The sequence below is a fragment of the Nicotiana tabacum genome, chromosome 3 (assembly GCF_000715075.1).
Source record: "Nicotiana tabacum cultivar K326 chromosome 3, ASM71507v2, whole genome shotgun sequence".
Taxonomy (NCBI): Eukaryota; Viridiplantae; Streptophyta; class Magnoliopsida; order Solanales; family Solanaceae; genus Nicotiana; species Nicotiana tabacum.
The window spans coordinates 153,231,933-153,299,873 of NC_134082.1; the positions used below are offsets into that span (position 1 = coordinate 153,231,933).

General features: G+C 36.6%; 2 protein-coding genes and 1 long non-coding RNA gene across 3 annotated transcripts; all 3 read right to left on the bottom strand.

Annotated features, from left to right (window-relative positions):
• Window positions 1-16,238: 16,238 nt before the first annotated feature.
• Window positions 16,239-18,838, bottom strand: LOC107809445 (uncharacterized). Its single transcript, XR_001653408.2, has 2 exons — window positions 17,896-18,838; window positions 16,239-16,571 (listed from the first exon to the last, which is right to left on the bottom strand). It is a non-coding gene; the product is annotated as an uncharacterized LOC107809445 (long non-coding RNA).
• A 4,777-nt stretch (window positions 18,839-23,615) lies between these two features.
• Window positions 23,616-29,212, bottom strand: LOC107809446 (cytochrome c6, chloroplastic-like). Its single transcript, XM_016634081.2, has 6 exons — window positions 29,093-29,212; window positions 28,825-28,963; window positions 25,401-25,498; window positions 25,287-25,318; window positions 24,372-24,435; window positions 23,616-24,294 (listed from the first exon to the last, which is right to left on the bottom strand). The coding sequence occupies exons 1-6, from the start codon at window positions 29,165-29,167 to the stop codon at window positions 24,154-24,156; spliced, it is 549 nt and encodes a 182-aa protein (XP_016489567.2). The 5' UTR covers window positions 29,168-29,212; the 3' UTR covers window positions 23,616-24,153.
• A 1,818-nt stretch (window positions 29,213-31,030) lies between these two features.
• Window positions 31,031-32,264, bottom strand: LOC107809444 (uncharacterized). Its single transcript, XM_016634080.2, has 2 exons — window positions 31,737-32,264; window positions 31,031-31,388 (listed from the first exon to the last, which is right to left on the bottom strand). The coding sequence occupies exons 1-2, from the start codon at window positions 32,262-32,264 to the stop codon at window positions 31,248-31,250; spliced, it is 669 nt and encodes a 222-aa protein (XP_016489566.2). The 3' UTR covers window positions 31,031-31,247.
• Window positions 32,265-67,941: the final 35,677 nt, after the last annotated feature.

The window sequence follows — 67,941 nt, forward strand, 5'->3', positions numbered from 1 at the left end:
CGGATATAACAGTTGAGCGACCGTGCTAGAACCACGGAACTCGGGAATGCCTAATACCTTATCCCGGGTTAACAGAATTCCTTATCCGGATTTCTGGTACGCAGACTGTAATATAGAGTCATTCTTTTCCTCGATTCGGAATTAAAATTGGTGACTTGGGACACCCTAAATCTCCCAAGTGGCGACTCTGAAATAATTAAACCAATCCCGTCTCGATTGTCCTTTAATTGAAAACAACTCCCTTGCACCCCATCGGGTGCGGAAAAAGGAGGTGTGACAGTGGTTAATCTGAGAGATGTTTACATTAAATAGATTATTAGTTATGTATTTAGAATGATTAAATTCAAAACAGCACATTACACATATAACCATGCTCATTGAACACTTAGATTCGTTAGGGAAACTTAACTATTCATGCAAAATATATGAGTGATATAAGATATTAACCCCACAAGTTTAAACAGGACCAACTCAGATGGAGAGTAAACTATCAATTTAAGATAGGTAAATATAACTTTTATAAACTCTAGTTTCATTCAATCAACATGTAACTCAGTTGGAGAGTTAATACAAGTAATCAAATAACTTGAGGCAAAAACTACAGTAATCGTCTATAATGAATTTATCCGGTGTGGAAGAAGACCTATGTCAACATATAAATTCATTATATTATTGTAAAATATGATTGGAAACAATGGGAATTGAACCCTACCTTCACAGATTTCTTTTAATATTTTTTTTATTAAAAAATTCCAGAAAATAGAAAAAAGGCCAAAAATCCATCTAAACGACCCCGAATGCCCAAAAAATGACGTACATCATCAGCAAAGCTGATGTGTTTTTTAAGTTGGGCCATTTCCGATAACCTACCAAATTTGAGGTCAATCGGAGTTCAACAGAATTTCAGAATTCTAAAATTTCTAGAATTCTGTTTTTGGCGTTTTAAGGGTTTTTAATTATTTTGACTTGTTCAAATCACATAATATACTGATGTTTGTTAACACATGATTTTAGAACTCAAAATAATTTTTTTATTTAATAAAAACGTATTTAGACAGAATTGTAAAACACAGTACGTTTTTCGCTAGTCAAAAACGGTACTATTCATAATTCTGTATATTAATCCAAAATTACAGAACTAATATCATACAAAATAGTCAAGTTTTTATTAATATAACACTGTGATTATGGACAAAACGAAACTAAAACAGATTAATGGTATTAATTCACTGTTTATGCATATGTATATTAACCCATAATTACAGAATTAATAGCATTCAAAAACACAATCACGTTTTTATCCAAAAAAAAAATTGCTATTTAGCAAAAATGTAATTTAAATAGACTGTTATTTAAATATAACACCATTGTTTATACATGTGTATATTAATTCATAATTTCAAAATTACAGAATTAAGATAATAATAAATACAATCACGTTTTTAACATAGAATAATCATCCCAAACATGTGTCAATTTACAACACGTTTTAATATTACTCTATGCATGCTGTATTATATTATCTAGTTAGATGTAAGACGATGTCTGATGCCAATTGTTAGAACATGCGCAGTGAAAGCAAGCATACAACCAGGCATCAAATACATGTAAACTAGACAACGCAATAATAACAAGATTAGAAGCACTAACCTCTTGAAATAGTTGCATAACTCTTCCAGACAGCAAGAATCCAAGGCTGCAGTCTTCTGTTATTTGCCTAGTAAAACCTTGGACGATTTTGCTTTTGGGTGGGCAAGAACAATACAACTCAAAAAAAATCAGTTATTGGGTGAAATTAGTCTTTCTTTAATAGAGTTATTTTGGCCGAAAATCCTCCTCCAAAAACGTGTAGGATTCTCCTTCTACAATTAGAATCCTACTCCAACTCTATTAGATGACTTTTCTCCCAAGTCACTTTTTACCCAAGTTTTGTCCAGATTTTTACTAGGTATAGAAGGGACCACAGAAATAATAAGAGGCTATCAACTATAGTATTAATTCAAAATTAGCATGAATTAATTCTTACTATAATTAATTGCAATTTATTTCACTAAAAACTGCAATTGAACTCCTCAATATGAATTTCGAAAATTCAATAACACTTATTTTAACTCCCCATGTTAAGATCTCAAATACCAGTTAATTAAATGAAATCACTGAAAATTTAATTTAATCAACTAATTAAATCCTTTACAATTCCGCTTAAAACATTTCATGTGACGGAATCCACCGGCCGGGTTTTCACATGAAAACTTATAAGCTTACATAAAGGGGTATCATTAAATTCAAAAACGAGTCATGAATTCTATCAACTAATTATTATTCAGAAATGTTATTCGTCATTGTCCAATCTATTAGGCATATACTAACTCTAAATAGAGTCGTACCTTTTGATAAATCAAAACAATAAACAAATTACATTGATCATAATAATTATATCAAGATTAGGAGTATAAGCTCATTTAATGAATTAGAGAAAATATTTTATATATTAAGTACAAAAACATCTTTTCTCTACTTGGTTTGTTCAATATACACTGAGTATACTAGCACAAAAAGTTGGAGAAAAACTACTCCCATAATCAATACAAATTATACTATAATCTTGTGCTACAATCATCAAGATATTTTGTCCAATAATATCTTTGATTGTGAACATAGTTTATTAATTATGAGAATCAACAATTTAATCTTTTGTGCATGAGCTAAGACTCCATACACTAAATTGTCTACTACATAATTAAAAGGACACACATATAACAAATGATCTATTTAAAGTAATACTTTATTGAATTGAATAAATTAAATAAATAATTATTCTATAAAGAATAAAATATAATACTATATCTAAACCGCATGATTAATAGTATATCCGAAACAGTAATGAATAAAATATAGTTTCGAGTAGATCTTGATTTGATTAAAAGAAGACAAGTCAATTATGACCACTTGGTTTTTTAGGGCCAAAATTTGTCAAACCATTGGTTTCGTTGTGTTTGTCTGTTCCTAAAAGGAGCTTCTTTAAACAAAATTAGTTGGTCCTAGAACATTAAAAGACGTGACACTATTTCACTATTTATCCTAAATTTGTGAGTTAACGATAAAGTAATTAGTAAAAATGGTTTTTTTACACTAAAGTCTGAACCAAGTAAGATTGCGACAAGATTAACCACATTGTTTAACAGAAAATTCTTCATTGAAATCCTGAGCTGCCACAAAATGGGGGAACACACACATGCCTATTTGGATTTGTGCAATGATATAAAAGATTATCTCTTTTAGTATAGCTCATGTTTTATCTATTGGACCACTCGATTAATTAGATGCTTTTATTGGGAATGTAAACTCCTTGAAATCAATGAAATTAAAGCAATCTTTAACTCACAAACTGAGAAAATGTAACGTAGTTCCCTTTATTTATGTTGTTGCTTAATTATATTTTGTTGGCTTTTAGTTATGTTATATGCAAGTTATATTATAACGATTGTTATAAGATATATTATAACTCATGGATTATTACACGATGAATAATAAGACATAAAATGTTATACAATTTATTTATTTTTTGGCAAATTAACTTTTTTCTGCTATTATTAATGCGTATACTTTTATTGCAAATTTCCACCCCGTAAAAGCGACCATTATATTAGGATTGCAGAGTTGTAACAGTAGTGTAAAGTTCATTTCTAAAATAAAAACATTTTATTACTAATATAACTTTTTATATTATTAGGATTCTTATACGGCAAACAAAATAAGCTTTAAGTGCGGGAAAGTATTTTTTTTAACTAGAACAAGGTGATGTTTGTGTCTTGTGCTTTTATCTAATTTAATTACTGATTAAAAAGATCACTTAAGCTAATTAGATGAAGTCATAATCGAGAGATTATATTTGAAAGGAAAGGTAATGAGTTGTAACAGCCCAAGTCAACTAGTGATATTGTTCGCTCTAGACCTAGGCTCTCACGGGTTTAAAACACGTCATTAGGGTCCAAGGCTTGTTAACTTATATACCCAGTATCTCTCTTGTGTTTTGTCGATGTGGGACTTTGTCTAAAGTATGGGGTGTTACATACACCCCCTCTTATGGACTCAGCGTCCTCGCTGAGGTTTGCACTACCGCATGTGATTCGCCTAGACTCAGCACTGAGGTTTATCTCGCCTAACCGGGATTTGTCTAAACTCAGTTGAATTCCGACCCACCATCGACAAGGCTGACACAAGAGTGGCTCTCATACTATCTGTAACAGCTCAGCCCGCTAGTGATATTGTCCGCTCTGGGCCTAGGCCCTCACGGGTTTAAAACGTGTCACTCGGGTTTAAGACTTGTCAACTTATATATCCAATATTTCTTTTGTGTTTTATCGATATGAGACTCTGTCTAAAGTATGTGGGTGTTACACGAGTATTACGTAATTAAAAGTAACAAAATAATTGAGCTTCATAGCTATCGTTTATTTGCATGACAAGCTTGCCACGCACTCAAAGTAGATAAATTGAACATGTAAGATGGGAAAAGTGACGAACGGAAATGAGAGAAAATGCAATTCATTAGTCTAAAATGTAGAAATTGTTATAAATATATTATATTATGGATGTTCATTTAGTACTCCGTTGTAAATAATCTTCCTGAAGAAGTTTATCTATATGGGACTCCACCGTAAATATGTTTATCTATTTAGTACTCTATTGGAAATAAGCTTCCTGAAGAAGCTTATCACTTCGGTACCCGGTTATGGATAAATATTACCCCAGGTAGAAGATTATCCATACCGGGTATAATAAGCTTATCCATTCAGTACTCCGTTATGGATAAACATTGCTCTCAGTAGAAGATTATCCATATCTGGTATAGTAGCAGCTTGCAGTAGCAGCTTACACAGCAACTTGCAGTAGCAGCTTACACAGCAACTTGCAGTAGCAGCTTACACAGCAGCTTGCGTAGCAGCTTACACAGCAACTTGTAATAGCAGCTTACACAGCAGCTTGTAGTAGCAGCTTCCTTTCTTCTATAAATAGAAGAGATTTCAGTTCATTTTGTACATCAGTTTGAATTCGAATAATATATCAGTTTCTCTCTATACTTGTCTTTACTTTATAGTCTTTATTTTATAACACGTTATCAGCACGAGACTCTGCCATCTTGAGCAAATACTTTGAAAGTATCAAAGGTACGAACTTTATTTTTGTAAATAATGCCAAATCTTTCTAAACGTGAATTTGTAGTATTGGATATATCGGGCAAAAGCTACGTGTCTTGGGTGCTTGATGCTGAAATTCATCTTGATATGATGGGTCTAGCAGACACCATCAAAGATAAGTTATGCGTTTTACTTGCTATGTGTGCTACTGCCATTAAAATAAAATAAAAAAGGTACTTAGGAACCTAGTAAGTGAGCCATAATCATTGGACGAGATTCTGGAGCATTTTATGAATTTTAAAACACTATAATTTGTATATCTTTATGTTTCGTTTTTCACTTACTCGTTTTCGAATTAAGATTTTAATTTTACTCCATAAGAGTAATATTGTATAGGAAACTATAAAGTGGATGACATTGTTAGATCCACTTATACTCCAGCAGAGTTTGCAAGAAATATACAACCACCAGAAGTGGTTATGTTTCACATATCTCGTTGTAACTAAATTTTTGTTAACCAGCAGAAGTGGTATATGCCTATGGCCACTAGAAGTGATAATTTAGGCTTTCTGTGGTTACAATTGAAGATAAACTAGAGAAATATTCTCTATAGTACATGCATGCCTCGATTTGCTCCTGAAGTAGCATTATCGTAAAAGAGCTTCTTAGACATCACACGATTTGGTGTGATTAATGCACGTTCAAATAATTATGTTCTGTTCCCTGAAGGATGAGAACTTTTGATAAATATTAGCCCATTCCTGAAGTAAATGTGACAATATTAATAAATGACGTAAAGAGGAACACGTTTTTGATGTGAATATATTACAATTCACCTCCAGAAGAGGTAATATGATTGAAAGAATATATACTCAATATTTCGTATTTTAAATTTGCTCCTGAAGAAGTAACACAATTGAAATTTTCTCCTGAAGCAGGAAAATATTATGAAACTATGTATTTTTGTGCTTAAACAAAATAATAAGCTATTCAAAGTTATTTTTGAAGCACATTTTTATTCCCTGGAGTGAATGAAGAAATACCACAACTCACCTCCTGAAGAGGTAGAATAACAAAGGATATAAATTTTGTTTTTGTGGCATAAAGATCATTACCGCACGTACCCGTTGTACGTAAAATATCTTGAATAATTTTATTAAATATCATTCTAAGGAAAAAAGCATTCTTGTAGAATGCTTTGTACTACAACCACATTAATATTTTATGGTTAGTTATCGAGTTCCCCGAAGGAAATAACAACTCATGTATCTTTTCCTGAAGGATGTAATGATTATGTGGTTGTCGCTTTGATATAAAATATTCAGATGTTAATGGCGTTTCTCCCTGAAGGAGATATTTGTCACAAAGTTGGTGGTAAAAATACTGAAATTTTTAATTTCTTACATTTATAAATTTATAATGTCTTTATAATGTTCATTTTATTAAGAATTTCTCTCATGATACCAGAAGTGTCTGAGCAATATTTGATAGTACAAAATATATCAACAACTCCTGAAGAGCTAACTGTTTGTCTAGATGACATATGACACCAGTAGTGTCTGATAAATATTAAATTGTGGATAATAAATGAAGGCTCTCGAAGAGTTTATATACAAATATGTCATTCATATTATATGATTATGGTCGAAACATATGTTGTAGTAAACCTGAAGTTTACTAATACAAATGACTATCATATTGAGACTACAAATGATTGGAAAATTAAAAATCTTCATGTTTCCACAATCATAGGGGGTAAAATAATATGCATGTGAGATGTTACCCGCCTTATTCTTCAATTTTGTATTATATCATGTATCAGAGTAAACCAGAAGTTTACTAATGCAAAAGCAGTCATAGTAAATCAGAAGTTTACTAATGCAAAAGTTTACGCCATAGTAAACCAGAAGTTAATTAAGAGATAGCACATGACATGATAAACTTGAAGTTTTCATTTGCCATTTTTAAATGAGCTATTTGAGAATTCAGATAAGCATATACTAAAGAACTAGAAGATTCTTCAGGAATTCTCATGTGTTGCTTGTTCTCATAATGAATTGATTATACCAGCTAAAGTTGGGACTAAGACCCCTGATTCTGAAATATATAAAAGGTGAATATGGGCCCGTTCACCTATCATGTGAACCACTTATAGGTGCATATATGAGATGGTTACATGTGTAATTATTGTCAACCTGCAGTTTGGCATTTGGAATTGCTTTTCTCGATTAAGAGCATAATTTTCAGATTATGAAATCAAGACAGTTCATCTTGATAATGCTGGTTTATATCCAAGCTGCTTTAGCATTGAATACCTCCTATTAATGGCTAAACCATTGCTTATGAGAACAAAGCTTCATGTGTTGGTCTAAGATTTTCTAAATTGCATATAGCAACACTTGTATGCATCAGATCAACAATATATGATAAGTCCTCCCTTCACAATTGGTTTAGGATCAGAAACCAAATATTTTTACTATCTTTTGTTGTGTGGTATATGATTAATTTCTCTACCATAATACACAAATGATTGGGGATATATGTTAGTTTTTCTAACATTTGGGGGATGGAATAAACAGTTGAAAAATATGCTATATGAATCGAATTATCATGATCCTCACTTAGAAGATAATTCAAGCCGAATGCCAAAAGCATTTGTTGATCCAAAATTAAATATCATATTTCAGCTGCAAATGCTCCTATTAAAATTAAAGTCCCTGAAGGATAGAGTCTACTGTACGCATGAAGCGTGGTAGACCAATCGGTTCCAAAGGTAACAATCCTTGAAAAATAGTAGGAGCTAATGATCAAAATGAGGAGGAAATAAGCTCTAGAAGATCCCACGACATAACATTTCATGAAACTCACGAAAAAGTTCAGGTACCTGAAAATAAATAAAGTGATGAGATCTCCACAAATTATGTCGCTTCGGAACTGATACAAAATGATCGTCGACGATATATTTAATACAATATAGTGCACAATATTATAAAAGATTGTGAGGATCGGACTAGCAGTCCAGACACTTGAAGATGTCATACCATTTAGATACAAGTCTTAACCTATATGACTTATTTGGCTAAATCTATATGAAGATCCTTGAAGGATTGAAAATGCCCGAAGTATATAATTCAAAGTCTTGAGAAATGTACTCGATCAAATTATAAAGATCTTTGTACGGTTTAAAGCAATCTGTGCGCGTGTGGTATAATCGCCTCAGTAAATATTTGCTGAAAGAAAGTTACATAAATTATGTTATTTGTCCATGTATTTTTATAAAGAAAATGTCATCAAAATTTGTTACACTTGTTGTTTATGTTGGTGACATAAATCTTATTGGAACTCCGGAAGAGCTCCAAGAGGGTCTTAAAAATACTTTTACATGGACAAAGTGTACCCACTAAGTACACCAATGAATATTCAATCACTTGAAGTGAATAAGGATCCGTTCCAACCTCTAGAAGAGGATGAGGAGCTCCTTGGTCCTGAAATACTCTATCTCGGTGTAGATGGTGCACTTATTTATCTTGCTAATGCTAACAAAAGTGGTGCAGATCGTATTGGTAATGCAGATGCAGGTTATTTATCCGATACCCATAAAGCTCGATTTCAAACCGGCAAGCAGGGAGTGCATATGATTGAGATCAGTGATTCATTCGAGAAACATGTGGGTTGGAATGTGATAAAAGACCTACAATATTATACGGAGATAATGTTTCATGCATAACACTATTAAAGGGAGGATTTATAAAAGGAGATAGAACGAAGAACATTTCACCAGAATTATTCTACACACACGATCTTCAGAAAAGTGGTGACATTGATGTGCAACAAATCCGTGATAATCCAACAGATTTATTCACTAAATCTTTGCCAACTTCAACTTTTGAGAAGATGGTATACAAGATTGGAATGCGGAGACTCAAATATTTGAAACACGATTTTCATCGGGGGGAGTAAAATACCCGATGCACTCTTTTTCCCTTACTAAGGTTTTTTTCCATGGGGTTTTCCTTATAAGGTTTTTAATGAGGCACCTAGCAATGCGTATTACTAAATATGTGTACTCTTTTTCCTTCACTAGGATTTTTTCCCACGTGGTTTTTCCTAGTAAGGTTTTAATGAGACACATTATCTTTTAATGAACATCCAAGGGGGAGTGTTATAAATATATTATATTATGGATGTTCATTTAGTACTCTGTTGTAAATAATCTTCCTGAAGAAGCTTATCCATATGGAACTCCACCGTAAATATGTTTATCTATTTAGTACTCTATTGGAAATAAGCTTCCTGAAGAAGCTTATCACTTCGGTACCCGGTTATGGATAAACATTACCCTAGGTAGAAGATTATCCATACCGGGTATAATAAGCTTATCCATTCAGTACTCCGTTATGGATAAACATTGCTCTCAGTAGAAGATTATCCATATCTGGTATAGTAGCAGCTTACACAGCAGCTTGCAGTAGCAGCTTACACAGCAACTTGCAGTAGCAGCTTGCGTAGCAGCTTACACAGCAGCTTGTAGTAGCAGCTTACACAGCAGCTTGTAGTAGCAGCTTACACAGCAGCTTCCTTTCTTCTATAAATAGAAGAGATTTCAGTTCATTATGTACATCAGTTTGAATTCGAATAATATATCAGTTTCTCTCTATACTTGTCTTTACTTTATAGTCTTTATTTTATAACAGAAATAGTATTTCACTACTATTTATTTCAGGCCACAAAAGGTGAAAGAGAAACGTCTTTGAAATAGAGAAAATCCGAAATCTATCTTGCATTCTTGCTCAAGTCTAAGCTCCTGTTTGACCATAGATTTTGTTTTTTTTTAAAAAAAAAAAACAATGTTTGTATGATCATGGAATATAATTTATTTTTAATTTATTTATTTTCAAAATTTCAAAAACTAGTTTATGATAGTTTTTGGGTGAAAATTTTTCTTACACTCACAAAACTTCAATTTTTTTCTTAAATAAAATACATGTCCAAACACAACTTTAACTTTTAAAAATTATTTTTCAATAAAGTTTCAACCAAATCTATGTCAAAACTCTAGCTAAGAAATTCTCCCTGAAGTTTTGGACGAAAACTAACCCCAAATCAACTGCAAGACAAGTATAAGCATAAGGCAATGTTGACAATGAGATAGATAGATATAGATAAATATATAGAGAGAGAGTTGTATTCTTCACTTCTCCTTTATCTATCCTATTTTCGTACAATGTCTAATGACATACAATTTTCAGTGGTTAAGATTTCTATCAGTGGACAACAAGATTCCAATTTCATATTAGGGTTCAAAAATCAAACTTAGTAGATAGGACTATCAAGAACAAAATGCAACCACTACGGACTTTTTATTTTGGCATTTTTTTCTCCAAGTAAATTGTTTTAGAAATAATTGATGATTAGTCCCAAGAGTCAAAATAATTGAACTGCCTATGTAGGAAAATATATATATATATATATAAAGGTTAGTACAGGATTAGTTACATTGTTTCCTTGATACTGAAGTGACTATTACGATATAATTTAAGCCAATTCAGAGTCAAAGGCAAGAAATCAAAAGTAACTTCAAATGTAGGTAGTCATTACTAGAGATGACTTATATATACATTCCCAAATAGTCCAAGTTAATTGCATGAGCCACAAGAAAAGATATCAATGCTTGAAGCTTTGTCTTCGATATGACCTTACTTTTCTTTCTACCTTGTTGGTTGTAGTCTTTTAAAAAAGGCAAAGATTACTTATAGCCCGTAATCAAAATTATTTATATTTAATAACCGAAAAATATTATAAAATTTATATATTTTTGTATATAACATACAGAAATGTATATATATATAAATATTAAAAAAATAATATATTTTTCGACTATTATTTTGAGATAGACTATACATTGTATTTTTTCTATTTCAAAAACGTAAAAATAGCCAAAGATAAATGGACGAAATCCTCTTAAAGGGGACCACAGGAAATCGACAAATAGTTTTTTGTTTCCAACAATTTTGTCAAGGGTGGTGTCATGCAATAGAATATAACAGTAATAACATTTGTCCAAATAAGGAAAATCCCATCTCTATAATATCCTCCCCACCCCAGAACCACTTATGTTGAAACTTGAAAGGACAGAACCAAACTTTCCATTGATGATTTGTTATAGCCTTTCACAGTTCACTAACTTAATCATTTGAGCTCAGCAAGTGTTTACCCTAAAATTGAATAAAAATTAAATTTATAATGTGATTGTAAGGATACGTAATTAATTTCATCTAATACCAATTGACGAATATAAAAATTAAAAATAAAAATTGACAATAAGATAAATCAAACCGGTGTTTGAATGGAATTCAGCCCTCGAGCTTGAATACCCTCGAACTGATTGGTGCAAGAACAATTAAAAATATAACAAGCTGATGAAAAAGAATATGAGCTAAGGAGAAAGTATTATATTACTTTGATACGTGAGAACAATTTGTCTTACAAATGATTAGAACCCTCTTTATATAGTAAAGAAATCCTATCTATGGTACAATTCTAATTATGGAAGTAAATCCCATGATTAACTAAACAATCGCCTTTGATTTGATCTGTTCCGAGATTCCCGCCACTATTTTTGACCAGTCACGGATATCTCGCCTTTCCATTCGGTCTTGCTCGATGTCTGTCCTGTTCAACCTCGATCATTATCGGTTTCGACCTTGCTAGGTAGCCCGAATCCGAACTCAGTGTCTTATCCTCGTGCCTCGATCTGATCTATTACGGGATCGATCTTCGATCCTTCACACCGGTCTCGATAAATCAGTAAAATCGGGTGAGCCCAATTTTAACCATATACAGATAGTCCCCTCGTTTTTTCAAGTGTAATGACAAGAAACGAATTTAGTCTTTGAGCTTCTTTGCTTGTTCTTCCAGAAATACCAAATATTCCAATCTCTATTCCTCCTTGCTTACGAAAATAAAATGGCCAAAACATCTAAAATTGTTCCGCAAAAGGAAACCGCTCAGGTTCGGGCTAAGGAGCGCACCAAGTGTCGGTCTCGAAGGGAGACCTTTGAAGAAACCCATGCTCGGGGCTTTGTTTTTTCAACCGAGATCGATGGACCCAAATGACCATTTGAACTAGAGTTTGAGTAGCTCTTAGGCTTAACAGTCGAGTGAGGATTTGCTCGAACTCGAAGTAAAGTTAGCCCTTAGGCTCTATAGATAGTCCCCAAGTGAGAGTTTGCTCGAACTCAGGTTAAGATAGCTTCTTGGGCTTTTATGATCGAGTGAGGACTTGCTCGAACTCGAAGTGAAGTTAGCCCTTAGGCTTTATAGTCGAGTGAGGATTTGCTCGAACTTGAAGTAAAGTTATCCCTTAGGCTTTATAGATAGTCCCCGAGTGAGAGTTTGCTCGAACTTGGGTTAAGATAGCACTTGGGCTTTTATGATCGAGTGAGGACTTGCTCGAAGTGAAGTTAGCCCTTAGGCTTTATAATCGAGTGAGGATTTGCTCGAACTCGAAGTAAAGTTAGCCCTTAGGCTTTATAGTCGAGTAAGGATTTTCTCAAACTCGAAGTAAAGTTATCCCTTAGGCTTTATAGATAGTCCCCGAGTGAGAGTTTGCTCGAACTTGGGCTAAGATAGCCCTTGGGATTTTATGATCGAGTGAGGACTTGCTCAAACTTGAAGTGAAGTTATCCCTTAGGCTTTATAGATAGTCCCCGAGTGAGAGTTTGCTCGAACTCTGGTTAAAATAGCCCTTGAGCTTTTATGATCAAGTGAGGACTTGCTCGAACATGAAGTGAAGTTAGCTCTTAGGCTTTATAGTCGAGTGAGGATTTGCTCGAACTCGAAGTAAATTTAGCCCTTAGGCTTTATAGTCGAGTGAGGATTTGCTCGAACTCGAAGTAAAGTTAGCCCTTAGGCTTTATAGATAGTCCCCGAGTGAGGGTTTACTCGAACTTGGGTTAAGATAGCCCTTGGGCTTTTATGATCAAGTGAGAACTTTCTCGAACTCGAAGTGAAGTTAGCCCTTAGTATTTATAGTCGAGTGAGGATTTGCTCAAACTCAAAGTAAAGTTATCTTTTAGGCTTTATAGTCTAGTGAGGATTTGCTCGAACTCGAAGTAAAGTTAGCCCTTAGACTTTATAGATAGTCCCCGAGTGAGAGTTTGCTCGAACTTGGGTTAAGATAACCCTTGGGATTTTATGATCGAGTGAGGACTTGCTCGAACTTGAAGTGAAGTTAGCCCTTAGGATTTATAGTCGAGTGAGAATTTGCTCGAACTTGAAGTAAAGTTAGCCCTTAGGCTTTATAGATAGTCCTCGAGTGAGAGTTTGCTCGAACTCGGGTTAAGATAGCCCTTGGGCTTTTATGATCGAGTGAGGACTTGCTCAAACTCAAAGTGAAGTTAGCCCTTAGGCTTTATAGTCGAGTGAGGACTTGCTCGAACTCGAAGTAAAGTTAGCCCTTAGGCTTTATAGTCGATTAAGGATTTGCTCAAACTCAAAGTAAAGTTAGCCCTTAGGCTTTATAGATAGTCCCCGAGTGAGAGTTTGCTCGAACTTGGGTTAAGATAGCCCTTGGGCTTTTTTGATTGAGTAAGGACTTGCTTGAACTCGAAGAAGAAGTAGCCCTTAGGCCTTTGTATTTGTTACGGATTTTGAACGTCTCCGATCCGCGTTAATTTGGTCGTAGCCTCTTTAGTTTGGAACTTACCCTTTGGGTTTATTTTCCATTTCACTTCGAGCTTGCTCGAAGTGTGAGTCCCCGAGTGGGGTGGCCGTGGCCTGTAAAATCGAGGGTTGCTTTTAAGGTCTTATGTTCTCGAAATTTTTGTAGTTCAATTTTGTTTGTTTTTCGGATGGCAGTCCTCAAATGTGGGGTTAGTTGTTTGAACTTCCGTCATGATCGGCCCTTAAGCCTGTTTACACAATAGCTCAAAAGTATGAAATAGGAAATTTTTCTAAAGGCATGAGATATCGGCAAGGAAAAAATACTTCTCTCAATAGATGATTAAACATGCGCGCATGTTTGATGTTAGGGCTCGAGTAACCTATATAGGCATGGTTCATCTTACCGTTTGACCCTTATCGAGACCTTGCTGTCACGAAGTAATTTCCTTGCAACAAAGTAGACATTCGAGGGTAATGCCCCTAGTACTCGAGGCTTATTGTATGGAACCTCGGATATTGTTGAACTGCTCTAAGTTAGCACAAACAATGGTTGCCTCGTTAAAAAACTTTCCGGAAAAACCCATTTGGGATAAAAATCGGTGTAAGGGAAAAAGAGTGCAACACATACTTAAGATCCAAAGCTTCATGCCGATCCTTGTCGATAGCCTGCAGTGTTATTCAAAAAAATAGAAAGAATTGGAATGGGGTCGTACCTTCATTCAAACGTTGGATATTTAACGTGATTTTCCTCGAAACCAAGCCCCCGTGAATTTTGATTTCGATCATTTCTCCTCTCGTTTCGTGTGAAGCTTCGCCCAGACCCACTACCTCTACGGTCTCCATTGTACTGTTAATATCAATCTCCATTCGACCTCGGCTCTCGATCGATGTCTCTTTTGATCCTATCCATGGGCCTGCTAGGATAAATGGGCCCCGAAAGAGTCCCCAGTTGATCATCCTCGACCCTGATCTTCGACTGATATCAATTATGTACGTTGGCCCAAGCGACAGCCGGGATACTCGATTAAACTTTGCTTCAACTGTTGTGAAGCTATGGAACTCCGAGTGTTGATACCTTGAGTGAAAGCTTGAACAGCCCAGTCATCGGTGACCGGAGGCAAATCCGTTCTCTCCGTTTGGAACCGAGATACTAATTACCTGAGCATCTCGTTATCTTCCTGCCTTACATTGAAAAGGTCCGACTTCCTCATTGTAACTTTAATGGCTCTGGCGTGTGCCTTTACAATTGAATATGCAAGCATAACAAACAAATCAATAGAATTATGGGGTAAGTTATGATACCATATTAAGGCACCCTTCGATAGAGTCTCCCCGAAATTCTTCAGCAGTACAGATTCAATTTCGTTATCTTCCAAGTCATTTCCTTTGATGGCGCACGTATACGAGGTGACATGTTCATTCGTATCGGTCATCCCGTTATACTTGGGAATCTCGGGCATAAGGAACGTCTTGGGGATTGGCTTCGGAGCCGCACTAGGGGGAAGGGTCTTTGCACGAACTTTTTAGAATCTAGTCCTTCCAATATCGGTGGTGCCCCCGAATTTGATCAACTCGGGAGTTGTACGCTTCTACCCTTTTGTCGTTTTCCTCAATTTTCTTCTCCCCGATTCGATCCGTTTTGTGAGTTTTTCGAAATCTTCATAATGGCGGGGTCAGTCCCCAATTCGTTCTCATTTGGACTCTCCGGAACTGGTTCGGCTCTGTGAAAAAATTCTAGTGAAGGTTCGGGCTCGATCCTGCTTGGTGCTCGGTTTTGATTTTGGAGTTGTGTTATGCAGCTTGTTGAGTCTGCAACATTTTGAATATCATTTGAAGGCTAATCCCGCCTTCTTCACCCCTCTATGCATTCTGATCGGTTATTTGAGTATCTCTGCAGACGCTATTTTCAGGATCGACGCCCAAATTCCCATTAATGGCATTATGGGAGCTGACATCGATTAGGTCCACGGCCGGAACTCCATCGGGTTGGCTAGGGGTACTCCGTTTTCTGTGGCGGCTATATTTTTGTTCTCGCCATGAAGATCAAGGCCATTGTTTGTGTGAGTGGGTGCTACTTAAGAGTTTGACATGTTGATTCCTGAAATCAAAGACACTTACGAGAACAAGTGCAAAGCAGTGTGTGTTATGAGAATTAATATCAGGCAATTACTTTTATCCTTAGACCCACGGTGGACGTCAAACTGTTTACCCTAAAAATTGAATAACAATTAAACTCATAATGTGGTTTTAAGGACACTTAATTTCACCTAATACCAATTGACGAATATGAAGATTAATAATAGAAATTGACAATAAGATAAAGCAAAACCAGTGTTTGAATGGAATTCAGCCCTCGAGCTTGAATACCCTCGAATTGATTGGTGCAAGAATAGTTAAAAATATAATAAGTTGATGAACAAGAATATGAGCTAAGGAGAAAGTGTTACATTGCTTTGATACGTGAGAACAATCTGTCTTACAAATAATTAGAACCATCTTTATATAGTACAGGAATCCTATCTATGGTACAATTCTAATTATGGAAGTAAATCTCATGATTAACTAAACAACCACCCTTGATTTGATCTGTTCCGAGATTTTCGTCACGATTTTCGACTAGTCACGGTCTTGCTCGATTTTTGTCCTGCTCAACCTCGATCATTATCGGTTTCGACCTTCCTAGGTACCCTGAATCTGAACTCGGTGTCGTATCCTCGTGCTTCGATCTGATCTATTACGGGATCGATTTCGATCCTTCACACCAGCCTCAATAAATCAGCAAAATCGAGTGAGTCCAATTTTAACTGTATACAGCAAGTTATGGATCCTAAATGATTATTTTATTTTCTTGATCAATCTCAATTGATTAATTTGTTTTCTTGATCAATCTCAAAACTAATATCTACATGACACTTTTGCATATATTTGATGCTAATATATTAGATAGACTCTTCAGTTTCTTTTACTTTTTGGAGTATGTAATGTAAGAAAAAATAGGATTTAAGCTATATACATCCAGGAAGTATAAAGATTTTTTTTATACCATAAGTGCAATTTAACCTATTACACTAGGTTAGTTATCATTATATTTACCAAGTTACCAAATAATGCACATTGTAAAAATTACCTGTAATTATCTTATAAGTGACATGGTTGTGTAAATATTTTTTTACGCTTTCTATGGAATTTAAACTCTAAAAAGGGCCAAATTGGTACAGGATTGCTAGACATTCATACATACATACGTATAGGTGCATAAATTAAGCTCGAATAGGCAGATGACTAAACACTTCAGCAAACACAAGAATGTCAACTTTACTAGGTCATATATTCTTCAAATAGTTGTTGAAGGGCAACCAAGTAATGAAAATCATGCCAATCATTTACCTACCAAAATGAACTTGTAATAGTTAAATGGTGCACCACTAGTTAAACTTATGTTAGGTTATTAACTATATTTCCACAAAACAAAAGTACAGTACGTGTCATCGTGTAATTAATTAATTTGAAACCATAAAATAAAATGCAAGCTTGTAAACTTATTAACAAGCATGTCGATCTTTCTCGTGTCCTGGAAATTTGTTTTACTTGCTCAATCTTGATATTATCTGCATAGAAAACTAGACATGACAAACAAACAAGCACACACATCACAAGAAATACATTCGTGGGTGAAAAGTAAAACCTTGTCGAGAATCTGGCGACCTAAAATCAGAAATACTGAGGTCTAGTCTCATTTACTCCGTCAGATCAAGTTCACTATTTTTGGGGTTTTCCTAAAGAAAGTTTAAGAAAAAAATATTATTTGGATCCTTGACTTTGATTTCCTGAGAATTTCCACAAAAACTGATAAACATGAACTTAAAATAATAAATTAAAGAAAAAGAAGTTTAATAACAACAGTAGTTCCACAGAAATTTGGCTTCCATTAACGGGAAAGAGTTTTGTTGGCTTATTTGCAATTGGACATGCCTAAAGTGCAACAATCATATGTCATTAGAACCATCATTGTGTTATAATACTAGACTAGGAGTTAAAAAAGGAATTAAGAAGATAATCCACAGTAAAAATAAAGATACAGAATAATTACCTGAGATAAATCAATGTCTTGACTATATATCCTTGAGAGAGTAAGTCAAGCTCAAATGAAGCCTTTTAATTTGTTTCTGTATTGGTGGTGAGTGATTGAAGCTGCTAGATGACCTGATGGAACCAAACCCATGAAAGCTACCTATATTCTCTTTCAATAAAAACTTTGCAAAATTCCAATTTCTTTTCCAAATCACTTAGCTAAATTCAAACCCAAAACACCTCAAGATTATTCTTTGCAAGAAAATATATATATAGCAAGAAATGGACTTTGTTCGTACCAGATCATGCTGGCAGCTTCAACCTCTCAAAAACCAATATACAAATATATACTCTATAACAAGAATGGATTCAAGAAAGAGCAAATAATGAAGAAAGGGTAATAGTCTATTTGAGGAAGCATTTTAAGGTATAAGAAGGAAGTGGGGCTTTTTGCCTTCGGTGTGGCTGATGCAACACAAAACACACAAGAAGCATGCATGCTTTGGGTTTTGCAGAAAATGGATGGATGTCCCTCGTGAATCTCCCCTCCATCTACTACTCCTATATATATATAAATTCCCCTCTTTACTTTTTCCTTTTCCTCCCCTTGTTTGCACTCTTGTCACTATATAGAGGCTTTTAATGATTTGAAAAGGGTGCGCTAAGCTCCCGCTACGTGCGTGGTTTGTGAAAGGGTCGGATTACAAAGGTTTATCGTACGTAATCTTACCTTGTATTTCTGCAAAATATTGTTTCAAAATTTAAACATTGTGAGTTCTGAATTTGAAAGAATATAGATTATTTAAATTTAATTATACTAACTTCTATAGAACTCATTGTTGGATCCATCCATTAATTGGTTTTTGCTAATTCTTACAGCTGTTGACATTGACTTATTGCCTCCTTGCCTGAACGTTTCTTTTTCTAGTATTTTCTCTCTTTTCCCCTGTCCTATTCTTCCTTCTCTTGAGTAATCCCTTGTTTTTTCAAGACTAATTATGTAATTTAATTTAAAGGAAATTGGATAGGGGGCCACAAACTAAACATGTATGTGTTGTATAAAACTACTCGTCCTATGTACTAACGAGCTTGCTTAAATAGACAAATTAGGTTTAGTGGTCCACATTTGATTATTATTATTAAAACTAAAAGGTAACTGTGCTATAGTAGATCTGAGTGAATTTCAAATTTGGACCACTAAGTTTATGTGGTCTTCTGGTTTAATCCCCTTAACAATTAGGGGTATTTGGTTTGACGTATTATTAGAGAAATAATTTCGCTATCAAAGAATTAATCCAATGCACTAATTCCTGTTCACAAAGAAATTTCACACAATATATATAGGAAACTCTAGCTAGATTTTAATGATTGATCTACACTATTCTCCAAATTATATACTCCCTCCGGTTCACAATAAGTGTCCAATTTGCTTTTAGCACACCCATTAAGAAAATACTAATTGTATACAAAATACCTACTATGACTAAACTACCCCTAATTAAACATTTAATGTGAAGAGTAAGAAAACTTTTTAGGGATATGTACATAGGGGTTATTTTGTAAAAATAAATTGAATTCTTTCTTGATTACATAACTGGACACTTATTTTGAACCAAAATAAAAAAGCAAATTGGTCACTTATAGTAATAATAAAGAGATAATATACAAGTAGGGTCAAATGCAAGACAAGCCAACATAATGCATGTGCTGAAGTCAAAACATTTAATAGCAATCGTGAAATATCTAAAAAAAAAACGACAATTAAAATATAATATTGTCTTAACAAGTACGATTAATAATTAACTCTAGTTGATTTTGGCTATAGCATGTATTAATTATTTCTTCGTCGATTGTTTCCCATAAGTTAATATAAGATATTTAATCTAGATGGTACATGTACTGAAAAATATTGTTCGTCCTTTCATCAAGTTGTACTGATGACATGATTATCAAACCTAAAAAGGGAAAATTAAACCAGATTAATTAAAGAACTATCCCTTAAAATGAATTCACTGCAGAAAAAAACCATTACGGCTCAGTCCGTTGGAAATCTCAAATAGTTGATGGATTTGTCAACCAACAACAACTGTGAAAGTGTTAAAATTGTTATTTTTCAATGGTGAAGAAAAACTGTAAAAAATTATCCGAGTGGAAAGGTTGTAAATTGTCGAAAATAATATTGGTGAGAGTATGAAAAATCATGAAATTCTAATAATTTTTTTACAGCTTTTGATCGATATAAATGCCAACCGTGTAAAATTCTACGGAGAATACTCGTTTTTCTTTTAGGGGGTGGTGGGTGGGTAATATTTTCATTGTCCAATCGTAGATTTGACGTTGATACTAGCTATATGAAACATTACTGTTAGACACTTAGTCATTTACCAATGAATTATTTGGTTGGACCTAACTAGAAACAGTTATATTTTTGTTGGGCGACTATAGCAAATAATAGGGACCGCTACTACAAATAGTAAACGAGAAAGTGGACCAAAGGTAGTTTTATACTACTATATTAATGATCAAAGGGAGAGGTTGGAAAAGAGAGAATATAAACGGCGCATGCGTTGGTGTGGGCACATGGGGGCAATGTCTTTTACCTAGACAAACTCAAACCTTCAATATACTGACTGCCCCTTCTTCACTTGTTGTTTTCAGCAATGTGGCTAGTTTTAAGAAAGACAAATTTTAAATTGCTTTCCTCTCTGCTAGGTTTCTCTTTGGTCCCCTTTTCATAATTCAGAAAATTTCGAGATGACGTGGTAATTATTATTGTTTGTTAATTATTAAGTTGTTGTAAGTCTCCAACATTTTCACGTTACCTATACTAAGACTCTTTTGTTTTGATCTAGCTGCATGTTAGCTATGACATACTGATAAAAGAAGGAAGAGGCAGATCCAAGATTTCAAGAGGATGAGTGTACTATTATTTTGAAGTTGATTTAGAACTTATATTTGACGTGTTTAACTTTAGTCTGTTACCATAAATTCACTACCCTTAGAAATTATACGTTAAAAATTATTCTTTTTAAAATTTTAGTGATTTTCACCTATATATGTATACTCGATGCCGAAAACAAGACCGTATGACAAATGGGATTTGAACCGCAATTTTTGTTCGTAGAGGTTCACCCAATTATTATTGCATCATATGAGTCTTTGAGCATGAGTGTACGCACATATATTTAGATAATTTTGAAAAAATATAACATTATTATACATGATTTAGAGAGAAAAGTATGAATTCACGTGAACCCATATCCAATGAGCTAGACACGCCTCTGGTAAAACGTGTGGTGAGCGAATGAGATTCCTCCCTCTAGAATCAAAAATTTCGAGTTCATGTTTATCGGAAAAACATCACAGTTAAATTTGTAACATGATTTATAGATATATGGATTAAATTGATCCGGCAAAATAAAGTAATGAAGAACAAATCGATTAAAATAAGAGCAATTGAAGAAAATATAAGTCTAGGTTTTAGAATGTTCTGTGATCAAGAGTAAAGGGAAATTCTCGACAATACTTCTATAAAACTTGGGAGAGAATACTAATCTTTTTTCTATTAGTTTCCTTTTTTTTCTTTACAATAGAATGTAAGCCTCTCTTTATATATACTAGAGCTATGGAGTATACGATCTACTAATTAATTATCAAAATTAATGCTACAACAAAAGGTAATAAAAAGGTAATAAAGAATAATAAAGGGTAATAAAGCCTAATAAATGCTAATAAAGACGGGAGAGATCTTAGGATCTTCTGTAACGGTCATATTTTGAATTGCTTCTTATCTGACCACATATTTGTATTCGGTGTGAACATTTTATCCGGTCACAGATTTATATTCGGTGTGAACATGGTTCAATCATTGTTGATTAACACATATTACTTCCTAATTCACTCATCTTCTGAGACCGATTTCCGTCCTATACAGGTCTTCGAAAGTAGAGAATTTTTTGCTACTAAGCATCTTACCCCTGACTTTTGAGTGAACTTACTCGACACGAATATAAATTAGTCCGGCTAATGAATTTCAAACGTATACTAGATGGTAGACATAGTAATAGTAGCTTCACAAAATTTAAAATTGCATATGCATTATGTAAATTACATATGTTACATGTATGTATGTATGTATGTATTGATCAGGTTGGTGGAATGGGGGTGAGGGCGTCCTTTTGTCTTTAGCTTTGGAGGTTCCTTCTGTCTTTGAATGATAAACATGTAGACAGGCCCTAATGGAAGGGAAGGACCACAAAAACTTTTAATGCCTAATCCTATAATTTTTTCTTTGCTTTATTGTTCTCCCAATTGTTTGATTAATATATAGAGAGAGTCACATGGTTTTGCCTTGTAATTTAGCTGAATTGAGTTAAATCTTCATTTGATTCAGGTTGGGGAGTTAGGTGGTTGTGAATAAAGCTGTCCGTGTATTTTATAAGTCTTTTCTTTTTCTTCTCTTTTTTGCCTGCACAGAGAAACAAAATATAATAAATTAGGGGCTTTTTTCTTTCTATATTCCCTATGTTTGTGGGTCACACTAGTCTTGAAAATTATTAATAGATAGGATTTTTTAGGTTTCTTCTGTTAATTTGTCCAACAGTACATTTTAATTTGTTTTTGGTTAGCAGAAGGTGGTTCAAATTCGTTCATTAGATTTTCATTATCTCTAATTTGTGCGACCACTAACAAGTTTATTTAATTTGAATACTAATGAATTTCAAGTGCTTTTCATCTAAGCAATAGTGGGGTCTCTCTTGTGTGATAATGTCTAATTATGTTTATATGATATGTGTATTCTATTATGCACTTAATAATATTCACACACAAAGAAATTTGCCTTTTAATGTGCTATGGTCATGGCAAACATGTTTCTTGGATTTCCATTAATGAAGTTATAATTATGAACAAGAATGACTAATGACATGATTACTACTTGCAATTAGACAAAAGCTTCTTTAATCACAAAGAGGGGTATGTCTCTAGTTAATGGAAGAGATGTAATAATTAGGAATTCTAAGTTATATGCACCAACAATCTAGAAGACTCATTCGTTGACGCGCAACAATTACTATGCCTCAATTCCAAACTACTTAGGATCAACAATATAATTCCTCTCTATCCATGCCAGCTCTGTGTAACCAACATGACTAAAAACGTAACTCCAATTAATTTTACAAATACCTGTATGGATTTTTTTCTTCCACTGTTCCATATATCTTCGAAAAGGTTGATCATTTGCATGAAATCTCAGCCCAAAAAAAAGAAGAAAAATGAGATCTTGATCCTATTTACATAGTATATCGAGGAGGTTATGTACCACAAATCCAAAAGTAAGATGGACAATTTGTACTTAATCCCCTACTAAATCCAAAGGACACCAGCATCCTCATCATTCTACCATTCTAAAAGCCATTTCATTATCTTGAAATTAGTATGTCTGTTAAAACCATGTGTTATCAGTTAAGGATAATACCAAATAACAGATGAAAAGCTTAAACAAGTCTAAGCACCAAGGTAACATGCTTTCCTAACAACCACATAACCTTTTTTCAGCTTTTTGTTGGGGAAGAGGGATCAAAAGTAGTACAAGAAAATAAATTATATATTTGTAGAACCCTCTTGGACACTTTAAATCATCTAATTAGCAAGAAGTTCAAAATCCAGCACAAGGTTTGGATATGTTAAGTGCAAATGTAGATTTTCTGTTACACTTTTTGCCTGGGGAACAGGAATATAGTCAAACTCTAGTTTTTATATCCAGTTCAGAATAACACATGCATATGGGCATGTGCTTTAGCAGGTCCAGCATGTGACAACTAAAACTATACAGCTAGGGATGGAAAGAAACATAGTCAACTTTACACAGGCAAATGAGACTACCCTTCATGCCATCAACAGGTACCTCAAAAAAGGAAAATAAACATGCATGGTTTAGACTCCAACAGAAACTTTGGGATTGATCTGCTTGAGATGACTGACTATTTCTATCTGCATCCCCTTTAGTGGTAGGGATGTGTGAGCAGGAACGTCGAATGGGAAGGGGAGATGAAAAGACAAAGGAATGAGAAGCATGAAATACACATTTTGTACAACAACAACATACCCAATATGATCCCACTAGTGAGGTATGGGGATGGTGAGGTGTATGATGTACTTCTACCTTGTGTGATCCCACTAGTGGGGGGTCTGGGGAGGGTGAAGTTTACACAGACCTATACAATTGAGCTAATTTCTTCTATTTCTTGAACTAGACTTAACGATGTAGGAATTATTTTCAATCTCCACTATTTTCTATTTTAGGCCAACCTTGATCGGCTTGAGACTTCACAAACTCAGCTAAAAGTTTAATTTCATCATCTTGCAATCGAGGACCAAAGGTGCATTGACCCCTCGGTGTACAATTCTGACCAAATCCCTGCAAAGCCAGATGGCACATTATGGTCCACCACATAGCAGCATAAAGATAAACATGGTTCTGAACAGTGAACTTACTGGCATTCTCCCTTTGCCATAGTAAGTGAGGCGATAGATCTCCTCTTCCGTGTCAACTCCATTTCTATTCAGAAAAGTAGATAGTTCAAAGATGGCCATGTTTTTTTTCCATAATGATATGACAAGTTGCAACTAAACTATGTATAAAAACAATTGACAACGAACAGACTATGTATACAGCAAGACAATAAGTCCTCAAAAGTTGAGATGAAATAACCTATTATCTATATAGATTTGGTTTTCGTAAAACCATAATGTGGATTTAAAAGTTTAACAACACAACAAAATAACATGAGTGATTTTAATCTTAGCTAACGTATGTAATAGGATAATTATTAATTAGTTTGCTGCACATTCTACAGTTCTGCTTATACGAACATTTTGATATTCAGTTTACCTTTTATCCATATGTTTTCCTCACAAGAGTTGACATTTTCAACGAAATCATATATTCAGAAAATTTGACCTGCTAAGCTTTAGAAGGGGATGGGAAAGGGGAGGGTAAGGGGGGAAATTATCTTCAGCAAACCAACAAAGAGCCTTTCATTTAGAGCCATTTAAAACAAAAAAGTTAATGGTGTAGATGGGCACATTTTGTGAAAACGGAAGCAGCATATAATTTCTTCACATTCTGAACTTTCAGTTGCTGTGAATATCTTATATATTTAGTTACCATCAGTTGTTCCTGGTACAGAAAATTAGACCAAGAAGCTGACAAGTAAAGTCATAAGTATGTTTATACCTTTTCTTTTGAAATAGGTAGCAGTAAAGTGTGGTAATACTTTTACTAGTGTGAAAATTTAAGCATCCTTTCTTTGAACTTCTGGTTTCGATTTAGATATGTAAAGTTCTAAGGAACCGCGACATGGAGTACAACTTAAAATAAAATCTTATGGATGGATTTTAATCTTTTACCTTTCTAGATCCTTCAAGAAGAGTGTCGCACCCTAACATGAAAAAGGAAAAATAATTATGGTGAGCTGCAAAATCTTTGACGATTATTGGGATCACGAGGCAAGTAATACTCACAGGCTGGATTATATTTCCACCTGCATAATGACATCCAATGCAAGCTTTACTAAACAAAGCAGCTCCCCTTTGTACTTCTATTGTTTGTCCAACTGAGTCTGCAAATAAAAATACAATAAAATAAAGGAGAGAAGAGAGCCGAGAAGCAGGTAAAAGATGGATAATGTTTTAAGATTAAAAGGCCCAGTACTGAATTTCAACTGCAAACACATTGACAACAAGGGATTACTTCTTGCGACCTACATCAGATGTGGAATCAGCCTAGCTCTAATTTCCAGTACACCAATGTCAAATAAGGAAATACAACCAAGTCACCTTCAAAAGGGACCTCCAGAAAGTAGAGACTACTAAGACTGTAGCCGCCATAAAAGATATTATATTTACTGACCGGTGCCTGTAGTTTATGTAAAACCATACCAGAACATCTTAGGCAACCTTCTCATTTTGTCCTCTATGTGAGCTTCCTGCATCCTCCATCAGATATGCTCATTTCTAATATTGAATAAAAATTTAATTTGTTCTTGACATGGCTAACATGGTCAAACTTTTGCGACAATTTTCATGTGGATTGCTTTGGTTCAAGTTGAGGCAAGGGGTTGGGATGCTCAATGCTTGCAATCTGTGTCTTGATGGGCTATATAACAGGCAAGTGTTTACTGATATGTTGTTCTACAAATAGCATAAATAAGAACGTTTTAAGTGTTGGAAGAACATTCATCAACTTAGAAGCATGCTAGCTACATGGATTCCCTGTTCGTAACTACTTATTTTCCTCTCCTTTTGCTATCTCATCCACTAAACTAGCCGCGCTTTACGTGCGCTTTGTGCTAAAGCATCAACAGACCTAAATGCTTTTTGTTGATTTTTCCTTTGATAACAATGGCGTATAACTATAGTCTCCATAATATGATCTTGAACAAGCCTCACCACTTGAGCTACCTTATGGAATTAAGTTGGAGCTAAAGCTCATTTTCTCAACAGCATGCACTGCTGCTGGCACAGATATGACATTGAAGTACTCATCTTCTTATTGCATCATAGCATGTGAAGTAATAAAATCATGCAAATCCCTTAATTGGTCGGGTTGCGTCACCTTGTCAAGTTTCTTAGTCAGACGGGTCACACCAATCTCACACAAATCACATACTAGAATGGATTGCATCAATTAACGTAATTTCCAGATTGGATAAATCTAACGACTGAGTTTCATTGTTGTAAGTCGCTTTATGACCAGTGTTAAGAGTTGCGAGTGCATCATTGGAAATAGGTCTCGGATGCATGATAACAGAACTGCAGGACAAATAAGCGCGCTTTGACATTTCTTTGCCGAAAGGTCTACCATGCAGGGAAATAGGTAGATTCTCAACTTTATCCAATCTCAGTTCGGCCATGCAGTAAAACAATCCCCAGTGGAGCTCAGGATAAGATGTTATCATGCTACATCCAACGGTAACTTCCCAAATTACTGTGAATGTACCGCTACTTCAAGTTGATAGTAAAAGAAAGCTTTCTAATAAACATGCAAAATGAATGGCTTAATCACATCGCCGTAAAAATACTTTTGCAGAGACAGGATGTCAAAAGGTTAGAAGAGGACTGCACAGAAGTCGAGAAGAATCAGGAGAGCCATTATTAAGGAACAGATAAGGAGTCAAATCTCTCTCAAAGAAAGCTCCGTAGATCAAGGCAGTGCAGCTGTGACTACACCCTAATAATGATTGAGTAAGTCTGCTTATACAAACTAAGGTTGCACCTAGAGTGCCTTATATCTGGTTTAAGAAAAGGTTCTTACATATACTTCTATTGATTAGGTAGTCTGTCACCACTGATTATCCACAGCTAAGCAACGGAATATTGTACCTGAAGACCTCCGTCTCTTATAATAACCTAGTAGCGTCAAACCACCTGTAAAACCTTGCTTAATGGGAAAATGTGAATTGGAGTGGTGCCGTAAGAGTGGAAAATATATAGGATTTTCTGCAACTCAAATAGGCTCATTCTGTGGTACTAAACAATAAATATGATTGGCAAAAAGATATATTAACTATTAAGGAAATCATTATGAACGAAGTTGTTACTTTGTTCTCGCATTACATATATAATTTTTATTTTTTTCTTCACTGTGCTTTGCACTTAAAGCCCAAAAGGCATGGAGCAGTAGAGCACTTTTTATCGCTTTTCGCCTTTGACAACACTGTTGGGATCATCCCTTGAAGTAAATAATACTCCACTTAGACATGTTTCCTTTGGTCCTAAATGGTAATCCCTACTTCGAGATTGACTGGTGAAACAATAGGACAATGCACAAGAAATGATTCTGTGTCCAGCTATACAGCTAGTTGTTCCAAAATAATAATACATGCAAGATGGATAGCAAATAATGAGAAACTAGAATCTCAGGAAAGATAGATGAATACTTCTTTCAACAAGAGTGTATATATATCCACTAATGACAAAGAGACCTTTCCTTTTTTCTAGGAAGAGACAAGCACCAATCGAAAATACTCTACCGAGCACTATTATATGATAACACTATTAGCCAAATGAGCATCCTACAGAAGGAGAAATGAGATACCACACAAAAGCACAATACTAGTCGTGGAGCCAGGATGAAAGCTAAGCAAGCATGCATTTTTATCACTAACGGATATCCAGAGATTAATTGCGCTAACATGGATTTTCATGCTACCACTTAATAAAATAATGAAGACTCTCAATTTCAGAAGATTTAGCATTATATCGCATGCAATCAGGAGAAGAAAAGATTTCCTTTCAAGGTAATGAAAAGTAATTGGTGACAGTAAGCTACACGATCAATTGCTCTCATTGATCCAATAAGTGAATTTCGCAAAAGAAGGGAAGGTAATCCAACTCCTTAACTGAAATGGAAATCAACAGAACTAAATGTACATCTGACCCTAAAATTTGTTTTCGGCTGACAATTTCCATTTAGATTCTCCATTAGCTCTTCTAATTATAGCACAAAAACTTAGATACTCTCTAATCGTGAAGCAAATAGAGTATTTCCAATTCAACCTTTCTTCTTATTTTACCTCTAAGTTAAATTCCAGGTCCTATGGCCAAGATCATGCAAAAGACGAGATCTTGAAAGCTTTATCCCTTTTCTCTTATTTTTTAATTTTTTGTTTTGTTAAAGCTTTCCTTTTACTACCTTTTAACTGTACTGGTAGACAGGAATTGTAAAGAAAGGTTACTCAGAAAATAAAATAATAACGAAGCAGAGTTTGTGAGTAAACAAAAATATAAACAGCACATAATTTTGCAATATGTTGAAACAATATCAAGAATCATAACAATGAGACTATCAAATATTAGAGTAGCAATATTTTAGTATCATATTATATGCAACTTTTAAGCAAGAAAAACAAAATGCTAAGCGGAAAAAAACAGTAAGCGCTATTACCTGGGGGATTGACAATGGGAGAGAGAGCTATAAGGGCAGTCATTAGAGGTGGAGCCAAATTCTTCAGCAACTTCACCTCATATGAGTATTTATTCTTCTTTTCGCCAAATAGGTTGTCTCCTTCATACACATTTCTCTTCTGTAAACGATTAGGAGTAAAATAAACAAAGAAACAAATATATACCCTAAGAAACAAAGAAGAAGAAAAATAAAGAAACACACTGCATTTTTCTTTTTTGCAGTTTTACTAGGGTTTGACGGGTTATACCTTAGTTTGTGTTGCCAAGAATTTTATGGAACAGCTCTGGTCAAGGCAAGTGGGCGACATAGAAAAGACTCGCATTTTTCCTTTGGCTTTCTGATGGAGGAGGCTTGTTGGATTTTGCAGTGTGATTTTGGATTGAGTAAATTGCACATTTGGTACATCATATTTTGGGAAAGTTTAATTTGATCCTTAAATGTTTTACTTATTTTAATTCCGCCCTTTATGTTCTGAATTGAAGAAATATCATGTGCCTTTTCCCTTCTTTTTTTTAAGTTACGTTAAATTTCTAAAGCTTCTATTTTTTATTCCTTTTTGTTGAACATAAAATGTACATCTAGAGAGAAATTACCATAAAAAGATTTAACTTCTCAGTACCTTATACGTATTTAACTTATACGTATGAAGTATAATAATTGAATCGACAACATATTTTGAGATGTTATTATTTATTTCTCGAGAGAAATTACAATAAGTGAAGGAGGGGTAACAAAAATTATTAATCAACCTATAAACCAAGGGGCTAGGCATGTAGAAGTGTGTTATAAAATAAATATCCTCTAGTGAATAACAAAGGATTTACAAAGTTACTTATTAGATTCAGGAGAAAAAAGATCCAAGAAACAGATTTGCTGCTCGAGGAAATTAGAAAACAACATAAAATTTAGGCCATTTTGAATTTTCAAAAATTAAAACCACCAGATTTCTGCTATCTAACTTATAGTTTATTAGCCTCAGTAGATCTTGTCAAGATAGGTAAAAATTAAAACCGTTTATATTACTTAAAATACCTTTGAAGTCAGGTCCAAACACCTGTTTAACACTAGCAAAAAAAATGTTTATAAGATACCAGGTAAACCGTATAGAAGTTTCAAGTAAATTAAAGTCAATCTTAAACTAACACTTGATTATTTAGCTTTAGTTGCAACATCTTTTCCCTCATCAATCTTTTTTGGGACGTCCTTGGTCTAAGTCTAACGCTTGGATTAATTTGTAGGCGATTTATTTTGTTAATTAGGAAATAGTTAAAATTACCAAAATATAGGGGAGTACTTAGGAATATAATTCATTCTTTTACCCTTCCTTTATGATTTGAACCCACAATCTTAGGGACGTTGAAAGTAAATAGTGTTTATCACTATAGCAATCATCTCTTGTCTTGTCGACATACATACGCATTCTATAATGGGAGTACTCCTATCCTCCCTTTTACATTGTAAGGTGTATACATAAAACTTTAAACTTTATATGAAATGGATGATTTCCTTTTACATCGTTTCTTATTAACGGTGAAATCAGTATGATTGACTAAACTTAGCTTGTACCTACAGATATGAGCTAACTCTTATACCCATATTCAGTAATCTTCGTGCATGGCAATGTAACTCCGTCAAATTTGCCGAAAAGAAAAAAAAAATGTATACAGTTATCGACTCCATAATTCTCAGTAGTTCATAACCTTCTGTATATACTTTACTAATAATAAAGAAGATATTCTCAATGATCCCTTTAACTCCCCAGTGTCTATATCTCCCATTTTGTGCATAAAATGCAACATATAATTATAAATAGATTACATAATTACTCTCAATGCAAACCAGCTTGTACTTGTATTGGATGATTCCTCTTAATCAGCACTGTCTGTTAAGTCATAAGAAGGATACAAAGATGTATTTTTTCTGAAAGTCTACCATTAAATTAGATATCAAAGCCCTTATACGTCTAACCAAGCTAGCTAGAGAGAAACAAATAGTTTTTTTTTTTTCCAAGAGGACAAATCAAACTCATACTTTATCATCTTAGTTATCTCAAAAGAACAAATATCTTCTCAATCTGCATAATAATTTCTTTATAAGGGGAATTCCTTTCAAACAAGAAGTGAATACACAAGCTTTTGAAAGAAATGCTTCAGCAGGAATGAATCACAAATAATGTATTAGGGGATAAAGGATGCAGCATGTTTAACACTCCTGGATGATATCATAAAAAAAACACATGAGATTGTACATTTAGTAAAACAGTACTATACTAGTACTAATTATTTGATAACAATCTCCAAATTAAAACCATAAAAACTATGATAATATCTCATGAAAACCAAACTTCCCAACGTTTAAAATAACAAAGAAATTAAACTAGTATGTCATATGCTGTAGCCATACTACATGTTTTTGGACTCATCACCAGAGTCCTCAACGGTGACAACATCTTTTTTTGTACTGGTTCTGATCCCATCTGCCGCTGCTGAATCTTTGTTTTGAATCACCTCGACGTCAATGTTCTTCATCTTTGCTTGTTTCGCCTGCAAAATAATAATATCAATCATTATCAAAGTTGCATTAGCTAGGGTATATACAAAGAAAGTCTTGAAGGAAATTGGAGCAGGGGTATAACAGTAATTTTACAGAGAGTTTTCGGTAAAAATCTAGGGTGACAAGTGTCCCCCACCCCCCACAAGTCCACAACGTTCTGTATCGCCACGATTCATGAATTCGTAGAACATATCGACATACAACAAAAGAGATCGAAAAATCCTTGAATGAGGTATGATATATCTTTTTTATTTCGACAAAGAAAAAAGCAATCAATCTTTTGATAAAAGGTTTAGAGTGAAATGAAAGCAGAAATTAAAGTGTGTATATAGTTAGACCTGGTCCATAGCACAATCAACAAGTCGCAAAATGATTTCTTGCTCCTCTTTAGCAAGACGAGGGGTAAGCCTAGCCAGAATCTTCATGTCCCGAAACCTCAAATAATGCTTCTTACGAGGAGGACCTACGCGGCTAGAAGAGCTAGCAACATTCTGTGGCTGATCAGCTTTTGGTTTTGGTTTTGGTTTGGCCACAACATTTGATTCTCTAGATGCTACAGAACCAGCAGCAGCAGCTTGTTGTGGTTGCATGATAATTGGCAATTGAGGAGCAACATTAATCGGAAGAGGACTTGAGTCTGTTGATACAGCAACAGAACCACAACCCTGCTGCTGCTGTTGTTGCCGCTGCTGCTGCAGATAAATGGGATTATATGGCAAAAACACTTTCCTATGTGAAGTTCCTTTTTTCCAGCCATGTCCCAAATGACCCTTTGAATGACCAGCAAGTCCTTGGCTTGAATCAAAGTATCTTAAACAAATAATACATTGGTAAAACAAACTACCTCCAATTCCTCCGGCCTCCATATTTGTTAGAGAGATAACTTCTGAATTTTGAGGGATATGTGTTGCTGGTCAGTGAAGCACTGAGGAGTATATAAAGGGGGGGTATTAAAAGAGGGAGGTTACTAGGGCAGGGGGGAGTTGGGGTTTGGAGACAACTCAGCTTTTACTGAGAAGCTTGGATGTATTATTAGAAGATTTGTTGACTGTTTTATTCATTTCTTTGTTTGGCGTAGTGAGCATTTATTAATCATAATAAGAATAAATAGTTTTATAAACCACTCGTAATTATTACAGATTGGAACTGAGTAAATATTTAGTCCTATTTATTTTTGTGCTTGATGTGTTCATTGTTTTGTATGCTGGTAAAAATCGGCGGTTCGATTTTACGATCATCAAGGCATCTCGAGGTCTCCCAGTGATCGACTTCGAGGGCTCACAGTGATCGGCCTCGAGGCAGTGTAAACCAGTAGCTTCGGTGGATCGATGTGATGTTCCCAAAGCACGTGACCGTTGATAAAGCCTATTAGGCTAGCCCAAGCCCGCATCATGGCATTAAATGGTTGTACCGGCTCCGTATCTTTGTAATAAATGCATTTGTACTATGTTGGTATTCCCCCCATATAAAGGAGATCCTTCTCATTTTGTAAAGAATCTGATGCTCAATATTGAAAATACAAGAACATTCTCTCTATTCTCTATCTTATTCTCTTGATCTCATTACTTGCATTTATTACTTATATTCATTGCGTTCTATTTATTGTTCTTCATTTATTACTTATTGGCCATAAAGAGTCGTCATTGATTTTATCATAACTGTTAATCCCCCATCGGTAGTTCCTAGCCGAACATCAGACTCGATCTCGAGGCCCCGATGTCGGCCATCCGATTTGGTTATCATCTTGTTTTCAAGCTCTTATCTTGTTTCCAAGTATCTCACTTAGCATCTATTGCCTAAACAACTAGCATAAAAATAGATCACGTATTTTTAGAACCACAGAATCAAATTTAATTGTAATTACCATTTTCAAGGTAAACAGTTTGGCGTCCACCGTGGGGCTAAAAATAATAGTGATTATTTTCTTGCTGGTTTTACTACATAACGCAAGTTATCTTTCACGCTTTTTCTTGTCCAAGATCTTTGATTTCAGGTCAAAATGTCTAACTTAGTAAATGCACGAGAAAACAAAAATCTTGAAGACCATGGAGAGAATGGTGTGGATGTTCCAGGTGTTGGTGTACCACCACGAAACCCTGAGACTGCATCAGAACCAATTACCATAGACGTGGTCTCGCTCAACGCTCAACACTTCGAAATAAGCTCTCACACCAACAGGAGCATACACCAGGAAGATCAACAAGAAGCACAAAAAACCCCGGCTCAGGAAGAACAAGGGGTTAGCCTTCACATTGTCACACCTCTTTTTTCCCGAAGGGAGGAAAGAAAGGAGTTTTTTCCAATTTAAGTGACATTAATCGAAATGAGATTATTTATTTATTTCAGAGTCGCCACTTGGGATAATTTATGGTGTCCCAAGTCACCGATTTATTTTAAATCCCAAATCGAGGAAATTTAACTCTGTTTAAAGTTCGCGAAACCAGAAGACCGGGTAAGGAATTTTGTTAACCCGAGAGAAGGTGTTAGGCATTTCCGAGTTCCGTGGTTCTAGCACGGTCGCTTTAATAATTATACTTGGCTTAACTAATTCTGGATATTTTATGTTCTAGAGAAATTTATGCACTTTTGCTTCAAACCGCTTTTAATTGCTTGATTATTTGAAATTATAGAATTATCTTGAAAAGAATCACGCGTACGTGTATTCATTTTGCTTAGTGTGTCAGGAATTATGTCACGCATACGTGTACATAATTAATAATACTTTATTATTTTTTAAGATTGTTTTGTCAAAGTTGCGCAAACGCATACTTTGCCTTTAATTTGGGAAATCATAACTATGTCATGCGAACGTGTACATAATCACGATAATTTATTTATAATCGCGCCTAAAGCAAACTACGAATATTTTTATTTTTTTTAATTTTTTTTTTACTTTGAGATTATTGTGAGGTTGTGAATTATGGATAGGAGATTTTTGTGAAAAGCAATAGTATGATACTACTATTTTTTTTTGATAATTAAATGATTTTATTTACCAATAGCAAATATGTACAATGTCATAACTGGAAACTGGACATTCCTAGTTCCACTTCCTCTACTACATTTCTTCTATCTCCTATTACAGCTAGTAATCTATTTCTGCTATTCTCTTCTCTGTCTTGCTATTCTTCGATCCTCTAATTGCTACTTCTAGTACAATTTGCCTCACTATCATTTCTACTGTTTTTTGTTGCTCTTGAAATATTCTTCTGTTCCTTTCATTCTATATGTGGTACACTACACATACCAGGGTCAGCCTATAAACTTGAGTAGGTGCATTGTTTCCAGTTGCTTTGCCTTCAGCCCATTGTATCTCCCTTTGCCATTCCATCGGAGCTCTTATTATTCCCTGCCATTGTAGCAATTTGCTCCATATACCTCCAGCTATTCGACACTTAAACAACAGATGGTCTATAGTCTCTTCTGTTTCATTACATAAAGGACAACTTACTTCTTCTGCAATCCCCCATGTGTGTAGTCTGCTTCTTGTAAGGAGCATGTTTTGTATAGCTAAATTTAGTACAAAGATCCACTTTGGAGCCCCTAGATTATTGCACATTAATCTCCTCCATGATACTTTTTGATACTGCCCTCACATGCCATTATACCACTTCTTGATAGAGAAGTAGTTCCATTCTGCCACTTCCTTCATGCTGACTCCTACTACTTCTATATACCTCTTTGCTTTAATTATTTTCTGAACTATCCATGATGCATTCCTTGGATTGCTATCCCACACTTCTTGCTTCTTTCCGTAATATAGATGGATCCATTGGACCCATAACTTGTCCTTTTTCCTACACAGATTCCATAATAGCTTGCAAATTACAGCTTTATTCTATGTTTGAATGTCCATTACATTGAAACCACTTGTTGTCTTTGGCGAGCACACGTTTTCCCATAATAATAAAGCTCTTTTTGAAGCCTCTGTTCCTCTGGTCCACAAGAAGGTTCTGCAGATTGTTTCTATCTTCTTCATTATCTTCTTAGGGATAACAAAAATCTGTGACCAGTAGATTTGTATAGAGAACAGAACTGTTTTGATCAGTTACAATCTTCCTGCATAAGATAAAAACTGTGAAATCCATGAGGTGATCCTGCCTAATATCTTCTCCAGTAGTGGTTGACATTGAATCAAAGATATCCTCTTAGTGCAGAGTGGTACTCCAAGGTATTTGAATGGCAACTCTCCCCTGCTAAATCCAGTTACCTGCACTATGTTTTCCTGTATAGCCTGTGGAACCCCTCCAAAATATATGGAGCTTTTTGCTGTGTTTGCTTTTAATCCAGATGCCTTAGAGAATTCCATAAAACAGTTGAATACCATTTGAATGGAGATAGTATCACCTCTGCTGAATAACAGCAGCTCATCTGCAAACCCCAGTTAGATGATGTTTAACTAGTCACACCTAGGATGGAAGTTGAAATCCGGCTTATACCTGTTTTAAAGCTTCTTGTGAGATATTCCATACCTAGTACAAAGAGAAATGGGGACAATGGGTCACCGTGTCTTAATCCTCTTCTGGCTTGAAATGGCTCCATTGGTTTTCCATTGATGAGAATAGAATAGGATACTGTACTAATGCACACCATAATCCAATGATACTACTACTATAATCATTAAGAGAATCAATTATTCTTTGGAGATATTAAAAGTCATAATAACTTAATAAAGTATTAACATTCCTATCTTACAAATACCTAATTAATGTAAATAATAGAAGAACCAAATAAGAATGTACAAAACATGGAAACATGCTGAGGCATGATTAACGAAATATTGTTAATCGGAAGTTTCAAAATCAACATTCATTAAATATGATTTAAAGCTCACTTGAATATTTTCTTAATCCAAACTAACGAACAACCAAAACTCTAAAAAAAGTCTACTATAGATGAACACTAACGGAGATCAAAATACAGTAAAAGGACATTAACCGAGCAAAATATCATGTGTTTGATCACCGAGCAACACAGAGAACAAGCAAACAAAATATACAACAGTGGAGAGAAAAGAAAACTGAACCTTAGGGTGAGAAGCTTTCTTCGTTATAATCCAACATTTTTATCCCAAAGCTTTATACAATGATGATTCGAAAGGAGCAAAAACACGAGAAAACTGACGACAAGATCTGGACTGAAATGCGCCTCGAACCGAAAACCAAGTCGGCGACCTCGACCCCGACGAACTCAACTTTGGAGCTGCTACTTTTTTAGCGAAGAAGAAGCAATTTTTCTGTATTTTTCGATTGGTTTGAAGATTGTTCGACAACCTTTAATGGTGGTTTGGTTGCCGTGATTTTTTGAAGCAGAAGAAGAAGCAGGAGGCGTTGGCAGATGATTATTGCTGGAGGTCGTTCTTCTTTTTCCTCTCCTCTTTTTTAACCTTTTACTCTCTCTATATATATGCATATGTAGGAGTTGAGGTTCAAGATGTGCAGGTGGTTAACAAAATATGTGTGATCGTGTGTGTGCCAGTGAGTGGGGAAGGAAGTGATGTGAAGTGGAGGAGTCATGGATGAGTTAAATCACTTTTGAAATTAAATTTGTTACAAAACTTTTAAACTCACGTGAATACTTGCTGCTTCTTTTATTTTCTTTGTTTGCTAATTTCTTTAATAAATAGAATTCTATTAAATATTAAGACAAAAATATTAATTAACTAATTCTACACTAACTAACTATATTTACACACACGCTTTAAATTATACTAAGAAAAATACCATGACTTGCTTATTAAAATTCTAATTAAAAGAAACCATATATGTATACATATACATTTTATTTATTTATTTTAGAAATAAAATTTATACTCTATGAATGTGACTTTTTTTAAAAAAAAATAATAATAAAACCTATTAAGAGTAGGATAAAAGTTTAAAATAATAAGATTAGACCTAAAAGAAATATTTACACTAAAATTGAATAGAATTTGGGTGTGGTCGAAAATTAGGTGTTCACACACGTCATCTTCGAAATGTTACAAACACAACAGCTGGCGATTGCTCAGTTGCAAAGCCACCAAAAGACTCCCAGCATGGTAGCTCGAGAAACGGCTCCCCGAGCCGAGCAGGTACCAGAAAGATCAAGCAACAACGGGTCGGCAGCCGACCCCGCCATCATAAAGATGCTCGATGACCTCACAAAGAGGATTGAGTCAGGCGAAAAGAAGATAGAAGCCAACGACAAGAAGGTAGAGACCTACAATTCTAGGGTCGATCAAATCCCGAGCGCACCCTCGATTCTGAAAGGTGTAGATTCGAAGAAGTTTGTATAAAAGCCATTCCAACAGGAAGTGGCCCCAAAACCCATCCCAAAGAAGTTCAGAATGCACGACCTTCCGAAGTTAAATGGAACCTCGGACCCTAACGAGCATGTCATTGCTTACACTTGTTCGGTGAAGGGCAACGACCTAAAGGACGACGAGAATGAGTCCGTCCTACTGAAAAAGTTCGGAGAAACGCTTTCAAAGGGGGCAATGATGTGGTATCACAACCTAGCCCCAAACCCGATAGATTCATTTGTCATGCTGGCAGATTCTTTTATAAAGGCACATACTGGTGCCATCAAAATAGCTACAAGGAAATCTGACGTCTTCAAAATCAAGCAGAGGGAGAACGAAATGTTCGAGAGTTCGTGTCTCACTTTCAAATGGAACGAATGGAACTACCACTCAAGGTTTGAATGAATTAAGCTCGATGGCTTCGAAACAGCTGAAATAGAATCTGTTTGAATACCCCGCCGTGACTTGGTCGGATGTTTACAACCGATATCAATCAAAGATCAGGTTCGAAGACGACCAACTAGGATCCCCCTCGGGCTCGGTATATCCTAATAGGCTTCCAGCAAAGGAGTCAAATCCGAACAAAGAGAGATACCAACCATACACCGAAGATAGAAGAAACGCCCCAAGGCGCAACATACCCCGCAATGACCAAAGAATGGATCGAGGGCAGAACCCTTGGGGACTTGTCAGCAGAGCTGGATTCGATAGGCACACAGGGCCAATGGAGGCACCTCGCTTGTCGGAATACAACTACAATGTCGATGTTCCAGACATCGTATTCGCCATTAGTAAAATTAGAGACACCAGGTGGCCAAGGCCCGTGCAATCAGATCCTTCACAAAGGGACCGTAACTTAGTGTGTGAATTTCACAACACGCACGGTCACATGACCGAGGATTGCCGACAACTCCGGGAAGAAGTAGCCCGACTACTCAGCAAAGGTCACCTCCGAGAATTCCCCAGTGACCGGGCCAAAAATCAATTCCAGGAAAGAGAGGCGACCAAGAAGAATGAAACAAATGAGCGGCAACATGTCATCCATATGATCTTGGGAGGCATCGATGCTCCAAAAGAGCCTATGATCAGAAGAACAAAAATATCCATCACCAGAGAAAAGCGAACTCGGGGTTACATACTCGAGGATGCTCTCACATTCAGCGATGAGGACATCGAGACCTTGTCTCAGTGATCACGTCCAACTATGCCTTATAAAAGGACAATGCGGTCGTTGCAAATATAATCCGGTTTACAAGTCCGGAGTCGAATCCCACAGAGAACTAAGGCTTAGCTACAACTGTTCAATATTGCTAAGAAGATAAGCTCTAACAATTCCTAAATTATAAATATTAAGATTCTTATATCTAATTAATTAAATAATTAAATTAGTAGATTAACAACTAAAGATACTACGGGTTGGAGAGAAGATTAAGGAGGTCTAGAGTTAAGATTTCCCCAATTGTCGGAATCCTTCCCTCTATGTCTTCTATAATTTTGCCTAAGTATTCTCTACCGATCATGAGCACTTTGCGTATTGTAATTCTCTCCCGAGTAATCACAACAATTTACTAGACGCACTCTCCCGAGCTACGCTAGCTGGTTTTTAATACAGCTCACTTCAGATCGCACCCAAGGCTTCGTTATCCCTAATCCCGCCTTTAAACCCTCGGTTATAGATCCCTCTTATACTTTGGGAGTGGTGTTGTTCAACAATCACCTAAATATGCACTCTCTCCCGAGTTATGCACACTAAATAGGCACAGCTAATTGAGGATCCTGTCAATTAACAACAACAAACACGTAGTTGAACAAATAGAGATTAAATTGGCAAACTATATTAACACAATCAAGAAGTTCATCCTTCAATAGGTTCCATCAAAACCCTAGAAAGGATTTAGCTACTCATGACAATGGGTAAATAAACTATGAAAATATTCATGATCAAAATTGCAAGAAAAATAAAGAGAAGAAGAAAATATGATATTTTGGGTGATCTCTCACACTTGTTTTTCTTGCCAAAGTACTCTCTAAAACATTACATGCCTCCCTTGGACGAGTTCTATTGTTTAATATAGGGTTTTGGACTAAAAATCCCGTGTTTTGCACTTTGGTCCCTGAAATAGGCCCTCTGAATCTGCAGCTCTGCTCTGTCGCGGTCCTACCGTAAACACGGTTGTTTACCCTGTTCCGTTTGGAATTTGGAAAAACGTAAAACATGAAAGTTGTAGTCCTTTGAGTTATCTTTCCAACCATATATTATGAAGCCCAAATAGAGTTATGAGAAAAAAGTTATGTGTATTTTACTAGATAGTGCGCAATATGCCTACTCGAGTCTTCGTTTTGTTGTTTTATCATCCGTTGATCCCCGAATACGATCCCGGCTTAATTTCTTGGGCTTTTAATCAGACTTCAAAGCTCCAAATCACTTGAATTCATTCCATAACATCTATATAGCTCGGAATCACTCCTACAAAGCATAAAACACACCATTAGTGCAAAACACTAGCGATTAAAGCGCAAACTCAACTAAAGTGCAGTAAATTAGAGTGTAATAATCGACTAAAATACGCAATTATAGCTTATCATCAACACCCCACACTTAAACCATTGCTCGTCCTCGAGCAATCAACCTACACTTTTTTTTATCGACACAACCTTTTTAAACAATTCTCCTAACTCATCACACCAAGAGTATTTAAAATAGACTAAGCACAAAAGTGTAACATCTTCACCTCAAGATTTGACTCCCAAGTACCACGCATTATTCACAACTCACCCACTTACTCTAACATAGAGGTCACTAACATTACCTTTTCTTCATGAATCAAGTGCCCTCACACAACAAAAGTGAGTAGTTTCACACAATAAAATTTAAGAACACTTAGGAACTCAAGATAGAAAGAATTCACTCACTCTCAGAAATAACATTCATATACCACAAAGATGCACCATAAGCTTGCCCGTAGTGTACTACTCCACTAATCGAGCTCATTCAATCTTGGATCAATTAGGACTTTATTTGGTCGTAATGTAGGCTACGGGACGGGTAGGATACATTTAGATATAAGAGTGACTACACATCGCTAAGCGCTTTAATACATATACTTTAATATTCAAACCCCATACTTATGTCAAGCCAAACTCCACCTTCACATCAATATACATCAAGTCCCAAATTATTTAAGCACAATTATATCAAGAGTCACCACTATCAAAGAATATATTTTTTTCACAGCAATGCAACTATTTTTTTTCTTTTCTTTTCTTTGTCAATTCAAGTGGTACTTGCTCTTTCAAATCAGTGCACCTTTCTCCTTATTTCATTGGTTCCACTCAAAAACCAAACCAACCACCTCACACTTTAACTTTTACAAAGTTCATAACAATTCAAGTGCTCATGAGAGGTTATAATGGTTCAAATAGATGGTTAATTCAAATAAATGGGTAAGGCTTGTAATGTAGTTGCCAAAAAAACAAGATTACAGACTCAAAGGGGTTAACTACGATATATAACAATTAGGTAGGTAAAATATACATATCTGGCTCAACAAAGAAACGCCTATATCACTTCCAAGACTGAATAAAACTATTATTTCGCTTTACAAACACACAGGGCAAGTTCTAGGCATCAAATGCAATGCACAGAATATAACAATTCCTTATACACACATGGTACATAACTCACTTAGGATTGGATTCATGGACACTCTAGTCAAAGCAGTTAAGCAATTTTAAGAACATACAATTTAAGGTACTTATACAAGAGTCAAAACTGAGCTTAAGCGTCACAACCAAAGTACTCACTATTCTCAAGACATAACAAAGTCAAGAGATATTGCTTCACTTCAAAACACAACACAATGGCTCTCCCAAAAAAAAACTAACTACACCCGGTTCAAATAAAACCCTTGGAAAAGAACCGTGGTTTAAAGAAAAACCAAAGGGTAATTATTACACTACCTAACAAAAGAAAATCTTTTTGTACTTTTTCTTTAGACTTAAATCCCTCAAGAAAATTGTCTAATAGATCCATCGTCGGGAAAAGTCCATTCTTTTCTATTTTAAAAAAAATAATTATTCAATTACTAACACAACTAAAATAGCATAGAAAGTCACTCAGACAATCTCCTCACCCCACACTTAAAATTATGCATTGTCCCCAATGCACACCATAACTAATAAAAGGATAAAAGAGACTCCCTGATAGGCCAAAGGCCGAAGCATTAGCAGCTCATGGGTAACTCAGACTTCTCCCAAGTTTGGTCCTTCGTGCGGGTACCTCACACTTAGTTCCAACCATTTGGTTTGCTGTTGCATTCTTCCAATAGCTTTGCTTTCCATGCTCCTAGAAAATTAAAAATCGACACTACAAACATAATACAATTAAAAATAAAAAAAAATAAAAAAATAAAGCAGTAAAGCTGGGTTGCCTCCCAACAAGCGCTTGATTTAACGTCGTGGCACGACACGAATCACTTTTTGCCTCCACTTTGAACATATGAATTGGACCCCTAGTTTTGATTCAAGCTTATGATTATGGTCATGGGGCGGTGGAATGAATCTAACTAGCCCAAGAAAATAATGTAGTATTCTGCACTCCTTGGCCTTTGTATGAGGTATGTAATCCCGACTTTATGGCAAGAAGAATTCCAGAATGTAAGCACTTTGTTCCTCATTCCTTGACTCCTCAAATGGCACGGACGACTCTATTTCCATATCATCATCTAAACACAATGTGGAAAAATGCTTGGAGTGAGGACCAATGCGCTCAACTACATGAACATTGGGACTGTCTACATTCTCAACACTAATGACAATAGAATCAACTAAATATGTATCTTCAATATCCTTGGTTGACTCTAGTATCTCTTCTACAACATCGACATCTTCAAAATCTAATGCGATTGATTATTGGTGTTCTACTCTAGCCTCCTCCTCTAGCTCATCCTCGTATTTTTTTAAATCCTCCAGTAATATGGCAATTTCTACAGCCCTTTCTTGCTCATATTGGCTACTATCCGCAATGTCAACTTGTTGCGCTTTACCAGGTTCAATTAATTTATTCGCTTGAGCCTCCAAGTTGTGAATAGTTGCCCCTTGCCTTTGTACCCGCAATTGTATCTCATCATATTGTTCCGTAAGGCACTTTAGCATATCCTCGATCTCTTTCAGGTCCTCATACCTGGGTTCTTTGTTCTTATTAACTTCACCAGAAAAAGAAGAACCATCAAAGTAAGGGGTTGGGGGAAGGTAAGAAATATAAGCACAACCGTGAAAGTGACCATCTTGACCACCACACATATCACACACATTCCACACATAAGATTGAGTTGGTGCACAAAACTCGCTCTCGGAAATATTTTGATAATTTTGCCAAGGGTGGTTTTCATCACAATATGCATAAGGAGGATTAAAAGTAGAATTACCAACATCAAAACTTTCATAATTTCATGATGCCATGTTTTTTTTTTAAAATCAACAAGTAAAACAAAAAATAAAATACAAAAAATAAAAATAAAAATAAAAGTTCAAACTTGAAAACTAGCAATATGTACACCCACAGCTACACCGTTAGTTCCCCGGCAATGGCGCCAAAATTTGATCACGCCCAACTATGCCTTATAAAAGGATAATGCGGTCGTTGCAAATATAATCCGGTTTACAAGTCCGGAGTCGAATCCCACAGAGAACTAAGGCTTAGCTACAACTGTTTAATATTGCTAAGAAGACAAGCTCTAACAATTCCTAAGTTATATATATTAAGATTCTTATATCTAATTAATTAAATAATTAAATTAGTAGATTAACAACTAAAGATACTACGGGTTGGAGAGAAGATTAAGGAGGTCTAGAGTTAAGATTTCCCCAATTGTCGGAATCCTTCCCTCTATGTCTTCTATAATTTCGCCTAAGTATTCTCTACCGATCATGAGCACTTTGCGTATTGTAATTCTCTCCCGAGTAATCACAACAATTTACTAGACGCACTCTCCCGAGCTACGCTAGCTGGCTTTTAATACAGCTCACTTCAAATCGCACCAAAGGCTTCGTTATCCCTAATCCCGCCTTTAAACCCTCGGTTATAGATCCCTCTTATACTTTGGGAGTGGTGTTGTTCAACAATCACCTAAATATGCACTCTCTCCCGAGTTATTCACACTAAATAGGCACAACTAATTGAGGATCCTGTCAATTAACTACAACAAACACGTAGTTGAACAAATAGAGATTAAACTGGCAAACTATATTAACATAATCAAGAAGTTCATCCTTCAATAGGTTCCATCAAAACCCCAGACAAAGGATTTAGCTACTCATGACAATGGGTAAATAAACTATGAAAATATTCATGATCAAAATTGCAAGAAAAATAAAGAGAAGAAGAAAATATGATGTTTTGGGTGATCTCTCACACTTGTTTTTCTTGCCAAAGTACTCTCTAAAACATTACATGCCTCCCTTGGGCGAGTTCTATTGTTTAATATAGGGTTTTGGGCTAAAATTCCCGTGTTTTGCACTTTGGTCCCTGAAATTTACGCGTCCTACCGCGGTCCCACCGCGGTTACGCCGGGACCGCGGCCAAATAGGCCCTCTGAATCTGCAACTCTGCTCTGCCGCGGTCCTACTGTAACTGCGGGTTTTTACCCTTTTCCATTTGGAATTTGGAAAAACGTAAAACATGACAGTTGTAGCCCTTTGAGTTATCTTTCCAACCTTATATTATGGAGCCCAAATAGTGTTCTGAGGAAAAAGTTATATGCATTTTACTAGACAGTGCACAATATGCCTACTCGAGTCTTCGTTTTGTTGTTTTATCATCCGTTGATCCCCGAATACGATCCCGGCTTAATTTCTTGGGCTTTTACTCATACTTCAAAGGTCCAAATCACTTGAATTCATTCCATAACATCTATATAGCTCAGAATCACTCCTACAAAGCATAAAACACACCATTAGTGCAAAACACTAGCGATTAAAGCGCAAACTCAACTAAAGTGCAGTAAATTAGAGTGTAATAATCGACTAAAATACGCAATTATAGCCGATCTTGTCTCAGCCTCACAACGACGCACTGGTAATCTCTTTCCTTGTAAATACATTTCAAATTAAACGTGTACTTGTGGATCCAGGTAGCTCGGCCAATATTATCAGGTCGAGGGTGGTAGAGCAGCTCTGGCTGCTTGAACAAATCGTGCCCATCTCTCGAGTCCTCAATGGATTCAACATGGCGAGCGAAATAATGAAAGGGGAAATCACCCTCTCGGTTAACGTGACTGGCACAACCTAAAATGCCAAATTCCATGTCATCGAAGGAGACATGCGATACAATGCCTTGCTCGGAAGGCCATGGATACACTACATGAGAGCAGCACCATCCACCCTCCGTCAAATGATGAAATTCCTGACAAAGGACGGGATAAAAACCGTCTACGGGGAACAGCATGCGGCAAGAGAAATGTTCGCGGTGCACGATGTGGTGTCGACACCATTACCTCCACCATCGAAGGATCCAAAGGATAAGAAAATAGTAAAATAGCGATAATAAGCTACATTCTCGGCTACGCCCGACTAAACAAAACGAATGACTGTACCGAGTCATCATAACAAATGATTGAATCGCATCGAGATCCGGAGCGTCGTCATCACTAAGGTATGGTCACCTCCCTTTTCTGTTACATTTTATACTAACCTGAATGTAGGTATCCAATCGAAATGGCCGAAATGCTTTCCAACTCGAAGGCCTTAGGTTCCAAAAGCATGCGTTGCACTCTTTTCCTTCGACCGGGTTTTATCCCAAGAAGAGTTTTACCGGCAAGGTTTTTAATGAGGCAACACCTATATGCTACCTAAGGAAGACTCGACAAGTATCCAAGGCTTCTTTTGCAATCAACCTCGAATACTGGGGGCATCCCCCCAGAAGGTCACCTACTCGGAGAAGTCAAGATGCGCTATATAGGGTCTCGATAGGAAAATAATGTACCGGGCCAAACAGTCGAACGAACCGTATCCGTATAGAACCCTGAGCCCTTAACAGCAAAGACATGTATACTTGTACCAAGTAATCAAAGAATACTTTCCAAAAGCATTTCGCGTTTCAAAGAAGGTAGTTATTTTTGCAAAAATGGCTCCTCTACCAAAAACGTCCCGAAAACTCGGGGACTGGCAACAACAACTCAAAACCATACGACCTCTAGGTCGGAGCTTCGGAAATGTAAGCCCTCGATGAGGCAACATCAAGTTCACAAAATGGCTCTAGAGCCAAAAATGTCCCAGACACTCGGGGACTGGCATCAAAAACTCAAGGCCACATGACCTCCGGGTCGGAAACTCTGAAATCGTAAGCCCTCAATAAGGCACTGCCGAGTTTACAAGTAATGGCTCCCGAGCCAAGAAACTCTCAATGACTCGAGGACTGCCACCAATCGCCACCCCCATCGACTTATCAAAACCCTAGGCCATAAGACCATATGGGGGCAGCCTAGGTCTGGTAAGACCTATATAAGGCAATAACAAAAACTGTAAGACCTCAAGCAAGGCATGAACCACACTTGTACTAAGTGACCAAAACTGTAAGACCTCAAGCAAGACATGAACCACACTTGTACCAAGTGACCAAAACTGTAAGACCTCAAAGGCATGTAAAATTTGTAAGACCTTACTAAAGGCATAATCCTGGTCTTAAAGTTAAGGCTATATATCGAACTTGTAAGACCCCTAAAAAGGCATACCCTCGATATAGACGTCGAAACTACTTCACTCGGGAACTGAAAGGCTCCGGCCAAACACAATGACTACGATCATAAGGTTGTACTAGCCAAACTAACACGACTCGAGGATGCCCGACCATCGCTATAAAATCACAGGCCTTCAATTACTTCGAAAATACCTCGAAAAAAACCGGTTAAATAGGCTACCCTCAACATCAGGCAAAAGAGCTTCGACCATGTCAGCTCTAAACTATAGGCTTCAAGATACTCAGCCACCGAGCCAAACCTCCCGAGGTGCTCGATCATCTCTATATAACGACTCACAATCGAGGTTTTTATCAAACCGTCGAAGAGTCAGGCAAACATACCTTCAAAAGTCCTTAACGAGGTAAAAATAAAGCCTACTACATGTTGTACCGACCCAATATGTTAGAGCCACTGTCGCCAGCCTATATTAGAGGTCGTACCGACCCAATGCATAAGAGCCATTGTCGCCAACTCATATAAAAGGTCGTACCGACCGAACGCGTAAGAGGCTAAGGGCCAGCCTTAAATTTAAAATTTGAGGGTCAAATGAGCTCGAGTCGAAACCCGAATCGGAGAGTGAACCCGAAATAGTTAACTAAATATGCCTAAGAGCAAAAACATAAGAGCTCAAAATGACGGCTTATACTAAAAGGTCATACTGACCAAGCGCGTAAGAGCCTACGGGCCAGCCCAACGAGCCCCAGGGCCATACTATAAACCTAAGGGTTCTATCCGAAAACTAGTTCACCTAGATAATAATTGGCAAACATCGAAGCAAAAGGAAGTGTATGAAAAATGAAACCGCAAGGCTTCCTTTTATACATATATGCGAAGAAATACAAGCTCTATTTACAATGTTCTTTGAAAATACTATACACAAAATCAGAAAGGGAAGGCCTAATCTACGTCGCCCTCAGGGACTATAGCTTGTCGGCCTCTTTCTCACTATTCTCGGCACCGGACAAAAGAGACCTAGCGTCATTTTCATCTGCCTTTGCCTGCTTCACCTCTTCCGAGAGGTAAAAACCCCTAGCATGGATCTCCTCGAGGGTCTCCCTTCGAGATTTGTATCGAGCATATTCTTGCTCTTGATCTCATGATCAAGATCCCTTCTCAGCTCAGCTCAAGCATCGACAACATCCTACAAATAGACCGCCACTTTCTTGTCAGGCTTAGTGCAGCTCATTACGGCTTCGGTCCGGGTATCCACAACTCTGGCCTTCATCTTCAAAAGCTCTAACTCGAGCCTTGTAATCATATTTGCTCGGACAGAACTGTTTGCACGAGCATTCCGAAGTTGCATCTCGAGGGCGAAAGCCTTGGCCAAAGCATCCTCCTTGGTTGCAACGTGGGCATCTGCCTGAGGCTTTAGCTCGTTACGCTCGTGTTTAACCCGACCAACTTCGCCCCAAAGTCATTCTAGCTTCTCTGTTTTATTCTCCAATTGGAATATCGAAATATTAATCTTCAAAAGCAGAAGGAAGAGCATGCATCAACACGAAATGAAGGTTACCTGTTTTTCGAGATGGCTTTCGTAGTTCCAACTTCGATCCGCCTCATACCGCAGGAATACTAGCTCATCTTCCTTTTTCATGCAAAGAAGCCTGAGGGATTTCTCCCCTTCCAAAGCTTTGTGCAGCCTGGCCTCACGGCGAAGCAGCTCAAACTTATGCTTGTCAAAGGCCTGCAAAAAAAGGGGGGCTTAATAAGAAAAAAAAGACACGAAACTAAAAGAAGCCTACACCGGCTACCAAAGCTTACCATGAAGCTAAGCCGCTGAGCCTCACCAAAGGTCGAGCATAGATCCGATGGCTTAGTTCCCCCCAAAGTGCCTTCGGTAGGAGAAGAGGAAGGCGTCGGATGATCCTTGTCCCTCGAAGTACCTTTGACGGGAACGGGAAATGTTTTTTCAAGAATAGAGGCCTCCGAAGCTGGAAGCTCGACTGACTCATCTCTTTTGAACCTCAGAGAAGGACTCGCCCTGCTACGAGCATCCTCACACCTCGAAGATTCTTTCCATTTATTATAGATCCTCGACCCCGAGGTTGGCAATCTCTCCTCCTCCCTCAGGGGACATGGCCTCACCTTGTAAAATTCTCCAACACCTGCGTTGGCAGAGTTAGTGAGCTATAAAGAAAGTACATTTCTAAGAAAATGAGCCACTAAGCACCTACCATGATGTTTGGCCTCCCATCTCCCCTTGGACAGGTCTCGCCATTTGCACTTGTCGTAAGTCGAGCAAGATGTCAGCTTGCGAGACTATTCTGCCAGATCGGGAACCTCGTTCGGTAGCCAGGGGATCGCTACAAAAGGCAAAAGGTTAAATATCTTCACAAAGCTTACCTCCATTAAGCTTACCTCCATTATTGACCAAAACAGTAAAAGTGCTAGTTTGCCACTTACGTGCGAAATTCCATTTCTCAGGAAATGGCAGAAATTCTCCGGGTATAACATCGACCGTTCGCACTCGAACAAATCGACTCATCCACCCTCGGTCCTCGTCTCTTCATCACTAATGGCAGGGGGGTGAGTGAATCGACGTCGCAGAGTAATCAAGCCTCGGTAATGCAAAGGCCGATATAACCTAATGAGATGTCTAAGGGTGAACTCGAGCCCGACCTTGTCCGCAAAATACCTATCAATAGCACTATCTTCCAAAAGGACGGGTGAACCTATGCCAAGGTAACATGATACCTCCTACAAAACTCGAGCACGACCCTATCAAGAGGGACCAATATAAAGGGGTACGTATATACATTCAAAAACCCCTCGACATGAGCCATAACGCTCTCCTCCGGTAAAGGTACCTGCAACACCGCTTCTTCTCCCCATCCGCATTCTTTTCTGACTACCTCGAGATGCTCTTCCCTTATCGAAGAGATATAGCTCGATGCATGCTCCCAGTAGCTCAGAACTTTCGCTAACACAAAATCTCTCTTCGAGACAAAGCATCTCGACATTCGCTCGCCGGACAGCGGCAGTGTGCCACCGACCGAGTGCGAGGTTAGGACGGATTTCTCCTCTCCTTGGCAAGTGGATTTGGGTTCAGCGGCCATGGTTGAGATGAAACAAATAAAGGGGAAACAAAAGACACAGGCAAAATCTTTGAGTTGAAGGAAACTTGGCATATGGAGGAGAAACCCTATAAAAAAGATGGTCACCTAGTATAACAATGTTTTCAAAAGAAGGGAACGCAAGTACATATATAGAGTAGGTGGCGACCGTTCGCCTGCCCTAAGGACCAATGGAACCTGACCATGTCAGTACCATTTTCTTGGGAAATGCACTGGTGAGTCCACCTCGGTGATTTCACAGTCATATCACTTGAGTGATACCATCGCACCAGCACTCGGGAGTCATTCAACCTCGAGGGCTTTCGACATTTGCAGGGTATCGACCTTGTAAAAACTCTCAGCCCTATCTTGAGATGGTACTCAATCTCAAAGGCCTCAACTTCTCCGAGCATATGTTCCGAAGAACCAACAATCAGAATTTGAAGACAAAAGCAATAAAGCATAGCGCTTAAAAACTAGAAGCTGAAAGAAGAAACATTGAATTCGCAAAAAATACATGTACAACGGGGGAGCATTACAAAGTCTTTCCCTAAAATACCCTGGCACAAAAAGGGAAAAGGGCGACCTACATTTACTCCTCATCCCCGGAGTCATCATGGGAACCCTCATCCGCTACATCCGAATAGGCAGTTTCTTCCTCCATGATTCGGGCCTCCTCGATCTCGACTGAGAAATCGACGCCTTTGCCACTTGCTTCCTCAAAGGCCCTCTTCCGTTCTTGCGCACAAGCACGAGCAATAGCCCGAGTCAACTTCTGCTCGACCCCCGCTAGTATGTCTCGAGCCTTTTCATTCGCAGTAGTGTCATCTTCCTTATACGAGGATGCCTTTTCCTCTACCATAGACCTAGCCAACGACATGGCAACAATCTCCTTCTTGGCACTCTTCAAGAGGTCTCGGGATGACGACAACTCCGTTTGTAGAGAATCCCTCTTCGAAGTTATGACCCCATTCTGCCTCTTTAGGTCAAGGACCTCCGCATCCTTGACAACTATCTCCTCCTGAAGACGCCCCACGAGAGCGTTCTTTTGCCCAACCTATAAAAGGGGGAACAAGTTAATAAGTATCAGGTCAAAATAAAAGGCAGGATTCGTAAAATATAGTACCACCTGCTCAACAATGTTATAACCCATGTTTTTGTACCTGAAAGTTCATTATGAGTCAATTGATGTAAGCTCAAAAAGGATGAAATCCTTCTACAAGGATAAGAGAGGTTTGTCAAAGTGTTAAGCAAGTTAAGATGAATATGAGACTTGTTAATCATGATTTAAATGAGTTTAAAGCCATGATATGACTACATATGATGTTTGTATATGAAGTATAAAGTTTGAGAAAAATCGGATTTAAGTTGCGGAAAAACCGACTAAGGATTTGCCTTGTAATGAAGCTTTTTGAGTAATAAATTTCATGTGCTATATGAGGTCTTTTTTGGACATATTATATACCAAATTGAAGGTCTTGGAATTTAGTTTCCAATATTCTTAACCGTTCATTCATACGACATCCGGATAAAAAGATATAAGTATTTGAAAAGGGGCCAATGAGATGGTGCCAAGTAGCACCTTTTGACTTTTCAACCAAAATAGATATTTATCTTCCTATGTCGTCTCTTTCTTCAGAATTCCAGAGATCTCAACCAAATAAGACCCCTAACCTCACCCTTAAGCTGTCCACAAGGTTATCCAATAATATTATCGTCCGAGGCACGAAATCACAAAGCCATAACACTAGAATGATCCCCACGACGTAAGTATTGCTATATAGCCTCTCTTTTCTTTGTTGTTTGAGTTTTGGAAGGTATTTTGAAGTTAATAAACGTGACTAATTTCTGGTTTCAAGCTCTTAAGCATCAAGGAAGATTGATTAATTTATTTCATAATAGTTAAAACTCACGGGACGGTGATCGGAAGCCGTGAGTTCGAGTTATTTGATTTGTAATGGACTGTTTTGTGGGCTATTTCGTGTAGCTTTTGGGATGTATATTTTGCTGCTATTTAATGGAGTTTTTGGAAGATAAATTGTGTGGTGAAACACCACCTAATGGCGAAATGATGGATTAGTCATTCTTTGTAATAATTTCGGGGCGTTGGACACTACTATAGTCGTCGTTTTTGGTATGAATTGATTGGGGTGTTGGGTTGTTGTAATCTAAATATAACATGGATTTCGACTTTCATCCACTGTAGGAGGTAATTATATTGTGTTCCTACAGGCACTTAAGGTTATCTTGGCATTGGTTAAGTTAAATGGATGGACTAGACATGAACTAGTGTATAAAGTTGCTAATTAAGAATAATTGGATTGTGGCTCATTTTCTTTGTTATGGATATATGGTATAAGGCTGGAATTATTGATGAATGACTTCATTATCATGTTAATGATACTATTAAGTTAAAATAAAAAGTCTATAAGTTATGATATGGGGTATACAAATTCCAATTGGAGTTTGTCGCTCGTCGTAAAATAGTTATGACTTGTTGTTGTTTTATGGTATCTTGTTATTGATAATTATGTATTGTTGGATTTCTTTGGTAATTGTTGTTGGTATATGGTATTGGAGGAGGCTCTTGTTTTAGGGGAGATGCTGCCCGAATTTATATAAACGAACTACAAGTTTAAGTTGTAGACTTAGCCTTTATTCAACACTGATTTTGAATCTCCTTATGAAATGGTAGATTGAGTTGAGTTGTTTGAAGAGTAGCTTGGGAGGTATTAAGGACTCACCATGGTTAAGGCATGTTAAGGCACTTCCCTCTTTCTTTTGGCATGATCTAAAGTGAAATAAATACTCTATTTTATAACGGATCTACTCCTAGAAACTAAGATTGCCCATGTTATTCTTTCCTTATAAAGTTATTCTAAGCAAGTATGTATGATCCTTGAATCCTATAGAAGCTCATATTTATGGTATGATGTCCATAATGTTAATCGAAGGTGCAACGACCTTAAGTCACTCCAAAAGGTTTAGAACGTGACTCTATGAGTCTAGTATGCACTATATATAGTATCTATTTTACTCTACTGAGCCGCACTATAGTAGGCCGGGTACGACACCTATTGTGAAACCACTGATCAGTTGGATTTACCGAGCTCCACGTGGCCATGTACGATTCTACCGAGTCTTATGATGACCGGGTACGTTTTTACCGAGTGATGATGATGCCTACAGAGGCGTATGTTTTTAAAAGTTTATGTATATATATGTATCATGCATTTCATATCAGTAGCCCCCAGAGGCACGCAGATGTTACAGGTTGTATCTCCTCTATCTCTCTTTATATTACTATTCTTGTTTATGCTTTCCTGCCTTACATACTCGGTACTTTATTTGTACTGACATCCCTTTTGACTAGGGACGCTGTGTTTCATGCCCGCAGGTCCCAATTGATAGGTTGACATTCCTCCAAGTACGCTATCAGCTCAGCGGAGGTGTTGGTGCACTCCCTTGCTCCGGAGTTGCCTATTTGGTTAGTATGCTTTGGATATGTATTAACTGGTATGGCGGGGCCCTATCCTGACCTTTATGATTTTATGTACTCTTAGAGGCTTGTAGACAGATGTCAAGTTTATGGATACTTGTATAGCCTTGTTGGCCTATGTGTTGAGTTTACAAATGGTCATGTCGGCCTTATAGGCCCGTATATCACATGTATGAGTTTCTACATCATATTGGGTTGTCCTATGTCTAGTATTCCTTTATGTTTTATTCTGGTTATCTCATGACGACCCTTTTGGCCCATTTACCCATGATAGTATGATAAGAAATGAAAAGCTACGTTGGTACTCGGTTGAGCAAGGTACCAAATGCCCGTCACAGCCCTCCTATTTGGGTCATGACAAACAAGGTCGTCTTTGTCTCGGCTCATTTCTTCCAACCTTGCCCAGAGCGCACTCAACTCCTCCTCCTTTCGAGCGGAAAGAATCTCCGACTCCTTTAAACTCGAGGCAAGACCCTCGACTTCCTTCTTACGACCTATAAGCTCATCTCGCAGCTTGGAGATGGCATGGTCATACAACTTTTTAGCCTACAACAAAACAAAGATTTCAGAGAAACGAAGAAAAATACTTGAAAGCGCCAAAATATGTCAAGGTATTACCTGTCGTAGGCACCCCTCCGCTTCCTCGATGACACCGGAAGCATCAAGGCTAATGTTCTCGCTAACTCCATCGAGGAAGATTCCGAGCTCGCCTTCCCACTTGTGAGAGCTTCCCACTTTGGAGATGTTCGGGTCCTACACATCCCTAAGCTCTCCGGGTGAGAATCAGGGACCCAAATTAAGTCCTCCCAGAATGTCAAAGAACCCGAAAGACAAGTCTTGTCCCCAAAAAGCTCCAAGCTCGGGCTCTTTGGAGCCGATAGCACCAAGTTCCCCGGCAGGGATCGTGTCATGTCTGGTCAAGGACTCAGGGACCGTATCTGTGTGCTCCTCGAGATCCTTCGAAGCTTGGGCTAGAGCCGAATTAGCCGTTCCTAACTCGACGGCCCTCGGCACAGACACTTAGGGGGAATCTGGGCCCGAACTCTTCCTTTGTACCAGAGGGTTATCGTCATCATCATTATCCTCATCCTCGTCATCAGAACTTGCTCCGGAAGCTGAAGACGAGACCTCAGCCTCTGCGCGAGGCCTTCGTGTCACGACCTAAAACCACATGACCGACACCTAGCATACTACCCGACCCGAGCGAACCAAACCATATGATGCACCCAAATCATATGCATGAAAACCAATTTAACTGCGGAAGCTCATTGAAAATCTTATACATTTTCAAGTTAAATGATAAAATATTTTGCAATTCAAAATCACACATGACGCCCTTTCATAATAATAATTACAATGAGACTAAGTAAGATAAATGCACTTTCATGAATGTCGTGTACAACCCCGTTACTACAACATTTCACAATTATCTATGGAGCCTCTATACCAAAGAATACAACCAACGGTTGAGTAATTCCAACAAAATAAAATAAGGAAGAACATGATAGCTACCACGAAATAAAAGTGGTGCTTCATAATACCTCGGAAATAAAGTCATCCTGGCCTGACCTCAAGTCACGTATCATATATCATCCTGAAACATGTAAAGTAAGAAGGGCCCTGGTGGGGGCCCCTAAGGGCTAAGTACATCATAGCGGTACTCAATAAGTGTCATAGACTCTCTCTACTTAAGTTCTTGGGACAAACTTTATAAAAATTAATACACCAATATTAGATATAAAATGATAAGAAATTTTATAAATTCATGACCCTTGTTATTTTAAATAACAACCAAGTGAATATAACTCACAATATAAACTTTTAAATCATTTACATCAATCCAAGATTTTGGATAAATCGTACAAAATCATTTCATATACTTTAAGTCATCGAAATCGCTTTCGGCTCCTTAGGCCTAATCATAAGAAAATCATCATTACCTTTCACTGGGAGTACCATACCATCACCGACATAAGAAGGTCAACTAGTTTATGTACCTAGCGGCAAGTATCATATACCCTACTTGCTCAGTTCGTCTCATCGTGGTGCCGTACGAATCAACTCAGCCATGCTAATAATAGCACAAAATAGTACTCTCTCGAGGGAGAGCACTCTGCCGTAGTCTATACCACAAAGTGGCCATCTACGCCACACCGGCATGTGTAGTTTCATGACAACGAACACCATATATCCGAAGTCAATCTCGGTGAACACAAGTAACTCCCAAAACATTTGATACTTCAAAAATAGATTCATAGCATAGTAGCTTCAAAGGATCTATTTTTATCAAATCATAGCATTTATATAAAATATAAATCATTTGAACAAAAATTAAATAAACAGTCTTTTACATGCTAAAGCCTTTAGCAATTTAACATCAATCTTTAAAAGATACCACAAGGGCTATTCTGCACATCAATTTCCCAAAGAAATACTTTCCATGAAAACTTTTCTTTAGCTCTCAAATATGTATACTCTTGTCAATACATTAGTTTTGATAAAAACTTATAACATTTACCTTGAGTGTCATCTTGCCAACAAAATTTAAAATAAAATTTTACAAAACGGCATGACACTACATATGCAACATAGTATTAGTATATGGAACTTCTGTACTTATTTGTCCCCACAAGCACGAAAGCACATTTGCAAACAACTTAAGTATTAACTTGAAACGTGGTTTTAGAGAAAGTCCCTCAAGAAGAGTAAGTTTTAATCAACTTACCTCGCTTTCGCTTTATTAACATTCACAAGCTTTCCATCCTCTTCCATCATTCCGATGTTGATTAAAAAGCTCAACATCACCAACAAGTCGATATCTACAATTAGATATCCTAATTACATCAAAATATGAACTAAGATATTAATCAATATCCATACATGGCTCATAAATTGGCTACAATCCTCCAACAACTCAAATATCCAAATACATTTACAAGCTAGACCATTCAACTTCATCCTTATATTTTAAATACCCATTCGAAGTTATTAATGATACTACATCAATTGTCCAATGCCACCAAATTACTATTCATCATCTTCCGTAATCAAAACTTGCACAATATACAATTCAGATGATTACTTAGTTGATCACTTCCATCTTTTGCTCACAATAATTCCATAGGTTCATTGTATTCAATCAATTTCATCACCAAGATTTACCATTCATCTTCTCTCTTATTTTCTCAGAAGTACTATTCATGCCATGAACTAGATTTTTATAATACAATCTTTCAACCAATAAAACTTGTAACAAATACTTCAAATACTTCTAACTACTCATAATAAACGAGTTTTAAGCATTGGAAGTACCTCTAGTAGATCAATCTTGAAAAATCACAACTTTGGTGATTTTCATGTTCTTGAGGATTTGATGATGAAATCTAGAATTTGGATGTTAGAATGATGTTAGAACTCATGTGTATTGAGTAATATCAACTCAAAACATCATTAAAAACTTACCTCGGTTGATTTGGACTTGATTTGAGCTCAAAATCGCCCCTTCACCTTAAGAACCCTAACCCCCAACACTCAAAATACTCTCTCCCCCAACTTGGTATTTATAGGCCCAGATTTCTGGGCTTCGGACGCGATCTGGATGCTATGGCAACACTGCACTGCCAGCCTTTCTTTCAGACGCATCGCATCCACAGGCTCCTCCGCCAGCCTTTGGTAATTTGGTCATAACTTCTTGTAGGAATATTCAAATGACAAATGGTTTGAAGCGTTAGAGACTAGACTCAAAGAATTTCATTTGATAGGGTGTCCATAACATAACTCTTTATACATATATATATATATGCTCGTCCAAAGTTAGGTCTTGTGCGTACTTATTTAGAACTTTAGTCTACCATGTAATTTCCAATTTGACTTGGACTTAGGGCTATCCTTAGACCCCTCATCACTTATAATATACCTCGTACACTTATTATTATATTTAATTAATATCCATCATATTAATAGTCCTCGTCTGCATACAAAATAGTACAATTAGCACACGTTAACTTTCTTAATAGCGCTTAAGTACTTCGAAATTTTCCGGGGTGCTACATTCTCCCCCACTTAAGAACATTCGTCCTCGAATGTTTTACAAGTCGCTTATAATATTAGAGTTACCATCCATTTACCTCCAACCATTATGCATAGGCACTTATGACTACATGGGTCTTATACTTTCTTTCCAAAATCTCAACTTACTCATGGCCCTTAAAATTTGGCTATCTTTACACATTGTTAAAATTTTCGGCAGAGTTTCCCCCATAACTAGGACTATCCAAAAATATTAACCTGTCCAGAACAAGCCCCCCCACGGGCACCAATAACAATATCGCTCAACAACTAACAATACACAATATAATGTACCATTTTGACCCCACTCGGCCGTACATATACCATAAGTGCATCAAATGTAAATTTTTAAAACTTTTAACTAGTGACATATATGAATACCATTCAATATCAATAATATCTACTACACATAGCTCCCATATCATTATTATACCTGCATGCATTTTCTTTAGCTATGCATACGTCAAGCTATACCTGAAAAGTATTTTCAAATAAACCAAAAATCTCTCTGTGATTGGACGTCCTTAATAAAAAAAAATTGAATAACGTAGAATGGCACATTTTCATGCTGCCTAAATTCTCAGCTTCCTCAAAGCTATGGCTCATGCTTGGTGAGAGCAAAATTATATTGCCCACTTGGTACCTGTAAACTTATCCATTCCGACTCATAGTCTCGAAATTTTCTTATAATCAATACTTTCAAATTTGGCTGTTGCTCTTTTGAGTCCCGTTTTCAGGAAAAGTTTTTCCACTTAAGACTTTTAATATTATCTAATCATCAAAATTATTTTGGAATATCCTTTTATTCCTTCCGAAGGTTAATAAGATATTTGTCTCAGATTTATCCATCATATGGTAATTTAATACCCCTACTTTCGCTCATACCTTTAGATCTCATGCTAGATTCATAACTTGATAACTATTATTACCAACAAGTTTACTCTGAAAGCAATTCAACTCACTTCATTTGATTTCATGATACTAGTTTGCCACCTAATCGCGGACATCCGTGTTCTAGTTTTATTTCTTAACTTTTAACAATTCCTTGACCCCACTGAATATCTTGTGATATTTTTCTACCAAAACTTGGGATTTCATTTATTACCATGTGCACCATAGATATGCTACCGTAGCCTGTAAGTTTTCAACAGTCGAGAGTCACTGTTATCACGATCGTACTTGCACCTTTTTAATATTAGTGCTCTTCTTTAAACTCATGCCCTTTACTGGCATACTTTATTTTTTGTATAGAAGAGTATTTTCTCATTCAAGAATGTGCATTACATTACCCTTTTCTATTTCATTTCGTGCTAAAGTGTGCACACATTAAAATATCCTATTATTCCACTTAATCCCACATACAATTTAAAGTACTTCCTTGTTCTCCGCCAATACTTGAATTTAATTCAAATTGCACATGCCCCCAAAGTTGTAGGAATACATTCGAGTTGCCCATTAAATCTTTGACTATCAAATATAACTTTTAATATCCCTGATGCAGAACATCATAACTATTGCTTGTAATGAGTCTTTGAATCCCAACAAAAACTTTATGGTAATTGTACTCATTCCGTGGTGAAGTTACCGAATGTTTTCTCTTCATCTTGACTCTAGTAAGTAAAATATCCTATTTCTCAAACCATTATCTTTAAGGTGAATCCTTTCTGTTCCGATGCTCCCCCACTTAGCAGTAAACCCAATTCAAACTCTTACTTGCCACTCGAAGTCAATATTAAATTATATCTAACACATAGAACTTTTCTTTGTTCATTTTTGTATCCAAGTATCACATCACTACTAGCTGCAACATATATTTCTAAGGGCCATTATTCTCTATCCTTACGATATCATTATAGTTACCACTTCACTCTTTTGTATTCACTCTACCGTTAAAACCCCTTTTAACATTTCAACCTTCAATCCGTGCTCTAAAACAGTTCTGGCAAGTATGACTACCTTACGCCTCTCATCTCGTGCTTAAATTTGCTGAACAAGTGTGACTCCCTTAGGCAAAATCCAAAAATCATTATATAATTTTTTTTCCACAACATACACCATCTTCACAATACTAAATGCGAGAATTACGCATTCTATCTTTAGGCCACCATCATATACTCAAACCGCATATATATATATATATATATATATATATATATATATATATTACATAGAATATTCTCTGGAATTATATTTCTTGCTACTAAGTCCTTTCATAAAACATTATTTTGACGTATCCCACCGAGTAGGCTAATACTTATAATAAAGATGTCATGCCTGTAGGGTCTTATTACCTCTTGCCTTCATCATAATGCGAACTCTTTTGCCCATAGCTAATACCACATATTTACCTCAACATGTTTCTTATAAAAAAAATATACTTGCATATCTTCCCATTCTTCATGGTATCACTGACCTCGTCCATACATATCATGTTAGGAATTTGTGACACATTTTCATGTAGACTTAAAATTCTTATAACTTCTCAACCTACAAATCCATACCATAACCGTTTTCAATTTTTGTTTTTGAGCCTTACGTCGTACACATTATATGTATAACCTTCCAACAACTTTAACTTAGCCCATGAGCCATTTCAGTATTTATTCTCCTTAAATCATAAGGATCCGTTCACTCACAAGTTAACTGCTCTTTCAATATTACGCATATACAGAGACTCAAGATTATTTTTCCATATCAATTTTTTTTCTTTCTTCCTTCCCTGACAATCTATATTGCTTCTTATAACCTCCAAGATTACGCCTTTTGTGCATCTCATGCCTTAATATTTTCACGCTTACCCATTTAAGTCAACATACTTTATCCTCCCATGTCTCGGCATGCATAATGAGAGGTTGACGTTTACTTGTAATTCATCATCTGGAGGAACTCAAGGTTGTCATGCCCATCTTTTACATATGACATGCTTCGTCTATCCTCAACTCTTACTTACATGTGGCACTTTATTTCGTGTGTGTCAGTTCTATTACATATGACACAATCATGACGATAACCTGTAATGCTCAGAGGACATCCGATCTCTAGTATAATTAAGGGTCATCTTCCTCTTCTAATATTATTCCCTTTGCGGATAATCAAGAAATTCTTATTTTTTTTTCTTCGGGAAGGTGTCTTTCGTCATTGTTGACACTGTCTTAACTATGCCATATTCCTTATGAGTCATACTATGTTTACCACAAACTTGACTGATTCCCATTGACTTATCAATTAGATCTATATCACCTTTTTATATCTTGTCATGCTAGTTTAAGATGCAACATCTTCATTTATATTTTTTTTTTGAACTTTGCTTAACTCGTTAATGGTGATTACCATAGTAAACAATCGCTCCAAAAATTTGACCAACAACCATGAATTGAAATCCAGGGTCTAACATAGGTGCCCTTATTCGCATCCATTAGTAAAATTCTTTATAAGTCAGGACATTATCCTGACAACACTAGATGACATCATAACCTTATTTCTTCCATGATTTCTCAGTATTCGACTGATAATTGTTATTCACCAAAGTTGTACGTGTTAACAGTATTAATCCCAATCTATTCTCAATTTATCCTTCCATTTTGAATAAATATGACACTTTATGGCTATTAGCCAAAACATCTTGTATTATAACTTGAACCTTGAGCATTATTCTTGTCACTTCTATATCTTCCACAACAGGTAATTAATACGATCGAGAATCCGTACTCTCACTTCAGGCACAAACGCACGATCTGGAGTATGAATAAAGTGAAACACCCTAGATATCATTGTAGCCTCCCCGTTATAAGTGTGGCCGGCAACACACCGATAAGAGGGACTCTACTTGACACGGCTCCATAGACTTCCTAGGACTCAACTTAGAACCTAGGGCTCTGATACCAAGTTTGTCACGACCCAAAATCACGTGACCGGCACCCGACACACTACCCGACCCGAGCAAGCCAAACCATGTGATGCACCCAAATCATATGCATGAAAACCAATTTAATTGTGGAAGCTCATTGAAAATCTTATACATTTTCAAGTTAAATGATAAAATATTTTCCAATTCAAAATCACACATGATGACCTTTCATAATAATAATTACAATGAGACTAAGTAAGATAAATACACTTTCATGAATGTCATGTAAAACCCCGTTACTACAACCTTTCACAACTATCTATGGAGCCTCTATACCAAAGAATAGAACCAATGGTTGGAGTAATTCCAACAAAATAAAATAAGGAAGAACATGATAGCTACCACGAAATAAAAGTGGTGCTTCATAATACCTCGGAAAGAGAGTCATCCTGGCCTGACCTCATGTCACGTATCATACATCATCCTGAAACATGTAAAGTAAGCAGGGCCCTGGAGGGGGCCCCATAAGGGCTGAGTACACCACATCGGTACTCAATAAGTGTCATAGACTCTCTCTACTTAAGTTCTTGGGACAAACTTTATAAAAATTAATGCACCAATATTAGATATAAAACGATAAGAAATTTTATCAATTCATGACCCTTGTTATTTTAAATAAAACCAAGCGAATATAACTCACAATATAAGCTTTTAAATCATTTACATCAATCAAGATTTTGGATAAATCGTACAAAATCATTTCATATACTCTAGGTCATCGAAATCGCTTTCGGCTCCTTAGGCCTAATCATAAGAAATTCATCCTTACCTTTCACTAGGAGTGCCATACCATCACCGACATAAGAAGGTCAACTAGTTTATATACCTAGCGGCAAGTATCATATACCCTGCTTGCTCAGTTCGTCTCATCGTAGTACCGTACGAATCGACTCAGCCATGCTAATAATAGCACAAAATAGTACTCTCTCGAGGGAGAGCACTCTGCCGTAGTCTATACCACAAAGTGGCTATCTACGCCTACACCGGCACGTGTAGTTTCATGACAACGAACACCATATATCCGAAGTCAATCTCGGTGAATACAAGTAACTCCCAAAACATTTGATACTTCAAAAATATATTCATAGCATAGTAGCTTCAAAGGATCTATTTTTATCAAATCATAGCATTTATATAAAATATAAATCATTTGAACAAAAATTAAATAAACAGCATTTTACATGCTAAAGCCTTTAACAATTTAATATCAATCTTTAAAAGATACCACAAGGGCTATTCTGCATATCAATTTCCCAAAGAAATACTTTCCATGAAAACTTTTCTTTAGCTCTCAAATATGTATACTCTTGTCAATACATAAGTTTTGATAAAAACTTATAACATTTACCTTGAGTGTCATCTTGCCAACAAGATTTAAAATAAAATTTTACAAAACGACATGACACTACATATGCAACATAGTATTAGTATATGGAACTTTTGTACTTATTTGTCCCCACAAGCACGAAAGCACATTTACAAACAACTTAAGTATTAACTTGAAACGTGGTTTTAGAGAAAGTCCCTCAAGAAGAGTAAGTTTTAATCAACTTACCTCGCATTTGCTTTATTAACATTCACAAGCTTTCCATCATCTTCCATCATTCCGATGTTGATTAAAAAGCTCAACATCACCAACAAGTCGATATCTACAATTATATTTCCTAATTACATCAAAATATGAACTAAGATATTAATCAATATCCATACATGGCTCATAAATTGGCTACAAGCCTCCAACAACTCAAATCGCCAAATACATTTACAAGCTAGACCATTCAAGTTCATTCTTATATTTTAAATGCCCATTCGAAGTCATTAATGATACTACATCAATTGTCCAATGTCACCAAATTACTATTCATCATCTTCCGTAATCAAAACTTGCACAATATACAATTCGGATAATTACTTAGTTGATCTCTTCCATCTTTTGCTCACAATAATTCCATAGGTTCATTGTATTCAATCAATTTCATCACCAAGATTTACCATTCATCTTGTCTCTTATTTTCTCAGAAGTACTATTCATGCCATGAACTAGATTTTTATAATCCAATCTTTCAACCAATAAAACTTGTAACAAATACTTCAAATACTTCTAACTACTCATAATAAATGAGTTTGAAGCATTGGAATTACCTCTAGTAGATAAATCTTGAAAAATCACAACTTTGGTGATTTTCATGTTCTTGAGGATTTGATGATGAAATCTAGAATTTGGATGTTAGAATGATGTTAGAACTCATGTATATTGAGTAATATCAACTCAAAACATCATTAAAAACTTACCTCGGTTGATTTGGACTTGATTTGAGCTCAAAATCGCCCCTTCACCTCAAGAACCCTAACCCCCAACACTCAAAATACTCTCTCCCCCGACTTTGTATTTATAGGCCCAGATTTCAAGGCTTCGGACGCGATCTGGACGCTATGGCAGCACTTCACTACCAGCCTTTCTTTCGGACGTGTCGCATCCACAGGCTCCTCCGCCAGCCTTTGGTAATTTGGTCATAACTTCTTGTAGGAATATTCAAATGACAAATGGTTTGAAGCGTTAGAGACTAGACTCAAAGAATTTCATTTGATAGGGTGTCCATAACATAACTCTTTATACATATATATATATATATGCTCGTCCAAAGTTAGGTCTTGTGCGTACTTATTTAGAACTTTAGTCTACCATGTAATTTTCAATTTGACTTGGACTTAGGGCTATCCTTAGACCCCTCATCACTTATAATATACCATGTACACTTATTATCATATTCAATTAATATCCATCATATTAATAGTCCTCGTCTGCATACAAAATAGTACAATTAGCACATGTCAACTTTCTTAATAACGCTTAAGTACTTCGAAATTTTCCGGAGTGTTACACTACGAGACTTGGGCTTTTTAATACAGGGGATTCAATAGATGTCTCCTTTTTCCTCTTCTTACCCTTATCGGGCTTAGATGACCCTCCCTCGCCGACTGTAGGCGGTCTCATCTACACTCCATCGCCAAGGCCTGCACGAACATAATAATCAAAATTTATCAGCACGGGGGATTTGGAGAAGAACAACATAATAGAGGCAGCAAGAAGGAACTTACCATGATTCTTGGCCACCCACCGCGTTTTAGCTAACTCAGGCCAAGAAAGCTCGAGATAGGGGAACGAGGTATCTAATCCCCTAATCCACCCCAACAGGTCCGGAACAGATTCGGGGTACCAAAAAGCGGCTGTGTGAGCAAAGGGAAAGTTAGTTTCTTGGGAATAAAGTTAGAAGACAATAAAGCATACTCAAAGAAGAAGCACTTACGCTCTGTGTTCCACTCCTCCGGGAACGACATCCATTCTGCCGGAATAATGTCTGAGGTCCTTACCCAGACAAACCGGCTCTTCCACCCCCGATCCTTGTGTTCGTTGATACTCGAGAAAAAAGGTTTCAAAGATCGAGGGTGAAGCTTGATCAAGACTCAAAAAAGACGGGGGTTGTACAACCTGATCAAGGGTAAAAGTCGTATCCTTGACTTTGTTGGAAAGGTTGCGAAGCATGTAAACTATCCTCCAGAATGAGGGGTAAATTTGGCCTAGTGTCACCCAGTATTTACAACAGAAGTCAAGAATGACCGGGTCTATAGCCAGAGAAGAAGGGTTCAAGGAGTCAACAGGGCCCAAGGTGAATGAGTATGTGTATATATAAAGAAAATCGGCATTATGGTTTGTTATACTCTCGCTGGGGCCAGGGATCTTAAACAACACCTTCTTCCTCCATTGGCAGTCCGCCCGCACTTTGTCTATATCCTTCACAATACTAATGAACCGGGATGTTCACATCGATCCAGTGTAGATGAAGGTATATCGATGGAAAAATCCTTCATACTATCGAACTCGGTGGGTGTACACTGTTCGACGGTAGGAGCCACTTTGGGCTTACCATTGGATTTATTCTTGGACATTCGAGATGAAGAATCAGCCTCATCTTTCCAAGGCATTATCTTGGAGGTTCTAGCCATGACAACTAAAAATTTTCCTTTTCTCGAGAAGGAAGGCAGGAAACCAAGAACAATTGGAAAAGGGGCATAGAGGAAGATGGATTTGGATCTGAAAGCTTGAAGGAATCACAAAAGTGCGAGTCACCAAGCAATTAGGGTATTTATAGAAGCCGTATGGGCAGCAGAAAAGCCGAACCAATAGCGGTTCGTGCGCTTCTCGATAGTCGTGTTGACGGCGACCCTTGCGCGAATTTTGAGCTATGGCATTTAATGCTCTAATAGGACTGACGTCATGATGATAATGTCTAAGGAGTAAGATTTTGAAACCGTTTCCTATCACTTTGTTCTAGGAAATACGGGGACTATCTGTATGCGGTAAAAATCGGCGGTTCAATTTTATGATCATCAAGGCGTCTCGAGGTCTCCTAGTGATTGACTTCGAGGGATCACAACGACCGGCCTTGAGGCAGTGTAAACCAGTAGCTTTGGTGGATCGATGTGATGTTCCCAAAGCACGTGATCAGAGCTGACAAAGCCTATTAGGCTAGCCCATACCTGCATCATAGCATTAAATGGTTGTACCGGTCTCATATCTTTGTAATAAATGCATTTATACTATGTTGGGATTCCCCCTCATATATAAAGGGGATCCTTGTCATTTTGTAAAGAATCTGATGCTCAATATTGAAAATAAAAGAACATTTTCTCTGCTCTCTATCATATTCTCTTGATCTCATTACTTGCATTTATTACTTATATTCATTGCGTTTTATTTATTGTTCTTCATTTATTGCTTATTATTGGTCATAAAGAGCCGTCATTGATTTTATCATAACTGTTAATCCCCCCTCGGTAGCTCCTAGCTGAACATCAGACTTGATTTCGAGGCCCCAAATAAGAAAGCTCGAGGCCCCGATTGTCGGCCATCCGGTTTGGTTATCGTCTTGTTTTCAAGCTCTTCTCTTATTTCCAAGTATCTCACTTAGCTTCTATTGCCTAAACAACTAGCATAAAAATAGATCACGTATTTTTAGAACTACAAAATTAAATTTAATTGTAATTACCATTTTCAAGGTAAACATATTTCATCAGCTGAAATATTTCTTTGGCCGAATACATACGGAGATATTTAAAGTTGGCACGATTTTTTATTTAGACAATTAAACTCAAGGGTGTTCCTATTGAGCACTTATACTATCTGAATTCCAATTAAGCACTTCTTGCTGAGTTGACACATAAAGTGAGTTTCACCCAATATAGGCGCGTGAAAACCCCAAAAAATAGATTTTTTTTCTTTTTTCTTTTTCATTTTTATTTCCTTCTTCTTCTCCCTCAAAAACAAAACATATTTGAGGCATTCCCCATCTCTTTACTGCCGGAATCTGGCGAGAGAAACCAACAGCCTCATCCTCTCCAAAAAACCAACGAGCCCGGTCTTTTTTTATACATATTTCTGACGAAAAGCAAAACCATTGGAATACCTACATTACAATGCAGAATATGCTCTGGTCTGCAACCGGTACCCCCTGTTGTTTGTTCCGATTTGGGGAAGTAGTTTGGCTTTGCTCGTCTTAGTTCAAAGCTTGGCTCGCTATTAATGCTAATTTCAGCTGCACTACTTTTTGTGAATGATTTTCTTTTGATGTTTGTTCAAGATTTGGGGCCGCTATTAATGCTAATTTTTGCTACACACTTTTTCTCTTTCCCTTACTACATTGGGATCGGAAAAGGAAACAGAGCAAAGCAGAGAAGAAGAAGAGAGTAAAACTGAAATGAGACCGAGTTCTTCATTTCAAATTGAAATACCATTAATGGGGTCTTTAAAAAGCTTGAAGGTTTAAAATGGGTTACTTGATTTAATGAAAGTTTGGGAAATTAATATTGGGATTGTCTTCGGGTCGTTGTGGGGAATCTTTAGCTGAAGTTATAACAAATTTGGAGGAGTTTCTCTTAAAATTTTGGATTAAAATCGTGCTTGGAACAAAAATACACATGAAAATAGTAAAGAACACACATGAACATATAGTGAAGATGCTGAGTTAAGTAGTGTTTTAGCTAGATTTTTTTCCTTTCTTTTACTCAAAATAATATATGTCCTTTTTTTATTCGTCATTCGCCAAGTCAGTAGCGAGTGCATTGCACAAACTTTGTAAGTTTGGCTGATTGTCAAAGAAGTGCTTAATTGGAATAAGTTTCGGGTAGTATAAGTGTTCAATAGAACACCCTTAAGTTCAGGTGTTTAAATGAAAAATCGTGCCGATTTTAAGTGTCTCCGTATCTATTCAGCCTATTTCTTTTTGAAATGAGGGTACATATTAGCTCTATTTTTGCGATATTAATGCTCTCTAATTTTTTTTAACCTCCTTGGTCCTAGCTCGGTGATTGTTGTATAAATTAAAAAAAAAAAATGAATGAGAGGCGTTAATTATAACGTACTATATCTTACTTTACGGATCCTATGAATATGAAGAACGGAAAAACATATTTCTCTTGCCGTAATGGAAAAAGTTAGCAGCAGCAATTGAAACATTAAATGTCATCATTACATTAGCATGCAATAACAAATTCCTATTTTGACCGAAAATGTCTAATTCTAAATGTATGAACTTAATTCTTATCTAAGTTAAGCAAATAACGTGCATGACAGGTTGATGAGAGCGTGTCAAGAGAAAAGGATTTACATGCTTGTAAGCTTACAAGCTTTTGAAAAAAATTAGACATTAGGCAAATCTCATATTAAAAAGGGAGAAAACAATGGCGCATATAAAGTAGAGCACAAGTTTATATGATATACATATTTTTGAATTCAACGATGATACTTGACCCAAGGAACAAATACGTGTTGATCTACCAAAACAAACAATATTTGTCATGATCTTGAATAGGGGTATACATGAGTTGGGTTGGTTCAGTTTTTATTAATCCAAATCAAACTAATTATATCGGTTTTGATTGGTTCAGTTTTGTTCGTTTTTTCGAGATTTTTTTTATTATATGAATATTACAACAATTTT

Excerpts from the sequence above, each read along its gene's own strand:
- LOC107809446 (XM_016634081.2), bottom strand. The coding sequence starts at position 29,167 with ATGCGAGTCTTTTCTATGTCGCCCACTTGCCTTGACCAGAGCTGTTCC. Across the intron at positions 28,964-29,092 it reads TCTTGGCAACACAAACTAAG|AAGAGAAATGTGTATGAAGG; the intron begins GTATAACCCGTC and ends AATCGTTTACAG. Across the intron at positions 25,499-28,824 it reads TCCCATTGTCAATCCCCCAG|ACTCAGTTGGACAAACAATA; the intron begins GTAATAGCGCTT and ends TTTTATTTGCAG.
- LOC107809444 (XM_016634080.2), bottom strand. The coding sequence starts at position 32,264 with ATGGAGGCCGGAGGAATTGGAGGTAGTTTGTTTTACCAATGTATTATT. Across the intron at positions 31,389-31,736 it reads TTGATTGTGCTATGGACCAG|GCGAAACAAGCAAAGATGAA; the intron begins GTCTAACTATAT and ends ATTATTTTGCAG.